The sequence below is a fragment of the Elephas maximus genome, chromosome 18, assembly GCF_024166365.1.
Source record: "Elephas maximus indicus isolate mEleMax1 chromosome 18, mEleMax1 primary haplotype, whole genome shotgun sequence".
NCBI lineage: Eukaryota > Metazoa > Chordata > Mammalia > Proboscidea > Elephantidae > Elephas > Elephas maximus.
This window is the reverse complement of record NC_064836.1, coordinates 11650727-11722815: the sequence shown is the minus strand read 5'-3', so window position 1 is coordinate 11722815 and position 72089 is coordinate 11650727. Positions and strand designations below refer to the sequence as shown.

The window sequence follows — 72089 nt, the reverse complement described above, 5'->3', positions numbered from 1 at the left end:
TGACCCAGCTGGAGCTGGGGTCACAAGGGCTCACAAGGACTCCCAAGGACACATCAACCGGGCCCTGAGGTATAAAGACAATAGCTAAGATAATCTTGGAAAATATCTCTTAGGGAATCTTTCACGTAAGCCAGAACACAAAAGACTTTCCGCTCTTGTGTTTTCTATCAACATTTAGTAAATAGAAATTTGTTGGACCAAAAGAGACCCTCCTGACTGTCATTACTTAAACCTGTACCAATGACTGTTGAGAGGGACAATTCAAAATGTAGGATCACATTTTCTATCAAATCTGTGAAAAGGTGACGTTTTCAATCGTTTTGCCCATTTTGTAGTGTTAGTATACACTGATGACTCTGTAATGTTCTTTGGACTCTGACAGACATGGCTGTGGCGGCATCGTTGTCTGTTTTCCTACTTTTGCCTGTTCTGTAACATTTCCTTGGACTCGGGCAGACATGGCTGTAGCAGCATGCTTGTCTGCTTCCTACTTTTAACTTTTTGAATATATGCTGAATAAAACATTCTTTCGCTTTACTAAACTTTGTGATGCTTCATTTTTACCATACTACAGAACATTTCAAGGTTTCTCAACTAGTTAATAGTAGAGGTGGGATTCAAACCCAGGTCTGAGTAATTCCAAAGCCTACATACTTATAACCAAAGACAATTGCTACCCTATTGGAACTGGGGCTTACTTACTCCTGGGGAGAGCCTCAAAGGCTTCAGGAAGGAGGTGACATTTGCACTGAGACCCTCATCTCACCATGCTTAGAACTCAGTAGGAACTCAATAAAGGTTTGGATGAATGAAAAACCTGGAAGAAAAAGGGTTGCTGCAGGCATAAGTGTGGGGTTCTGGCACTGGGGGCTGGGGAGGGGTCTCTACTGTGGTGTCCATCAGCCATGTGGGCTTCTCCCAAACTCCCCAGGGGTGATGGACTGTCAGAGCCCCTCCAGCCTCACCTGGGCAGCCAGCATCAGCTCCACCTGGTCAATGCCAAGAGACATAAATGCCATTCCCCTAAAAGTCAATTCAGGGGAACACAAAGCAGCTGCTTTTGATAAAGAAAGGATGTGGCAGGCATGGAGGGAAGGAAGACATCAATGAGGAAGGCAGCCTCCAGGCAGAGACTGGCCTGAGGAGCTCCAGAGGCCACGGAAAGGGTAGTGCTCCTGCTGGGCCCACCACTTCTTTCCCACCCTCGCCCCCCCCCATAGCCGGGGGCCCCACTATGTGACCAAAGTCAAAGAGCTTGTCTCCGAGGAAGGAGGATACTCTCCACCCCCACCCCATCCTAAGACTTGGATACATCCGTATCCTGTGAAGGGTGGGTCTGAGGACAGTCTGGGTTACAGGCTTCGGTGCTTTGGTGTCTCTGGTTCACTGGGCTGAGAGGGCTGCGACCCATGAGGAACACTGGGTAGGTACAGCTTGCAGGTTCGTGGTAACTTCAGTGAGGCTTCTCAGAAGCGCCTCTCTGCTGGCAGTTACCTCCTGGCAACACCCACATTTGGCTGTAAGAGGTAATGCAGGGAAGGGCCTCCTGAGGCTGGATCTGGGCTGTGGCGAATCCATGGGGCCCAGCGGACTCCACATAACCTCTCATACTTTTTTTTAATCTGTAGAACGGGTATCTCCTTTGCAGTGTGCTTCTGGGGATTAAATCAGATAATGTACTCCTACAAGCTTTATGACCTAAAGTGATATACAAAAGCAAGGGATTATTCGCTCATTTGACAAACATGCACTGAGCCTGGGCAATGGATCTGGAGGTAAAGAAGAACTCACTCACTGTCCAGACTGACCCAATTCCACATGTTCTGGGGGCTCAGAAGAGGGGCTGCTGAGCTCATCTTGCAGAAAAGACAAGGATTAGCCACACTGCAAAGAGCAAGGGGGTTCCAGGCAGGGTGGGGAGTAAGTGAAAAAGCAAGTGGGTATCAGGAGGCCATGGCATGCTAGGTGGGAACTGCATAACCTTTTCTCCTTTATTCTTTTGGTAATATGGGTGATGGCTAACATACATTCAGTGCTTACTAAGGACCAAGAAATGTTTAAGTCCTCAACATATTTCTCATCTCTCTTTTTTTTTAATAAACATCTTATACTATTACTCCCACTTCACTTATGAGAAAACTGAGGTCCAGAGAAAACTGGGCCATGATTCTCAGTGGTTTGGCAGTTATGTAATGATGTGATTTGGCAATTATGTAATGATGTAGTCATTCTCCATGATGTCATCTGAGGTGATGAGTCAATCAGTTGTAAGGGGAGTTTCCTTGGGGGTGTGGCTTGCATCCAACATATATATGGACCTTCTGGAAAGCTGATTTGCTTGATCTGGATCCTGCATCTGGCTTATCATCATCTGACCTCCGGTTCTTGGGACTTGAACCAGCTGCCTGTCCTATTGCCTGCCAATCTTGGGATTCATTGGCCTTTGCAGCCTGTGAGCCAGTGGCCAGCCATCGACCTGCCAATCTTGGGTTCATCAGCCCCTGCAACTACATGAGTCAGAAAAAACCTCCATGGACTTGGGACTGCCAGCCTCTACAACTGTGTGAGCCATTTCCTTGAGACAAATATATGTGTGTGTGTGTATTAAACAACATGCTGTTGTTAAACAACACAAGCAAGAAATCAAAAGAGAAATCAGAAATTTCTTAGAGTCAAATGAAAATGAAAGTACAACATACCAAAATTTCTGGGATACAATTAATGCAATACTCAGAAAGAATCTTAGCAAGAAATGCCTACATGGAAAAAAAAAGATCTCAAATCAACAGCCTAACTCGACAACTTGAGGAAGTAGAAAGAGAAGAGCAAATAAGCCTAAAACTACTAGAAGAAACAAAATAACAAAGATCAGAGCAGAAATAAAATCAAAAACAGAAAAACAATAAAGAGAATCAACAAAACAAGAAGTTGCTTTTTTGAAATATCAAAAAAATGACAAACCTTTAGTGAAACTAACAAAGAAAAATAAGAATGATGTAAATAACCAAAATAAAAAATGAAAGTGGAGACATTATGACTGACATTACAACTGACTCAGAAATAAAGAGAATTATGACAGAATATACGGAACAACTATACAGCAACAAGTTGGATAACCTAGATAAATGGATGAATACTTAGAAGCACACAACCTACCCAAACAGACTCAAGAGGAAATGGAAAGTCTCAATAGATCCATAACAAAGAGATTGGATCGGTGACCAAAAATCTCCCAACAACAGCAACAAAATCCTGGATTGGATGGCTTCACTGGGGAATTCCACTAAACATTTAGAGAAGAATTGGTAGTAGCCCTGTTTAAAATCTTCCAAAAGATAGAGAAGAAAGGAATACTCCCTACTTCGTTCTATGAAGCAAACAAAACCCTGATACCAAAATAAGAAGACACCACAAGAAAAGAAAACTACAGGTCAACTTCCCTAATTAATATAGATGCAAAAATCTTCAACAAAATACTAGTGAACAGAGTCCAACAGCATATTAAAAGAGTCATACATCATGACCATGTGGGATTTATTCCAGGAATACAGCGATGTTCAACATTTGAAAACTCAATCAACATAATACACCACATCAATAGAACAAAGGAAAAGAACCACATGATCATCTCTATGGGTATAGAATAAGCATTTGGTAAAACCCCACACTCTTCCTTCATGAAAACACTCAACAAGATTGGAATAAAAGGAAAGTTCTTCAATATGATTCAGAGCATATATGAAAAGCCAACAGCCACCATTATACTTAATGGAGAAAGAATAAGAGCTTTCCCCCTGAAATCAGGAACAAGATAAGGGTGCCCCCTCACACCACTTCTATTCAATGTTGTATTAGAAGTCCAAGCCAGAGCAATAAGACAAGAAAAAGAAATAAAAGGTATTTGGATCAGAAAAGAAGAAGTAAAATTATCTATATTCATGGATGACATGATCCTATAAATAGAAAATCCTAATGCGTTCACAAGAAAACCTCTAGACCTAATAGAGGAATTTAGCAAAGTTGCAGGGTACAAGGTCAACAAACAAAAATCAACTGTGTTTTTATATACCAGCAATGAGAAATCTGAAAAAGAAATTGATGATTCCATTTACAATAGCATCTAAGATAATAAAACATCAAGAAATAAATTTAACCACAGATGTGAAGGACTTCTGTGATGCAAATTGTCAAACATTGCTGAAAGAGATTAAAGAAGACCTAAATAAATGGAAAAATGTTCCATGTTCATGGACTGGATGATTTAATGTTGTTAAGATGTCAATATTACCCAAAGCAATCTATAGATTCAAAGCAATCCTGATCAAAATTGCAACAGTCTTCTTTACAGAAATGGAAAATCCAATCCTCAACTTGATATTTATTGGCAAGAGGCCCCAAATAGCTAAAGCAATGTTGAAAGAGAAGAACAAATTAGGAGGACTCACACTATCTGATTTTAAAACATATACAACTACCGTAATCAAAACAGCCTGGGAGTGGTATAACAATAGACACATAGACCAATGGAATACAATTAAGAGTCCGGATATAAATCCATGTACCTTTTTTTTTTTTTTTTTATCTATGGTGAACTGATTTTTGACAAGGATGCTAAGTCCATTCCATGGGGAAAGAAGAGTCTCATCAATAAATGGTGTTGTGAAAATTGGATTTCCACACGCAGAAAATGAAACAGGGTCCATGCCTCACACCATATACAAAAACAAATTCAAAATGGATTAAAGACCTAAGTGTGCAGACTGAAAGTATAAAATTCTTAAAAGAAAATGCAGGGGCAATGCTGTAGGGCCTGGCCTTTTATTTCATCGTGCTTTAATTTTTTTAAGTGAAAGTTTACAAATCAAGTCAGTCTCTCATACGAAAATTATTTATGCCTTTTTAGGTACTCCTAGCTGCTCTCCCCCTAATGAGACAGCACATTCCTCCTCTCCACCCTGTATTCCCCATGTCCATTCAACCAGCTCCTGTCCCCTCTGCCTTCTCATCTCGCCTCCAGACAGGAGTTGCCCACATAGTCTCTTGTGCCTATTTGAACCAAGAAGCTCACTCCTCAACGGTATCATTTTCTATCTTATAGTCCAGTCCAATCCCTGTCTGAAGATTTGGCTTCGGGAATGGTTCCAGTCTTGGGCTAACAAAGGGTCTGGGTTCCATGACCTCCAGGGTCCCTCTAGTCTCAGTGAGACCACTAAGTCTGATCTTTTTACGAGAATTTGCGATCTGCATCCCACAGTTCTTCTGCTCCATCAGGGATTCCCTGTTGTGTTTCCTGTCAGGGCAGTCAACGGTTGTAGCCAGGCACCGTCTAGTTCTGCTCATCTCAGGCTGATGTAGTCTCTGGTTTATGTGGCCCTTTCTGTCTCTTGGTCTCATCTTTACCATGTATCTTTGGTCTTCTTCATTCTCCTTTGCTCCAGGTGGGTTGAGACCAATTGATGCACCTTAGATGGCCACTTGCTAGCACTGAATACCCCAGATGCCACTCACCAAAGTGGGATGCAGAACATTTTCTTAACATGTTTTGTTATGCAATTGACCTAGATATCTGTAGGATCTAGCTTTTAGCAATGGATTATCTAATACAACAAAAATAACAAAAGCACGAACAGTAAAAGACAATTAAATGAGACCTCATAAGAATTAAAAACTTTTGTTCATCAAAAGATTTTACAAAAAACGTGAAAAGACAAGCTACCAATTGGAAACCACATATCCGATAGGAATCTAATAAACAAAATATATATAAAACCTCAACAACTTAACGGAAAGACAAACAACCCAAACATAAAATGGGTGAAGTACTTGAATAGACATTTCACCAAAGAGGACATTCAAATGACCACCAAACACATGGAAAGGTGCTCAAAATCAGAGAGATGCGAAGCAAAACAACAGTGAGATTCCATTTCACACCCACGATGATGGTGAAGATAAAAAGCAGAAATCAACAAATGGTGGCTAGGCTGTGGGGAAACTGGAACTCTTACCCATTCCTGGTGGAAATGCAAAATGGCATGGCCATTGTGGAAAAACAGTGTGACAATCCTTAAAAAACTAAAAATAGAATTACCAAATGACCCAGCTATTTCCATCGTAGGTATATACCCAAAAGGCTTTAAAGCAGAGACTCAAACACATGCTTGCATATCAATGTTCATTGCAGCACTGTTCACAATAGCCAAAAGGTGGAAACAACCTAAATACCCATCAATGGATGAATGGATAACCACAATGTGGTATATACATACAATGGGATACTACTTAGTAAGAAAAATGAAGTCTTCATACCTGCTACAACATGGATGGGGCTTGAAAACATTAAGCTGGGTGAAATAAGTCAATCACAAAAGGACAAATATTGTATGACCTCATTTATATAAAAAGACAAGAACGGGCAAATGTATAGAGATCAAAAGTTCTTAGTGATTACTAGGAGCGGGAGGGAGGAGGAAAGGGGGCTTATTGTTTATAATGATTTTCAGATTACGTGATGGAAAAAATCACATCAATTAAGGGTAGAGTTGCACAGCCAATTAACGTAATTGCTGTCAATAAGTTTTATACCTGTAAAATTTGAATTGGCAAAAGTTGTCTGATAGATATACTTACAACAACCAAAAAATAAAAATAAAAAAAACCTGCTGAGGTTCCTTACGTACAGCTGTCTTAGTCATCTAGTGCTGCTGTAACAGAAATACCACAAGTGGATAGCTTTAACAAAGAGAAATTTATTTCCTCAGAGCGAAGAAGGCTAAAAGTCCAAATTCAGGATGTCAGCTCCAGGGGAAGGCTTCCTCTCTTTGTCAGCCTTCTCATCAATCTTCCCTCAGACTAGGAGCTTCTCTGCACAGGGACCCCAGGTCCAAAGGACACACTCCTGGCACTGTTTTCTTGGTGGTATGAGGTTCCCCATCTCTCTGCTCTCTTCTTTCTTTTATGTCTCAAGAGATTGCCTCAAGACACAATCCAATCTTGTAGACTGAGTCCTGCCTCACTAACACAACTGCTGCCCATCCTTCTTCATAAACATAATACAGGCAGGATTTACAACATATAGGAAAATCACACAATACTGGGAATCATGGCCTAGCCAAATTGATAAACACATTTTGGGGGGGCCATAATTCAATCCATGACATTCCACCCTTTGGCGCCCCAAAAATCACATCTTTGCAGCATGCAAAACATATTCACCCCACCATATCATAGCAAAAGTCTTAACTCCAAGTCCAAAATCCAAAAATTTCTCTTCATCTGTGAAATCTAGAATACAAGTTATCTGCTCCCAAAGACACAATGGCAGAAAGGCACAAGCTAGACATTTTCTGTTACAAATGGGAGAAACTGGAGGAAAAGAAGGAATAACAGACACCAAGCAAGTCAGCAGAACTCATTACATTAGCCCTCAAAGCTTTGAAAATAATGTGTCTTCTGAGACAATTTACATGATGTCCCTGCCCTCCAGGCTCTAGGTATCTGCCACACTCTCCAGATTCTGAGTGGAGGCCCCTCTGCCCTGGGTTTCAGCTCTGCCTTCCAGGCCCAGTGGGACAGCAACTCTGCTCCCTTGGCTTTAGACACACCATTCTCCTCCTTCATGTGAGTGGTAACTCCACCCTTAGAAACACCAGAGGCCAAGGTTCCACCCTTTGAAACCCCTGAGGTAATGGCCATATCTTTTGAGGTTGAGACAGCTTGGCTTCTTGTGTTCCATGTCTCTTTAGCTTCTGTTTCTTGGTTTCTTGGCCTCTTGGCTCTGGGGCCTCATGCCTACACCTGCCCCACTGGGACAAGTGTTCCAAAGTTCAGTAGCTCAACTGATAAGTGCCTGGAGGCACCCCACTCTGCCAGGAACCCTCCTGCACACAGGCACTCAGCTCCCTGGCTCTGTGGGTCAGCAAGCCTAGCACCACCAATAGGTGCCCAGAGGCACCCCACTCTGCCAGGAAGCCTGCTGCGCACAGTCACTCAGCACTCTTGCTCTGCGGTTGGCTGCAGCCCTGTCTCCCGCTGGTCTGTTTTCTCTGCTGCTGGTTCTCTGCTGCTGCTGCAGTTTCTCTGTCGCTGCTGGTTCTCTATCCATTCACAGTTTCAAAACCACTTCCACATTTTAGGTCTCTGTTAGAGCAGCACCCCACTCCCTCAGTAACAAATTCTGTCTTAGTCATCTAGTGCTGCTGTAACAGCAATACCGCAAGCGGATGGCTTTAACAAAGAGAAATTTATTTCCTCACAGTAAAGTAAGCTAAAAGTCCAAATTCAGGGTGTCAGCTCCAGGGGAAGGCTTCTCTCTTTGTCAGCCTTCTCATCAATCTTCCCCCAGACTAGGAGCTTCTCTGCACAGGGACCCCATGTCCAAAGGATACATTCTGCTCCCAGCACTGTTTTCTTGGTGATATGAAGTCCCCCGTCTCTCTGCTCGCTTCTTTCTTTTATATCTCAAGAGATTGCCTCAAGACACAATCCAATCTTGTAGATTAAGTCCTGTCTCACTAACACAGCTGCTGCCCACCCTCCCTCATTAACATCATAGAGACAGGATTTACAACATATAGGAAAATCACACAATACCAAGAATCATGGCCAAGCCAAATTGATACACACATTTTCAGGGGGACATAATTCAATCCATGACAACAACCAAAACCTCCTGGGATTTGGTTCTTTGGTTTGGAGGCTTAGGACCATGGTTTCATGGGACATCCCAGTTAAGTGGACTACTAACATGTTTAGTGCTTCTGTTCTACCTCCTAGTTCATTGTGTAGTGCCTGGGGTCTTAAAAGCATGCCAGTAGCCATTCAAAGTACAACAGTTGGTCTCTATTCACCTGGAGCAACAGAGGAAGAAGGAGAGTCAGAAATAGGAGGAGAAATGGAGTGTGTGACTAATTGCCTCCATGAACAATGCCTCCTTTGCCATGAAACCAGAACTAGATGGTCCTAGCTACCATTACTGAACATTTTGATCAAAGATTCTATAGAATAATTCTCATCAAGGGGTGTAAAATGCAGAACAGAACATCAAGTTCTCATGGACTCCAGATTTTCTGAAGCCATGGAGGCTAGATGAACCCCTGAAACGACTGCTCTGAGATAATCTTTAAATGTTAAACAAACAAACAAAAAAAATTCCCCCGAATTCTTCTTAAAATCATACAGTAGTTTAGCGTGACTAGTAAAGAATATCTGCCTCTATGCTCCTTTAAGATCTGAATATATGGGACCTAATTGTCAACAGCAACTTGAAAGATTAGATGGAAAACTTAGGGGGCAGTGAGTTTATGTTAATGGGGGAGGAACAACCAGGAAAAGGAGGATGAGAACGGTTGCAGAACCCAAAGAATTTAATCAATGTCACTGAATTGTACATTTAGAAATTGTCAAAATGGTGTATTTTGCCGTGTATATTCTCAACAACAAAAATGAAATAATAATAAGCCATTGAAATGAACTTCAAATAAAAAAAAACTATATGGGATCAAACTGACAACAGCAACTCAAAAGATTAGATCAGAAATTTAGGGGGCAGTGAATTTGTGTTAATGGGAGAGAAACAATTAGAAAAAGGAGGGTGAGAATGATTGCACAATTTGGAAAATGTAATCAATGTCACTGATGTACATATAGAAATTGTTAAAATGGTGTATATTCTGTGTGTGTTCTCAACAACAAAAATTAAATTTTAAAAAATCTGGTGAATAGGTTAAAAATACGATTAGAGGATGTGAAGCCAACATGGCACCATAGACAGAAGTACCACACCATCCCTCTGCAGCAAAGACCCAAAAAACTAAGTAAAACAGATACAAACATCAATCCTTGAACCCTAAATGTCAAAAGAAGGGATAAAGAATTCGATCAAGCACTGAATGGGATAAGAAACTGACAGAGAATGAAGAAAGCTATGGAGTGGAGGTTCCCTACCAGTTAACACAGCATGGATTCGCCATCTCGGACTACACCCACCAAGGATTGCAGCAGGGAGTACAAGAAAGCAAGTTCATAGGCATCCCAACAGGAGATAGACCACCCAGTAACCAGAGATACATGCTTTCCCAACCCCCACCCTTCTCTCTACTTGGCCCAACGGGCCACAGTTGCTCAACCAGAAAGACATCAGCTCACTTCCACCCAGGTCTGCCCTGTCCCCAACGGCCAGTTCCCCCAGGGACAGTTTTTTTTTTTGCTTTTTTTGTTTCTTCTCTTTCCCTTCCTTCCTTTCGTTTCTTCTGCCCACTAAGCCCCGTGCACTGTCCCTGCCCCTTTTTAATTGGTTGTGCCACACTGCTCTGCTAGAGAGCCAGTGATACAAGGCCTCCCCAGGTCCAAATCACCCCCACTGGCTGCCTCCCTCAGGGCCATATTTGTTGTTGTTGTATCTTCTCTGTCTCTCCCATCTTTCCTTACCTTTCTTCCACCCACCTAACACCATGTGCTGCCCCCACCCTTTCTCAACAGGCTGTGTTACTCCACTCGGCTAGCAAGCCACTGGCACATGGCCTCCCTGGGTCCCTGCCATCGCCAGCAGCTAGCTCCTTCAGCACCATATTTTTGTTTTGTTTCTTCTCTCTTTATCCCTACCTTTCTTTCTTTGTTCCGCCCACCCAGCCCCATGTGCCATCCTCACCACTTCTCAACAGCTGTGCTGCATCACTGAGTTTGAGAGCTACTGGCACATGGCCTTCCCATCTCTGTGCCATATCCACTGACCAGCTCCCTTGATGCCATATTTTTGTGGGATTTTTTTGTTTGTCCACTTCTTTTTGTCTCTTCCTTCCTTCCTTTCTTGTCTCCTGCCCACCTAGCCCCATGCGCTGTCCCATCCCTTCTCAAAGGGCATGCCCCACTGCTGGGCTACAGAGCCACCAGCACACAGCCTCCCGAGGTCTGCACTGCCCCCACCAACCGAATCCCTCAGCACCATATTTTTTTAGTTTGTTTGCTTTTACTTTTTTCTGTTTTTTCTCTCTTTCTCCCTTTCCTTTCTCCTGCCCACATAGCACTGTGCACTGCACGGCCACTTCTTGGAGGGCCATGCTGCATCACTCAGCTACAGAGGCAGTGGCACACAGCCTCCTCATGTCTTTGCAGCCATCACTGGCTGGCTCCTTCGGCACCATTTTTTTTTGTTGTTTGATTGTTTTTTAGTTTTGTTTGTTTGTTTCTCCTCTTGTTCTTCCTACTTTTCCTTTCTCCCCCATGCCTAGCCCTGTGTGCCACCCTCAATTCTTTATGGGCCATGCCGCACTGCTCAGCTAGAGAGTCACTGGCACAGAGCTTCCCCAAGTCTGTGCCACCCCCACAGATAGGCTCCTTCAGAGCCATATTTTTTTTTCATTATCTTTCCCCTTCTCCCTCCCACCTAGGCCCTGTGCTGCCTCTGACCTTTCCTGAGGAGCCACACAACACCGCCCAGTGAGACAGACATCAGCTCTCTGCCACCCCAATACCACCCAATCCAAAAGAGCTGGCTCCCTTAGCACCATATATATTTTTGTTGTTTATGTTTAAATGTTTTTGTTTCTTCTCTCTCTTTTCCTTCTTTCCTTTCTCCCATGGTAGACATAGACGAAATCAGGAAGAACACAAATAAAACAATGGAAGAATTCAGAAAAATAATACAGGAACAAAGTGTCAAAATAAATGAATGCTAGAAATCATACAAAAACAGCAACTAGAAATCCAAAACATAAACAAGACTTCAGAAATGGACAGTCCAATAGAAAGTTTGAGGAGCAACTTTGAAAAAATAGAAGACAGGATCAGCAAAGCTGAAGACAAATCCTTGGATACTACTTTGTTTGAGAAAGAAATCAGAGAAAAGAATGAAGAAAATCTAAGAATTATGTGACACAATTAAGAGCAGATAATTGCATATGATTGGAGTTCCAGAACAGGGGGAGAAAATGGAAAACATAGAGAAGAACATTGAAGATTTGTGAAGAGGAAACCTCCCTAATATCTTGACAGATGAAAAGGTGACCATCCAAGAAGCTCGACAAATCCTGTATAAGATAGACCTAAAAAGAAAGTCACCAACATATCATAATCATCCTCACAAAAATCAAAGACAAAGAAATAATCCTGAGAGCAGCTCAAGAAAAATGAAAAGACACATACAAAGAGGAAACAATAAGACTAAGTTCTAATTACTCGGCAGAAACAATTCAGTAAGAAGGCAGCGGGATGACATATATAAAGCCCTGAAAGAAAAAAAAATTGCCAGCCAAGAATTATATATCCAGCAAAATTGTCTCTTAAATATGATGGCAAAATTAGTTCATTTCCTGATACATAGAAATTAAGGGAATCTGTAAGAACCAGATGAAAATTACAACAAATATTAAAGGGGGTCCTCTGGTTAGAGAACCAACAACACCAGACTACAATCCAGAATTAGGACACGTGACAAATCAGCCAGATACCAACCCAGGTAGAGAATTTTCAAAAATAAAACAAAGGGAAAAGACTAAAAATAGGGAACCAGAGACATCAATATATAAATGATGACAACATCAAAACAAAAAAAGAGGGAATAAATAGCGTAGACACAGAACTTCCATATGAAGAGGAAGTCAAGGCAATATCAAGAAATGAAAGACTGGTTTAAACTTTGAAATGTAAAGTTAACAACAAAGGAATATACCCATCAAAATAAAAAAAGAAAAACAAAGACTCAGCAAACACAAAATCAACACTAGTGAAAGAAATGAAAATACTTAGACAAAAAGAACTCAGTACAGAAAACTAAGTGGAACAAAGAAATCATCAGCACCACACACACACAAAAAAATGACAGGATTAAACTCATACCTATCAATAATTACACTGAATGTAAATAGCCTAAATGCACCAGTAAAGAGACAGAGAGTGGCAGAATGGATTTAAAAAACACAATATATCTATATGCTGTCTACAAAAAACACAAAGACATAAACCAAAACCCAAACGATGGAAAAAAAAAAATCAAGCAGACAATAACCAATAAAAAGCAGAAGTGGCAATATTAATCTCCAATAAAATAGACTTTGAAGCAAAATCCACCATAAAGGATAAGGAAGAACACTATATAATGATTAAAGAGTCAATACACCAGGAAGACATAACCATGATAAATATATACACAACCAATGACAGGGCTCCAAAATACATAAAACAAACTCTAACAGCACTGAAAAATGAAATAGTTCCACAGTGATAGTAGAAGACTTCAAACCACCACTTTTGATGAAGGACACAACAATCTGCAATCAACAAACTTGACCTCACAGACATATACAGAACACTCCAACCAAAAGCAGCAAAGTACACCTTCTTTTCCAACATACATGGAACATTCTCCAGAATAGACCACATTTTAGGCCAAAAAGCAAGCCTCAACTAAATCCAAGCCTTGAAATATTACAAAGCATCTTCTCTGATCATAATGCAATCAAAGTAGAAATCAATAACAGAAATAGCAAGGTAAAAAAAATTAAATACATGGAAACTGAACTGGAGACCTGGAGGTTTAGCGGTTAAGTGCTATAGCAAGCTATGGCTGTTACTCAAAATGTCAGCAGTTCAAATCCACCAGCTGCTCCCTGGAAACCCAATAGGGCAGTTCTACTCTGTCCTATAGGGTCACTATGAATCAGAATTGACTCGACAACAACAGGTTTGGTTTGAACAACCCCTTACTTAAAAACTACTGGGTAATAGAAGAAATCAAAGATGGAATAAAAAAAATTCGTAGAATCAAATAAGAATGAAAACACACCATACCAAAACCTTTGGGACACAGCAAAAACAGTGCTCAGAGGACAATTTATAGCAATAAACATACACATCAAAAAAGAAGAAAGGGCACTCGAACAAACAGAAAGAAAGCAGCAAAAGAAACCCACAAGCAACAGAATAAAGGAAATAATAAAGACTAGAGCAGAAATAGAGAACATAAAAAGCAATAGAAAGATTCAACAAGACCAAAAGTTGGTTCTTTGGAAATATCAACAAAATCAACACACTATTGGCCAAACTGACAGAAGAAAAACAGAAGAAGCAAATTACCTGAAAAAGAAATGAGACAGGTGATATCACAACAGACTCAACTGAAATAAAAAGGACATAACAGAATACCATGAAAAATTGTACTCCAACAAATTTGAAAAACTAGAGGAAATGCACAGATTTCTAGAAACACACTACTAACACAAACTGAGGTAGAAAAACTAAACAGAACCATAACAAAAAGAGATTGAAGAGGTAATCAAAAAAAAAAAAAAAAAAAAAACTCCGAACAACAACAAAAAGCCCTAGCCCAAAGAGCTTCACTGGAGAATTCACCAAACATTCAGAGAAGAGCTCACACCAATACTACTCAAACTATTTCAGGGCATAGAAAAGGAAGAAATGCTCCCAAATTCATTCTTTGAAGCCAGCATAATTCTGATACCAAAGCCAAAGATACCACACACACAAAAAGAAAACCACAGGCCAATATCCCTCATGAACATAGACACAAAAATTCTCAAAATTCTAGCCAATACAGAATAAATAAATACCTGATCTCCTTCTTCTTTCTCCTGCTGCTCTCTTGCTAGTGGTCCTCATTAACAAGCACAGTCAGAAGTGAGAAACCCAGGATGTCTGTTTAATGTAGCCTAGGCACCTTGGTGGCTCAGTAGGTAAGAGCTTGGCTGCTAATCAAAATGTCAGCAGTTTGAACCCACCAGCCACTCCAGGAGAGAAGGATGTGGCAGTCCATTTCCGTAAAGATTTACAGCCTTGGAAATCCTATGGGGCAGTTCTGCTCTGTCCTATGGGATTATTATGAGTCCAAATTGATTCCACAGCAAAGGGTTTGGTTTTGTTTGTTTTTATAACAGTCAGGCTCTCAGGGCACAAAGCAGGTGGAAAAGGGTGGAGAGGACATTTGGAAAAGAAATGGCAAAATAGTCATGCACTTCCTGTCATCCCTCATACAACAAAGACCCAAAAAAACAAGTGAATAGAATATGTACAACAATCTAGAAACCCTAATCATCAAAGACAAAGCTGAAGGATTAGGCTGAGCAGCAGGTGGAGAGAGAGACAATTCAAAAGCAGTAGAAGTGATGAAGTTCAGATTGCAGGATCGCCAGCACCTTGCTAGCTGAGTCTGCGCAGCGAACAAGGGCTGAAGCAAGCAGCAATATCCAAAGCTGGGACTCATGACATCAGGTGCAACCAAGAAGCATCAAATCTGCACGCACCTCTAGAACCAAGCAGGAGCGGCACTAGACCTGTGAAAGTTAAGTGCAAGCTTCTAACCTACCATCCACAGGGGCAAAATAACGCCTCCCCACCAGAGATTCACAGCAGAGAAGTGCTTTTTTCCCCTTACCCACCACCCACCCTGCTCTACTCCAACACCAGCCCAGTGGCATTCAACACCACCACACCCACTAAGCTGGGAACTCACTGCCTTCACCCAGCCACTGGTGTAAGGGGTCCACAGACTTGCAGCGCTCTTCACCCCTTCCTAGCCTCTTGTGGGCCGATTCAATATATCACACCCTTATTAGCATAAAACAGCAGGGTATACACCCGAAGCCCATTTTCACCTGTAGCAGCAAAGGGAGAGCTGCACATTTGTGACATTGAACACCTCCCCACCCCCCAAGCAGGGGCCTCACCCATGCAAATGTGGGCCCTGAGGTCCAGCAGTACCACCCACTCTGTCTAGCCAGCCATGACAGGGGTCTGAGAATTAATGGCACCTCCCAGCCCTTCTAGCCAACAGTACTGGGCACCCAAGGACTTGCTGCACTACCCCTCCCCCCACTACACACTCTAGGGGACAGGGACACACCTTGCATCCAGGCACCTGGGGGAAGCTGCCAGGCCCCTGCCTTGTCCCACACATAGTCCCCTAAAGCAGTCAGAGACCTGTGCCTGCTCCAAACACCCCCATGCAGCCCTGCCCACATAGAACTGTAGATGAGAGTCTGCACCACACACTTGGTGACTGAAGACCTGGACACCTGTACCTTGAATAATCACGCCCTTGCAAGAAAAGTGAACAGACTCCTGGCTCACACACCTGAGACAGGAAGTGAGAGCTTCAAAGACGCTAACAACCAAAGTAGGTCACACACCCAGCCTACTTGGGCATATCAAAACAAAAATACAGGCTGTAGTAAACAAAAATACAACAAATAAATATAATAACATATTTATGCCTCAGAGTCAACAGTCAGTATCAAATCACATAAACAAGTAGGCCAACGTGGTTCCAGCAAGTGACCAAAATAAAGAACCAGAAAACATTCCAGAGGAAGATAAGGCAATGGGAAAGAATTCAAAAGACTAATATACAGAGCTACCCAAGAGATCAGGAAGGAGATCATGCAAAGTTCAGACCAAGCCAATTAACACACAGACAAGCAATAGAAGAATTCAGGAAAACAATACAAGAATAAAACAACAGAATAAACAGGCTGTTAGAAACCATACAGAACCAGCAACTAGAAATCCAAACGATTAACAATAATATTTCAGAATTAGACAACTCTGTAGAAGGTCATAGGAGCAGAATTGAGACAATGGAAGTCAGAACTAGTGAGATTGAAGATAATCTCTTGACAGTAATTTGTCTGAGGAAAAAATCAGAAAAAAGAATGAGAAAAAAATGAAGAAAGCCTAAGTATTATGAGGAATACTATGAAGAAGAAAAACCTACGTGTGATCGGAGTACCAGAACAGGGTGGAAGGGGGAGGCAAGGGGATAACAGAAAACACAGAGAGAATTGTTGAAGATTTGCTGGCAGGAAACTTCCCTAATATCATCAAAGACAAGAAGATAGTTATCCAAGAAACTCAACGAACCCCACAGGGTACACCTGAAAAGAAAGCAACCAAGACATATCATAATCAAACTTACTAAAACCAAAAACAAAGATAGAATCTTGAGAGTGGCTAGGGATAAACAAAAAGTCACCTACAAAGGAGAACCAATAAGGCTAAGCTCTGACTACTCAGCAGAAACCACATAGGCAAGAAGACAAAAGGATGACATATATAAAGCCTTGAAAGAAAAAAGTTGACAGCCAAGAATTATGTAACCAGGCTGCGCTCGCCCCTCCTCTTCCAGTAGAGAGGCACGCTGGCTTCTCCAGCCCCACATGCATCTTGGCAGGAACAAGCTGGCCATCCGTAGCCGCTGCTGTCAGATGAGGTGACCCCGTCTGGAGCCCAGAGGCCTTGTGTGGCTATGAGGACATCACCATGCCTAAAGCACTGAAGGGAAAAAATGGAGGACGGGAAAAGAAAGTCATCCATCCACATAGTAGAAAAGCAGCTCAAATTATGAGAGAGGCCCACAAAAAGGAAAAACTGAAGAATGAAAAAGCCTTGCATCTCAACAGTATTGGTGAAAAACTGCAGTGGTTTCAAAATCACCTTGATTCCGAAAAAGTAGAATATTCAAAGAAAGACACTTGTGACCTGATTGAAAGTTATTTAAATCGATTCAGCAGTGAGTTGGAGGAGACTGAGTTACATAACAGCATCAAGGGCAGACAGGGAAGGCGACACAATTCCCAGGAGACAGTTATCAAACAGATGATGGAGCGTAGGCAACAGCAATATGAAGGATATGGCCTTGAGATACCAGACATTGTAGATGCCGGTAACCTGAAAACTTTCAGGGAGTGGGATTTTGATCTGAAGAAATTGCCAAACATTAAAATGAGAAAAACCTGTGCTAATGATGCAATTCCCAAGAAATGCAAGAGGAAAAATGTTACAACTGTAGACAAAGTCTTAGAGGAATTGGAATTAAAAGATGAATCCAGATGAGGAATGACTCCAGTAACCTAACTGTCCTTGAGTTGAGAATAAATAACTTGAGAGCTTCAAGTTACACTCGCTGATTACAGCAAATAATTGTCTGGATATAAGAATTTGCTATTTAGCTCATTCCCTTACATGAAAAGAGTCCCATTTGCAGTTTTAAAACAATGTTTAGGATTTTTATTTAAAGCAATGTTATGATGAAAAATGAAAGTGGCTTTATTGCTTATATTAAATTGTTAAAATGGATAGCAGTGATTTGCAAAACCCATTTAACCTGAATTTCTGGGAGTTGATATGAATGAGGACAGAAAATGTTTTATTTTTGTCCTGATGTTTATTTAGGACTGCCTAACTCAACTCAACAGCTGGCGTAGTGGTTAAGTGCTACAGCTGCTAACCAAGAGGTCAGCAGTTCAAATCCACCAGGCGCTCCTTGGAAACTCCATGGGGCAGCTCTACTCTGTCCTATAGGGTTGTTATGAGTTGGAATCAACTCAACAGCAGTGGGTTTGGGTTTTGTTTTTATAACTCAACAGCAGTAGCTTTTGACCTCACATGTTGAGAGTAGACAGCAGCTTACTTTCTGAGAGATTCCTGTTAGCGTCTTTTGAACTGTCTTTCAGGAATAGTGTCACACTGACTTGCCTTTTAAACATAACCCTGTTTTCATCATAAAATAAGGGAAAATGGGATAATGGAATTCATATAGGCTGATGGATTCTACATTATTCTATATGAATTCCATTATTATCTTCTGAGTCTGAGTTAAATGGTAAGAAATAAATAGTCTCTCATACTTAATCTGTTATCTTTTTACAAATGACTTCAGGTTAGCTCTTTTTGACTGTATATAATTTTCTGCCTTCTCATTCTGAAAAGTGATGGTTTGTTTGCAGAAACATAATTAAAGATTATAGAACTAAAAAAAAAAAAATTATGTATCCAGCAATATTGTCTCTCAAATACAATGGTGAAATCAGGTTATTTTCAGGTAAACAGAAATTAAGGAAATGTATAAAAACCAAACCAAAATGACAAGAAATATTAAAGGGAGTCCTCCAGTTAGAGAGCCAACATTATCAGACAACAATCCAAGACTGGGACACAGGACAGATCAACCAGTTATCAACCCAGACAGAGAATTCACAAAAACAAATCAGAGTTAAAGACTGAAAATAGGGAACCAGAGATATCAACATACAAGTGAAGCGAATGTCAAAACAAAAAAGAGGGAATAAACACTGTAGTGATAGAATTTCCATATGGAAATGAAGTTAAGGTGATACCAAGAAATAAAAGACAGTTTAAACTTAGAAAAATAGAGGTGGATTTTAATGTAACCACAAAGGAAACTAACAAACCTACAAAAACAAAAATAAAAAAAGAAGAAAAACGTAAAGACTCAGCAAACACAAAATCAAAAATATTGAAAAAGACGAAAAGAAAATACATAAACAAAAAGAACTCAGCACAGAAAACTAAATGAAACAAAGAAACTCTCAACACCACACACACCAAAAAAAAAAAAAAAAAAAAAGATAGCAGTAAACAAACTCATACCTACAAATAATTACACTGAATGTAAATGGCCTAAATGAGACAGTAAAGAGACAGAGAGTGGCAGAATGGATAAAAAAAGAAAAAAAGATCCATATATGTGCTGTCTACAAGAGACACATCTTAGACACAAGACGTAAATAAACTAAAGCTCAAAAGAGAGAAAAAAATATATCAAGCAAACAACCAAGGCAGAGCAGGGGTGGCAATACTGATCTCCAACAAAATAGACTTTAAAGGAAACTCCACCACAAAGGCTAAGGACGGACACTATATAATGATTAAAGGGTCAATACACCAGGAGGACATAACCATAATAAATATATACACAACAAATGACAGGGATCCAAAATACACAAAACAAACTCTAACAGCATTGAAAAGAGAGAGAGACAGCTCCACAATAATAGTAGAAGACTTCAACATGCAACTTTCAGTGAAACACAGAGCATCTAGAAAGAAATTCAATAAAGATATGGAAGATCTAAATGCCACAATCAATCAACTTGACCTCATAGACATATACAGAACACTCCACCCAAGAGAGCAAAGTATACATTCTTTTCCAACACACAGAACATTCTCCAGAATAGACCACATTTTAGCCCACAAAGCAAACCTTACCAGAATCCAAAACACTGAAATGATGCAAAGTATCTGTACTGATCATAATGCCATAAAAGTAGAATTCAATACCAGAAACAGCAAGGGGAAAAAAAATCAAATACATGAAAACTGAGCAACACCTTACTTAAAAACTACTGGGCTATAGAAAAAATCAAGGATGGAATAAATACATAGAATCAAATGAGAATGAAGACACATCTTACCAAAACTTTGGGACATGGTGAAAGCAGTGCTTAGAGGACAATTTATAGCAATAAATGCACACATACAAAAAGAAGAAAAGGCCAAAATCAAAACATTAACACTACAACTCAAACAAATAGAAGGAGAGCAACAAAACTAGCCCTCAAGCACCAGAAGAAAGAAAATAATAAAGATTAGAGCAAAAATAAATTAAACAGAGAATAGAAAAACAATTTAAGGAATCAACAAGACCAAAAGTTGGTTCTTTGAAAAGATCAACGAAATCAACAAATCATTGGCCAAACTGACAAAAGGAAAAGAGGAGAGGAAGCAAATAACCCAAATAAGAAATGAGATGGGTAATATCACAACAGAACCCAATGAGATAAAAAGGATCATTCACAACAGAATACTATAAAAAATTGTACTCCAACAAATTTGAAAACCTAGAGGAAATGAACAAATTTCTAGAAACACACTACCTACCTAAACTAACACACACCATGGTAGAAACACTAAATAAACCCACAGCAAAAGAAGAGATTGATATAAATATATCAACAACAACAACAACAAAAACTCCCAACAACAAAAAAAATCCTGGCTCTGATGGCTTCACTGGAGAATTCTACCAAAATTTCAGGGAAGAGTTCACACCAATACTACTACGAAAGCTATATCAGAGCATAGAAACGGAAGAAATACTCCTTCCTTCATTTTATGAAGCCAGCATAACCCTGATACCAAAGCCAAACAGAAAGACACCACAAAAAAAAAGAAAACTATGGACCAGTATCCTTCATGAACATAGACGCAAAAATCTTCAACAAAATTCTAGCCAATAAAATTTAATGTCATATCAAAAAGTAATACATTTCAACTACGTGGGATTCGTATCAGTTATGCAGGGGTGGTTGAAAATTAGACAATCAATTAACATAATCTGCCACATAAATAAAAAACCACATGATCTCATCATTCAATGCAGAAAAGGCATTTGACAAAGTCCAACACACATTCCTGATTCAAACTCAGGAAAATAGGAATAGAAGGGAAATTCCTCAACATAATCAAGGCCATTTACACAAAGCCAACAGCCAACATCATTCTAAACAGAGAGAGACTGAAAGCATTCCTCTTGAGAACAGGAACCAGACAAGGATGCCCTTTATCACCACTCTTATTCCACATTGTGCTGGAGGTCCTAGCTAGAGGAATAAGGCAAGGAAAAGAAATAAAGGGCATCCAAATTGGTAGGTAAGAGGTAAAACTATCCCTATTCACAGATGATATGATCTTATACACAGAAAACCGCAAAGAATCCACAAGAAAACTACTAGAACTAATAGAAGATTTCAGCAATGTAGCAGAATACATGATTAACATACAAAAATCAGTATGATTCCTCTACACCAACAAAGAGAACTTTGAAAAGGAAATCGCCAATTCAATACCATTTATAATAGCCCCCAAGAAGATAAAGTACTTAGGAATAAATCTAACCAGGGTCATAAAAGATGGATACAAAAAATGACTACAAAATAAAACACTACTGCAAGAAACCAAAAAAGACCTACATAGGTGGAAAAACATACCTTGCTCATGGATAGGAAGAATCACCATTGTAAAACTGTGAAAATGTCAATTCTACCCAAAGCAATCTACAGATACAATGCAATCCTAATCCAAATTCCAACATGTTTTAACTAGATGGAGAAACAAATCAACACTTTGTATATAAAAGAAAGAGGCACCAGATAAGTAAAATATTACTGATGAAAAACAAAGTGTGTGGCCTCACACTACTGGATTTTAGAACCTATTATACTGCCACACTAGTCAAAACAGCCTGGTACTGGTACAACAACAGACACATAGACCAACTGAACAGGATTGAGAACCCAGACGTAAATCCCTCCATTTATGAGCAGCTGGCATTTGATAAAGGGTCAAAGTCCATTAAATGGGGAAAGGATGGTCTCTTTAACAAATGGTGCTGGCATAAATGGATGTTCATCCATAAAAAATGAAATAGGACCCATACCTCACACCATACACAAAAACTAACTCAAAATAGATCAAAGATCTAAATATAAAATCTAAAATGATAAAGATCATGGAAGAAAAAATAGGGACAGCACTAGGGCCCCTAGTACACAGCATAAATAGTATACAAACTACAAGAAACAATGCACAAACATCAGAAGAGAAACTAGATAACTGGGAGCTCCAAAAAATCAAACACTTATGCTCATCAAAAGACTTCACCAAAAGAGTAAAATGAGAGCCCACGGACTGGAGGAAAAATTTTGGCTATGACATATCCAATAAATGTCTAATCTCTAAAATCTACAGAAAACTGCAACACCTTAACAACAAAAAGACAAATAAACCAATTAAAAATGAGCAAAAGATATGAACAGACACTTCACCAAAGAAGACGTTCAGGCAGCTAACAGACACATGAGGAAATGCTCACAGTCATTAGCCACTAGAGAAATCCAAGGCAAAACTACATCGAAATACCATCTTACTGTGATAATGCTGGCACTAATTCAAAAAACACAAAATTACAAATGTTGGAGAGGGTGGAGGGAGCTTAGAACTCTTATGCACTGCTGGCGGAAATGTAGAATGGTACGACCACTTTGGAAAATGATATGGTGCTGCCTTGAAAAGCTAGAAATATAAATATAATATAATCCAGGAATCCCATTCTGAGGAATATAACCTGGAGAAACAAGAGCTGTCACAAAAATAGACATATGCACACTCATATTCATTGTAGCACTATTCACAACAGCAAAAAGATGTAAACAACCTAAGTGCCTATCGACAGATAAATGAACCAACAGATTGTGTTACATACACGCAATGAAATACTACGCAACGATAAAGTACAATGATGAATTTGTGAAATATTTCACAACATGAATGAATCTGGAGGGCATTATGCTGAGTGAAATAAGTCAGTCGAAAAAGGACAGATATTGTATGAGACCACTATTATAAGAACTCGAGAAAAGGTTTACACACAGTAAAAGGCACTCTTTGATGGTTAGGGGGGTGTGGAGGGAGGGGAAGGGAAAGCCATTAACTAGATAGAAGACAAGTGTCAACTTCGGTGAAGGGTAGGACGACACGTAATGCAGGGAAAGTCAGCACACCTGGATCAAAGCATAGATATTGTCTAGACACATCCAAACACTTTGACAGACCAAGCAGCTGGGGCTGGGGCCTGGGGACCATAGTCTCAGGGACAGCCAGGTCAATTGGCATAACATAGTTTATAAAGAAAATATTCTACGTACATTGGTGAATAGCATCTAGAGTCTTAAAAACTTGTGAGCAACTAAGATACATCTATTGGTCCCATCCCACCTGGAGCAAAGGAGAATGAAGAAAATCAAAGACGCAAGGAAAATACTAGCCCAAAGGACTAAAGGGCCGTGTGAAACTGAAACTTCACCAGGCTGAGACCAAGCATCCTGGACAGGAGTACAGGAAGGCAACTTCACAGAGCTCCCAAAAGGGGACAGATTACCCGGGAACAAGGGATACACGTTTTTCTACCACCACCTTTTTTTCTCTGTATAAGGACTCATTGCTTCCAACAGATCATGTTTGTTCAGATAGAGAGACACCAGCTCATCGACTCCTGGGTCCACCCCACCCCCATTGTCTGGCTCCTTAGTGCCATTTTTATTGGTTTGTTTGTTTTGCTTTTTTCTGTTTTTTTTTTCTTTTTTGTTTATTTATTTTTGTTTTTTTTTTCTTTTGTCTTTTCTTGTTTCTTCTCTCTCTCCCCCTTCCTTCCTTTCCTTTCTCCCACCTAGCTAGCCGCTTGTGCTGTCCCCTGCCATTCTTAATGTGCTGTGCCACATAACACGGCTGAACAGCCACTGTTGCATGAACTCCCCGGGCCCACACTGCCCCCACTGACAGTCTACCAGTACATGGCCTCACCACATCTGTCCCACCTCACTTGCAAATCCTACTGTGCCACAATTTTATTTCCTTTTTTGTTATTGTTCTTGCTTTTTTTGGCTTTGGTTTTGCTCTATTCTCTCTCTTATTTCTCTCATCCACTTAGCTCTGCACATCACATCCTTTCGCTTCCCTCCTGCCTATCTGCACTGAGCACCAAACGCTATGCCACCAAGAGGCACCAACGCAGTCCCTCAGACACCCCCCGCACTACCCCCAGCCACACTCTGTTGGCCCCAGTTCATGCCACAAAGGACCCATCCCTGCCCATCCCCCCCACCCCCGCTAGGCCTGTTCTGCTTCACCATAGGTCAGCAACTGGACCTGCCCAGCCAGGACGAGGTGGAGGGAAGTATCATACCCACATACGAGCAAGCAACAAAACATGCCCAGCCCACCTGCCCAAAAACAGCCAAATAAAACAAAAAATCAGGTCAAAACAAAAAAATCTACAATCCATAAATAAAGAAAATAATTCTGAATGTCCTTGGGATGGCAAACAATATCAAAACATATCAAAAACAGGACAGGATGGCTCCAGAAAGTGGCCAAAATAAAACACCAGGTGATCTTCTGCTAGAAGAAAAGGCACTGGAGCTATCTAATAGGAAATTCAAAACTTTAATATTCAAGGCTCTCCAAGAGATGAGGGAAAATGCAGACAAAAATAAGAAAAAAATAGACAAATTCATGGAAAATACAGATGAAATCAGGGAAAACACAAACAAAGCAGTGGAAGAATTCAGGAAAATAATACAGGAACAAAATGTCAAAATAAATAAACAATTAGAAATCATTAAAAAAAAAACAGCAATTAGAAATCCAAAAGATAAACAATAAGGTTTCACAAATGGACAGTGCAATAGAAGGTTTTAGGAGTAAATTTGAAACAATGAAAGACAGGATCAGTGAAATTGAAAACAAATCCTTGGATACCACTTTGTTTTAGGAAAAATCAGAGGAAAGAATGAAGAAAAATGAAGAAACCCTGATAATGACGTGGGATACAATCAAAAGCAAAAATTTGCATGTGATCGGAGGACCAAAATGGGGAGAAAGCAGAAAACAGAGAGGATCATTGAAGATTTACTGATAAAAATTTCCTCAGTATCATGAAAGAGGAAAAGCTGACCATCCAAAAAGCTCAGTGAACCCCACATAGGATAGACCCCCCCCCAAAAATCACCAAGACATATCATAATCACACTTGCTAAAACAAAAGACAAAGAAAGAACCCTGAGAGCACTTCAAGAAAAATGAAAAGTCATATACAAAGTAGAAATAATAAGAAAAAGGTCTGATTACTCAGCAGAAACTATGCAGGCAAGGAGGCAAAGGGATGACATATATATATAAACCCTTGAAAGAAAAAGATTGCCAACCTAGAATAATATATTCTGCAAAACTCTTGCTCAAGTATGATGGTGAAATTAAGATATTTCCAGATAAGCAGAAATTAAGGAAATATGTAAAAATTAAACCAAACTTACAAGAATTGCTGAAGGGAGCCCTTCAGTTAGAGAAGCAACAACATAAGACAACAACCTGAATACAGGACACAGGAGAGCATCAGCCAGATAGCAATCTAGATTATAAACTCTCAAAGAAAAAACAAAACTAAAAGATTTACAACAGAATCAGAGTGATCAATCTGTAAATGACAACAACATCAGAACAATAGAAGAGGGTACAAACAGGGTAGGTATAGAACTTTCAAATGGAGGGGAAGTCAAGGTGATAGTAAGTAATAAAAGACCAGTTCAAACTTACAAAGATGGGGTAAATTTCAAGATAACCACAAAGAAAATTAACAAACCTACTCATTAGAATAAAGAAACAAAACATAGTCTCAGTAAACACAAAATCTACAAAAAAAGAAAGAAATGGAAAAAAACACAGACAAAAGGAATTCAGCACAGAAGAAAAAGAGGAACGAAGAAAAAATCAGCATCACAAAAAGCACTACGAAATGACAGCAATAAGCTCACACCTATCTATAGTCACACTGAACATTAATGGCTTAAATGCACCGATAGAGAGTGACAGAATGGATAAAAAACAGGGCACATCAATATGCTGTGTACAAGACACACCTTAGAAACAAAGACATAAATATATTAAAAATCAAGGGATGGAAAAAATATATACCAAGCAAATAGCAACCACAAAAGAGCAGGAATGGCAATACTGATCTCAGATAAAACAGACATAAAAACAAAATCCACCATAAAAGACAAGGCAGGACATTATATAATGATTAAAGGGACAATTCATCATGAGGATATAGCCATAATAAATATCTACACACTCAATGACAGGGCTCTAAAATACATTTAAAAAAAAAAAAAAAAAACCTCTAACAGAGCTGAAAAGAGAAATTGACAGTTCCAAAATAATACAAGGAGTCTTCAACAGACCACTCTCAGTAAAGGACAGAATATCTAGAAAGAAATTCAATGAAGATATAGAAGATCTAAAGGCCACAATCATAGACATATACAGAACACTCCACCCAACAGTAGCAAAGTACGCATTGTTTTCCAACACATATGGAAAGTTCTACAGAATAGACCACATCTTAGGCCACAAAGCAACCTTCAACAAAATCCAAAACACTGAGATAATACGAAGCATCTCTCTGATCACACCACCATTAAAATAGAACTTAATAACAGAAAGAGCAAGGAAAAAAGAATCAAATACATGGAAACTGAGTAACACCCACTTAAAAACCATTGAGTAATAAAAGAAATCAAAAATGGAACTGAAAAATTCTTAGAATCAAATGAGAATGAAAACACATCATACCAAAACCTTTGGGACACAGCAAAGGCAGTGTTCAGAGGTCAATTTATAGCAAACAGATGCACATATCAAAAAAGAAGAAAGGGACAAAATCAAAACGTTAGCCCTACAACTCAAACAAATAGAAAGGGAACAGCAAAAGAAGCCCATAGCCACCAGAAGAAAGAAAATAAATGAAATAGAGAATAGAAAAAAAAAAAAAGAAGAAAGAATCAACAAAACCAAAAGTTGGTTCTTTGAAAGGATCAACAAAATTGAGAAATCTCTGGCCAAATTGACAAAAGTAAAATAGGAGAGGACGCAAATAGCCCAGATAAGAAATGAAATGGGGGACATGACAACCGACGCAACCGAAATAAATAGAATCATAGCAGAATACTATGAAAAACTATACTCCAACAAATTTGAAAACCTAGAGGAAATGGACAAATTTCAGAAACACACTACCTACCTAAACTAACACAAACCAAATTGAAAATGTGAACAAACACAAAACAAGAGAAGAGATTGAAAGAGTAATTTAAAAAAAAAAAAAAAACTCCCAACCAAAAAAAAGCCCTGGCCCAGATGGCTTCACTGGAAAATTCTACCAAACATTCAGAGAATTGCTTGCACCTGTCCTACACAAACTATTTCAGAACATAGAGAAGGAAGGGATATTTCTGAATTCATTCTATGAACCCAGCATAACCCCAATACCAAAACCAGGCACAGACAACACACAAAAAGGGAAAATTACAGATGAATATAGATGCAAAAATTCTCAACAAAATTCTACCCAATAGAATTCAGTATCATATAGAAAAAATAACAACATACCATGACCAAGTGGGATTCATACCAGGTATGCAAGGATGATTTGACGTTAAAAAAATCAATCAACATAATTCACCACATAAATAAAACAAAAGAATCATGTGATCATCGCAATCAACACAGAAAGGGCATTCAATAAAGTCCAGCACCCATTCCTGATAAAAAACTCTCCAAAAAACAGGTATAAAAGGGAAATTCCTCAGCATAAAAAACAGCACCTATACGAAACCAACAGCCAACATCATTCTTAATGAAAAGAGGCTGAAAGCCTTCACCTTAAGAACAGGAACAAGACAAGGATGTCCTTTATCATCACTCCTACTTAACATCATGCTGGAAGTCCTAGCAAGAGCAATAAGGCAAGAAAAAGAAATAAAAAGCATCCAAATTCATAAAGAAGAAGTAAAACTATCCCTACTTGTGGATGATATGATATTATACATACAGAAGCCAAAGGACTCCACAAGAAAACTACTGGAGCTAATAGAAAGATTCAGCAGAGTGGCAAGATACAAGAAAAACATACAAAAATCGGTTGGATTCCTATACACCATAAAGAGAACTACGAAAAGGAAATCGGGAAAACAATATCATTTATAGTAGCTTAAGAAAATAAAATACCTAGGAATAAATCTAACTAGAGACATAACAGACCAATACTAAGAAAACTACAAAATACTACTGCAAGAAACCAAATGAGACCTGCATAAATGTAAAACATACCATGCTCCTGGATAAGTAGACTCAACATTGTGAAAATGCCAGTTCTACCCAAAGCAATCTACAAATACAACGCAATCCCGATCCAAATACCAACGACATTCTTTAGCAAGATGGAAAACTAATCATTAACTTTGTAAGGAAAGGAAAGTGACCCTGGATAAGTAAAACACTACTGAAGAAAAAGAATAAAGTAGGAAGACTCACACTACCTGACCTCAGAGCCTACTGTACAGCTACGGTAGTCAGAACAGCCTGGTACTGGTACGACCACAGACACATTGACCAATGCAACAGAATCAGAGCCCAGAGGTAAATCCACCTGCCTATAGTCATCTGATCTTCGACAAAGGCCCAATCCATTAAATGGGGGAAAAGACAGTCTTTTTAACAAATGGTGCTGGCAAAACTTGATGTCCATCTGTAAAAAAGAAAAAAAGAAACAGGACCCATACCTCACACCATGCACAAAAACTAACTCAAAGTGGATCAAAGACCTAAATGCAAAATCTAAAATGATAAAAATCTTGGAAGAAAAAATAGGGACAACACAAGGGCTCCTAATACACAGCATAAATAGTATATAAACCATAACTAATAATACACGAACACTAGAAGAGAAACTAGATAACTGGGAGCTCCTAAAAATCAAACACTTATGCTCATCAAAAGATTTCACCAAAAGAGTAAAATGAGATCCCATAGACTGGGAAAGCATTTTTGGCTATGACACATCCAATAAGGGTCTGCTCTCTAAAATCTGTAAGATACTGCAACACCTCAACAACACAAAGATGAATAATCTGATATAAAAATGGGCAAAGACACTTCACCAAAGAAGACTTTCAGGCAGCTAACAGACACATGAGGAAATGCTCACAATCATTAGCCATAAGAGAAATGCGAAGTAAAACTACATTGACAAACCATCTCGTTGTGACAATGCTGGCATTAAATCCAAAAAACACAAAATAACAAATGTCAGAGAGGGTGGAGGGAGCTTGGAATTCTTATGCTCTGCTGGTGGGACTGTAAAATGGTACAACCATTATGGAAAATGATATGGCACTTCCTCTAAAAGCAGAAATAGAAATACCATATAATCCAGCAGTCCCACTCCTATTAATATATCCTAGAGAAATAAGAGCTGTCACACAAATAGACGTACGCACACCCATGTTCATTGCAGCGCTATTCAAAATAGCAAAAAGATGTAAACTAGGAGCTGGCTGAATGGACATGGGAAATCCGGAGCAGAGAGAAGTGTGCTGTCACATAGCAACTAGGTTCACATAACACTGTGTGTATAAATTTTTGTATGAAAAACTACTTTGAGCTATAAACTTTTACCTAAAGCACAATAAAAAAATTTTTTTAATTAAAAAAAAAAGATGTAAACAACCTAAGTGCCCATCAACAGAGGAATGGATAAACAAATTATGGTGCATACAATGGAATACTATACAATGATAAAGAACAATGATGAAGTCTCAAAACATCTCACAACATGGATGAAACTGGAAGGCATTACGCTGAGTGAAATAAGTTCAACCACAAAATGACAAATATTGTGTGAGACCACTATCACAAGAACTCAAGAAAAAGTTTACACACAGATAAAAACATCCTTTGATGGTTAGGAGAGTAGGGAGGGAGGGGGAGAGGAAATTGCTAACTAGATAGAAGACAAGTGTCAACTCTGGTGAAGGGAAAGACAACACACAGTATAGGGGAAGGCAGCACAACTTGACCAAGGCAAAGGCATAGACATTTTCTAGATACATCCAAACAACTTGAGGGACCAAGGGACCAACTTGAGGGGTAGGGACTATTGTCTTGGGGGCATCTAGGTCAGTTGGCATAACACAGTTCATAAAGAAAATGTTCTACATCCCGTATTTGGTGAGTCGTATCTGGGGTCTTAAAAGCTTGTGAACTGCCACCTAAGATACATCTATTGGTCCCAACCCATCAGAAGCAAAGGAAAATGAAGAAAATCAAAGACATAAGGAAAATATTAGTTCAAAGGACTAAGAGACCACATGAACCAGAGCCTCCACCAGTCTGAACCCAGAAGAACGAGACGGTGCCCAGCTACCATCACCTACTGCTCTAACAGGGATCACAATAGAGAGTTCCAGACAGAGTGGAAGAAAAATGTAGAACAAAATTCAAATTCACAGAAATATACCAGATTTATTGGTCTGACAGAGACTGGAGGAACCTCTGAGACTATGACCCCGAATACCCTGCTAACTCCAAAATAAAGCCGCTCCTGAAGCACACTTTTCAGAAAAGATAACACACATGAGTAATGCGCTTCTTAGATCAATCAAATATACAATACCAAATGGTCAACTCCTGCCAAAAGCAAGACAAGAAGGCAGGAAAGGACAGGAAAACTGGACAAATGGACAAGACAGAACCCTGGGTAGAAAGGGGGAGAATGCTGTCACATTGTGGGGATTACAACCCATGTCAAAAAATTTATGTGTATAAATTTTTCAATGAGAAACTTAACTCGAGCTATAAATTTTCACCTAAATCACAATAAAAAAAAAAAACCTTTACCATGCAGGTACTAAGGACTCCTTTATATTAGCTATTATTATCATTGTCATTATTATTTAAATCATTAACTCCTAATTCTTTTGCAAGAGTACAATCTGACCACAACCTATGTCTGTCATCTCATTGGCCACTTCTCTCCCTCTACCAGTCATTCAACACTCTATTCACTGCCTGGAATACCACTCCTACCTTTATTTTTTTGACAAATTACAATGTTCAAAGGTGCATGAGAACTCGGGCTTGATTTAAACCATTGTCCTTAGCAAAGACTGATCAAGATGCAGGGCCACTCACAATTAGGAGCAGTATTGCTAGGTGCCATCGAGTCAGTTTTGACTCATACTGACCCTATAGGACAGAGAAGAACTGCACCATAGAGTTTCCAGTGAACAGCTGGTGATTTTGAACTGCCTACCTTTTGGTTAGCAGCTGAGCTCTTAACCACTCTGCCACCAGGGCTCCCAGTGAGGAGTAGGAGGCAGTAAAACAAAGATTAAAGAAACAATTAGGGGCAGAAAGAAAGAAAAAATTGATCTCAGTGACTTCCAGGGCTCTTGCTGTGCCCAAGGAAGGTGTATTCCTCTCCAAGTATTGGCTCTTGTCCCCCAACCTGTGCCATCCCAAGAACAATGTGAAAGAAGTACAGCAGAAGCTGAAACACAAAGTGTTCCCAGAGGATTTGAAACTGTTTTAAATAACAAAGAGTGGCAAAGACCAGAACAAGACAGAAATAAAATGAGACAGCAAAGAAGTGTTTGATATACACCTTCTCCCAGCCACCCTGCATTCTATTGTTCTTTGATTCTCTCTTCAACATTGGTCTTCATCCAGGAGTGATTTGCCCCCCAGGGGGACATTTGGCAATATCCTCAGATATTTCTGGTTGTCACAACTGGAGGTGCTACTGGCACCTAGTTTGAAGAAGCCAGAGGTGCTGGTAAACATTCTACAATGCACAGGATAGCCCCTCACAACAAAGAATCATCATCTAGCCCAAACTATCGGTAGGGTCAAGATTGAGAAACCCTATTCTTCAATGAATTAGCAACAGCGTTCGTGACATGCTGAGACCACTTTTAAACAATCATACTAAAAGCAGAAATTTCCAAAATTATGTAAGGAGGGAATAGATTTCGCAAGCAGCAGATGGACTTCTTTTCTCCACAAAAGGCAGAAGCACTAGTTCAATAAGGAAGCCCTGGTGTACAGAAAGACATCAATAAAGGACACGATTCATGGGAGAGAAGTGTTAAAGAATTTCTACTAGGATTTCTTCTAACTTTTTAAAATTTTTTACCTTTGTGTGTTTCGTCAAATAGAAGGTTTTCCTTGGGATTTGTCTTAGTTATCTAGTGCTGCTATAACAGAAATACCACAAGTGGATGGCTTCAACAAAGAAGTTTATTCTCTTACGGTCTAGTAGGCTAGAAGTCCAAATTCAGGGCACCCGCTCCAGGCTTTCTCTCTCGGCTCTGGAGGAAGGTCCTTCTCATCAGTCTTCACCTGGTCTTGGATCTTCTCTGTTCAGGAACCCTGGGTCCAAAGGATGTGCTCTGCTACCGGCAGCACTTTCTTGGTGGTATGATGTCCCCCACGTCTCTCTGCTTGCTTCTCTCTTTTATATCTCAAAGGAGATTGGCTTAAAACACAACCTAAACTTGTAGATTGAGTCCTACCTCGTTAACGTAACTGCCTCTAATCCTGCCTCATTAACATCATAGAGGTACGGTTTAAAACACATAGAAAAATCACACCAGATGGCAAAATGGTGGACAATCACACAATACTGAGAATCATGGCCTAGCCAAGTTGACACATATTTTTGAAGGACACAATTCAATCCGTGATAGAATTTGTAATGTAAAGATATCTGAATGCTTGAAGGGACTACACCTATACTTTATAAATCTGTGAACTTCTCTCTGAAATCTTCTCCAGTCAGGCTTTTGCTCCTACCACTGAATCAAAACTGCTCTTGTCAAGATTTCTAATCACCTCCTGGTTGCAAAACTTGCAATGTGTCAGCATAGAAAGCCACGAGATTACCAAGGCCTGAGCCCCAGTTCATTTCAGCATTAAGAGGCAGAGGAGATGGAAAACCAGCAAAGGAGAGTGAGACGAATGGACATGGAGTAGCAGTGTGTGCTGTGAAGAAAATGTGTCAAGAGGGAATAAACAGCTGCATCAAGCTGATAAACCAGGTTAAATAAGGCCTGACAATTAATCTTTGCGTTTAGCATTGTAGAGATCAAGTCAAATAGCAGGAAACGGAATGTAATGAAAAAAGAGCTCCACCTCTTTCCACCGTAGTTTTTTTGTGGTTCTTGTTGTTGTTGTTATTGTAGTGGAGGATATACACAAAAAACCATAAACTAATTCAACAGTTTCTACATGTAAAATTCAGTGACATTGATGACCTTCTTCGAGTAGTGAGTGCAACCATTCTCACCCTCCTTTTCTGAGTTGTTCCACCCCCATTAACATAAACTCACTGCCCCTAAGGTTCCTATCTAATCTTTTAATCTTTTGAGTTGCTGTTGTCAATTGGATCCCAGATACATAGTTCTTAAACGAGCATAATGCACAAGGCAGATATTTTTTACTAGTTAATGTAAACTCTTGTTTGGTTTTAAGACTTCAGGGAATATCTTTGGTTAAAGGTTTAAAAATTATCTCAGGACCGTATTGTCAGGCATTCATCCAGCCTGCATGTTTTCAGAAAGTCTGGAGTCCATGAGAATTTGAAATTCTGTCTTGCATTTTCCCTCTTTTGATCAGAATTCTTCTATAGAATCTTTGATCAAAATGTTGAGTAATGGCACCATACAGTTCTCCTGGACTCATGGCAAAGGAGGCAGTTTTTCATGGAGGCAATTAGCCTCTTGTTCCATTTCCTCCTCCTATTCCTGCCTCTCCTTCTTCCTCTGTTGCTCCAAATGAATAGGAGACCAATTGTTGTGCCTTGGACGGCCCCCACCCTAGGTTTGATCCCCAACTACCTTAGACTCTTTAGCTATTACTTTTGGTGTTTATTTGCATCCATATTTCTAAATAATATACTTATGCTATTTTTTAATTCGGAAACCCTGGTGTCATGGTGGTTAAGTGCTACGGCTGCTAACCAAAGGGTCGGCAGTTTGAATCCACCAGGCGCTCCTTGGAAACTCTATGGGGAGTTCTACTCTGTCCTGTAGGGTCTCTATAAGTCAGAATCGACTTGACGGCACTGGGTTTGGGTTTTTTTGTTTGTTTGTTTGTTTGTTTTTTAATTTATTTATTTTATACACAATTTCCTGTCATGACTGATAAGGTTTTAGCCCTTTCATGCTATTCCACAAAGGTCCCTAGGTGACACAAATGATTTGTGCTCAGTTGCAAAAAATGGTTTGCACTCGATTGCTAACCTAAAGATTGGCAGTTCAAACCCACCCAACTATGTGCTGTGGAAGAAAAGACCTGGCAATCTCCTTCCATTAAGATTACAGCCAATCAAGTAGACACATGAGACTATGTGGGCGACTCCTGTCTAGTGGTGAGATGAGGAGGAAAAGGGCGACAGGAGCTGGTTGAATGGACATGAGGAACACATGTGGAGAAGAGAAATGTGCTGTTTCATTAAGGGGAGAGCAGCTGGGAGTGCACGGCAGGGTGTGTATGGCTTTTTGTATGAGAGACTGACTTGATTTGTAAACTTTCAGCTAAAGCGCAATAAATAAATTAAAAAAAAAATTACAGCTAAGAAAACCCAATGAGCAGTTCTACTTTATAACACCTGGAGTCACCATTAGCCAAGCAACTTGACAGCAACTAATAACAATAACAACATGTTTTGTGCCCTCCAGTCTATTTTGATTCACGGAGACTCAATATGACAGAGTTGAACTGCCCCATAGCTGTAATCTTAGGTGAGCAGATCACCAGGTCTTTTCTGCTATGGAGCCACTGATGGGTTTGAACTGCTGACCTTTCAGTTATCAGCGACACGCTTACCCATTGCACCACCAGGGATCCTTAAACAACATGCTACCCCATAGATAGGCAGTTCTTCCATTCTTTCAATATACTTTCATCAGTGATTACATTTTGATGCTTTTGTAAATTATTCACTGCTGAGCAAGTAGTTGTTGGGAATTTCTACATGGTGCTTCTACACACAGCCTTATAAACCAAAAGCAGTATCTTCCACCAGTGCAGAGGTTTGTTTATAAAGATAACTACCTCAGGAGAGATTTAGAGATGTAGCTCTTGCAGAGACATTCCAGAATAATAAAGTCCCCTTCTTTAGCTGCCCAGAGAAGGTGTATTTCCTCACCAAAATAGTAAAGATAGCATCTCCCTTTGGGCAAAGATTGGGCAAGTTTGGTGTCACTTGTGCGATTATTGTTGTTGTTAGGTGCCATTAAGTCAGTTCCGACTGATAGCGACCCTATGTACAGTGGAACTGAACGCTGCCCGGTCCTGCGCCATCCTCACAATTGTTGTTATGCTTGAGCCTGTTGTTGCAGCCAGTGTGTCAGTCCATCTCATTGAGGGTCTTCCTATTTTTTCTCTGACCCTCTACTTTACCAAGCATGATGTCCTTCTCCAGGGACTGGTCCCTTCTGATAACATGTCCAAAGTATAGGAGATGAAGTCTCGCCATCCTTGCTTCTAAGGAGCAATCTGGCTGTACTTCCAAGACAGATTTGTTCATTCTCCTGGCAGTCCATGGTATATTCAATATTCTTCACCAATGCCACAATTCAAAAGCATCAGTTCTCCTTTGGTCTTCTTTATTCATTGTCCAGCTTTCGTATGCACATGAGGTGATTGAAAACACCATGGCCTGGGTCAGGTGCAACTTAGTCCTTAAAGTGATATCTTTGCTTTTTAACACTTTAAAGAGGTCCTTTGCAGCAGACGCACCCAATGCAATGCATCATTTGATTTCTTGACTGCTGCTTCCGTGGGCATTGATTGTGGACCCAAGTAAAATGAAATTCTTGACAATTCCAATCTTTTCTCCATTTATCATGATGTTGCTTATTGGTCCAGTTGTGAGGATTTTTGTTTTATGTTAAGGTGTAATCCATACTGAAAACTGAAGTCTTTGATATGCATCAATAAGTGCTTCAATACCTCTTCACTTACAGCAAGCAAGGTTGTGTCATCTGCATATCACAGGTTGTTAATGAGTCTTTCCAATCCTGATGCCACGTTCTTCTTCATATAGTCCAGTTTTTCAGATTATTTGCTCGGCATACAGAGTGAATAAGTATGGTGAAATGATACAATCTTGATGCATACCCTCCCTGATTTTAAACTACACAGTATCCCCCTTGTTCCATTCAAACAACTGCCTCCTGGTCTATGTACAAGTTCCACATGAGCACAATTAAGTGTTCTGGAATTCCCATTCTTCACAATGTTATCCATAATTTGTTATGATCCACATAGTTGAATGTGTTTGCATAGTCAATAAAACACAGGTAAATGTCTTTCTGGTATTCTCTGCTTTCAGCCAAGATCCATCTGACATCAGCAATAATATAGCTCATTCCATATCCTGTTCTGAATCCGGTTTGAATTTCTGGCAGTTCCCTGTCAACGTACTGCTGCAACCACTTTTGAATGACCTTCAACAGACTTTTACTTGTGTGAGATATTAGTGATATTGTTGAATAATTTCTGCATTCGATTGGATCACCTTTTTCTGGACAGGGCACAAGTATGGATCTCTTCCAGTCAGTTGGCCAGGTAGCTGTCTTCCAAATTGCTTAGCATAAATGAGTGAGCAGTTCCAGCACTACATCCATTTGTTGAAATATCTCAACTGGTATTCCATTAGTTCCTGAAGGCTTGTTTTTCACCAATGCCTTCAGTGCAGCTTGACTTCTTCCTTCAGTACCATGGGTTCTCAATCATATGCTACCTCCTGAAATGGTTATATGTCAACCTGTTCTTTTAGGTACACTGACTCTGTATATTTCTTTAATCTTCTTTTGATGCTTCCTGCATTGTTTAATATTGTCCCAAGAGAATCCTTCAGTATTGTAACTCAAGGTTTGAATTTTCTCTTCAGTTCTTTCAGCTTGAGAAGTGTCGAGCGTGATCTTCCCTTTTGGTTTTGGTTTTCTAACTCTAGGTCTTTGCATATTTCACTATAATATTTTGTCTTCTTGAGCTGCCCTTTGAAATCTTCTTTTCAGTTCTTGTACTGCATCATTTCATCCTTTCAACCTACCTTCTCTACATTTAATGCAAGTTTCAGAATCTCTTCTGACATCCATTTTGGTATTTTATCTTTTTCCTGTCTTTTTAATGACCTCTTGCTTTCTTCATGTATGATGTCCTTGATGTCACTCCACAACTTGTCTAGTCTTTGGTCACTGGTGTTTTTTTTTTTTTTTTTTTTTTTTTTTAATTGGTTGTTGTTGTTTTTTAATAATTTTTATTGTGCTTTAAGTGAAAGTTTACAAATCAAGTCAATCTCTCACATAAAAACTTATATACACCTTGCTACATACTCCCAATTACTCTCCTCCTAATGGGACAGCCCACTCTCTCCCTCCACTCTCTCTTTTCGTGTCCATTTTGCCAGCTTCTAACCCTGTCTACCCTCTCATCTCCCCTCCAGGCAGGAGATGCTGTCATAGTCTCAAGTGTCCACCTGATGCATGAAGCTCAATTGATGCATCTTAGATGGCTGCTTGCTAGCGTTTAAGACCCCAGATGCCTCTCTTCAAAGTGGGATGCAGAATGTTTTCTTAATAGATTTTATTATGCCAATTGACTTAGATGTCCCCTGAAATCATGGTCCCCAAACCCCTGCCCCTGCTACACTGGCCTTCGAAGCATTCAGTTTATTCAGGAAACTTCTTTGCTTTTGGTTTAGTCCAATTGTGCTGACCTCCTCTGTATTGTGTGTTGTCTTTCCCTTCACCTAAAGTAGTTCTCATCTACCAACTAATTAGTGACTACCCCTCTCGCACCTTCCCACCCTCCCCCCTCTTGTAACCACAATAAGAATGTTTTCTTCTCAGTTTAAACTATTTCTCAAGTTCTTATAATAGTGGTCTTATACAATATTTGTCATTTTGCAACTTACTAACTTCACTCAGCATAATGCCTTCCAGGTTCCTCCATGTTAAGAAAAGTTTCACAGATTCCTCACTGTTCCTTATCGATACGTAGTATTCCACTGTGCGAATATACCATAATTTTTTTATCCATTCATCCATTGACGGGCACCTTGGTTGCTTCCATCTTTTTGCTATTGTAAACAGTGCTGCAATAAACATGGGTGTGCATGTATCTGTTGGTATAAAGGCTCTTATTTCTCTAGGATATATTCCGAGGAGTGGGATTGCTGGATCGCAAGGTAGTTCTATTTCTAGCTTTTTAAGGAAGCACCAAATCGATTTCCAAAGTGGTTGTACTATTTGACATTACCACCAGCAGTGTATAAGTGTTCCAATCTCTCCACAGCCTCTCCAACATTAATTATTTTTTGTTTTTTGGATTAATGCCAGCCTTGTTGGAGTGAGATGGAATCTCATTGTAGTTTCGATCTGCATTTCTCTAATGGCTAATGATTGTGAACATTTCCTCATGTATCTGTTAGTTACCTGAATGTCTTCTTTAGTGAAGTGTCTATTCATATCTTTTGCCCATTTTTTTAATAGGGTTATTTATCTTTTCGTAGTCGAGTTTTTGCAGTATCATGTAGATTTTAGAGATGATCGGAAATGTCATAGCTAAAAAGTCAAATTTATTCTTGAAATGGTCTCTAAATTCGGGTGGAATACACTCAAGGTCATACTTTGGCTCTTGTGGACTTGTTCTAAATTTTCTTCAGCTTCAATTTGAACTTGTATAGGAGTAATTGATGTCTTATTCTGGCCTTATTCTAACTGATGGTATTGAGCCTTTACATCATCTCTTTCCACAGATGTAGTCAATTTGATTCCTGTGTATTTCATCTGGTGAGGTTTATGTGTACAGACACTGCTTATGTTGGTGAAAAAAGGTATTCACAATGAAGTCGTTGGTCTTGCAAAAGTCTGTCATGCGATCACCAGCATCGTTTGTATCGCCAATGCCATACTCCCCAACTACTGATCAGTATCAGTCATCTAGTGCTGCTATAACAGAAATACCATACGTAGATGGCTTTAACAAAGAGAAATTTATTCTGACATAATCTAGGAGGCTAGAAGTCAAAATTTAAGGCATCAGCTTCAGGGGAAGGATTTCTCTGTCGTTGGCTCTGGAAGAATGTCCTTGTCATTAATTTTCCCCTGGACTAGAGCTTCTCAGTGCAGGGACCCCACATCCAAATGACATGCTCTTCTCCTGGCACTACTTTCTTGGTAGTATGAGGTCCCTCATCTCTCTGTTTGCTTCTCTCTTTTGTATCTCAAAAGAGATTGACTCAAGACCAATCCTAATTTTTTAGATTGAGTCCTGCCTCATTAACATAACTGCCACTTATCCCACCTCTTAACGTCATAGAGGTAGAATTTACAACACAGGAAAATCGCATCAGATGACAAAATGGTGGACAATCATATAATACTGGGAATCCTGGACTAGCCAAATTGACATACATTTTGGGGGGACAAAATTCGATCCATAATATGATCCTCCTTTGTTTCCAACTTTCACATTTCAATCACCAGTAATTAACCAGTGCACCTTGATTGCATGTTTGATCAATTTCAGACTCCAGAAGTTCGTGAAAATCTTCAATTTCTTCATCTTTGGCATTAGTGGTTGGTGCATACTTTGAATAATAGTCGTATTAACTGGTCTTCCTTGTAGGTGTGTGGATATTATCCTATCACTGACATCGTTGTACTTTGGGATAGATCTTGGAATGTTCTTTTTGACAATGAATGTAAAGTCATTCCTCTTCAGTTTGTAATTCCCAGCATAGTATACCATATGAATGTCCAATTCGAAATGGCCAATACCAGTCCATTTCAGCTCACTACTGCCAGGATATTGATGTTTATGCGTTCCATTTTGCTTCCGATGACTTCCAATTTTCCTAGATTCGTACATCGTACATTCTACATTCCTATTATTAATGGATGTTTGCAGCCATTTCTTCTCATTTTGAGTCGTGCCACATCAGCAAATGAAGGTCCCAAAAGCTTGACTCCATTTACATCATTAAGGTCTACTTTACTTTGAAGGGGCAGCTCTTCCCCAGTCATTATTTGAGTGCCTTCCAACCCGAGGGGCTCATCTTCCCATACTATATCAGACAATGTTCTGCTGCTATTCATATGGTTTTTACTGGCTAATTTTGTCAGAAGTAAACTTCCAGGTCCTTCTCCATAGTCTGTCTAAGTCTGGAAGCTCAGCTGAGACACATCCACCATGGGTGACCCTGCTGGTGTTTGAAATACCAGTGGCATAGCTTACAGCATCAGGGCAACCTGCAAGCCACCACAGTACAACAAACTGACAGACATGTGGGGCTTGTAAATTTGGGGGTTACTAAACTCAGCTTTGGGAGCAGTGGTAGCTCAGTGGTAGAATTTCTGCCTTTCATGCAGGAGAACTAGATTCAATTCCCGGTCAATGCACCCCAAGCACAGCCACAGCCCATCTGTCATTGGAGGCCTGTGTGTTGCTATGATGCTGAGCAGGTTTCATCAGAGCTTCCAGACTAAGATGGAATAGGAGGAAAGGCCTGGCAATCTACTTCTGAAAACTCGGCCAATAAAAACCCTATGGATCACAATGGTCTGATCTGAAATTGATCATAGGAAAGGTGTAGGACTAGGCAGCATTCTATTGTGTGTGGGTTTCCCTGATGTCTTAGGCTGGGTTCTCTAGAGAAGCAAAACCAGTAAAGCATATAAATGTATGAATAGAGAGAGATTTATATCAAGGAAATGGCTCACATGGTTGTAGAGGCTGTGATGTCCCAGGTCTGTAGGTCAGGATAGAAGCTTCTCCTGATTCATGTAGCCACAAGGGTTAGTGAACCCAAGACTGGCAGGTCAGAGAGCAGGGCTGTTGCTCACAGGCCGTGAAGATCAACAAATTCCAAGATCGGCAGACAAGACCTCAGGTAAGATGCTACCTCAAGTCCTAAGAACCAGAGGTCTGACAAACAGGAGCCAGCTGCGGGATCCAGAATGAGCAAAAGCTCCCCATCCCTGCCTGAATGTCCGCCCACATCCGATGCAGGCCACACACGCAAGGAAAATCCCCTTCAATGGATTGGCTACTCACAGCAGATCCCATCATGGGGATGATCACATCAAATCTCAACAGGGAAAGGACCAAAATACCACATGATGGTCAAAACACTGAGTATCATGGCCCAGCCAAGTTGACACACAATCTTAACCATCACACATGAGTTGGGGGCTGACTTGAAGGCAGTAACAACAACAACTCTCATGAGCTCCCAATGTAGGGCGGTAACATAGAAGATAACAAACTACACAATGAATTAGATGGACCCACCATGGTAAGTGCTAAAAAAAGGTAGTACACTGACTGGGTTGTTGATGATGGACGTTGGTTGAAAAAGTTTCCCCTGAAAAAGTGATGCTTGAGTCAAACTCCACATTAGTTTTCTATTGCTGCATGGCAAATTTCCATCAACTCAGTAGCTTAAAACAGCAAAAATTTATTACTTCACAGTTTCTATGAGTCAAAAGTCTGGACACAGGTTAGCTGGATCCTCTGCTTAGGGTCTCACCAAGCTAAAATCAAGGTGTTGGCTTCGGCTGTGATCTCATCTGAGTCTCAGCATCATCTTCCAAGCTTGTTCAGGTTGTCAGAGTTTAGTTCCTTGTGACTATATGACTGAGGCCCCATTTCCTTGCAGCTGTCGTTTACCCTAGCACCTCCAGGTCTCCCTCTCACAGCACAGCAGATTACTTTTTCAAAGCCTTCAGGAAAATCTCTCTCTGGGTCCTCTAGGGCAAAATATTATATAATGCAACCTAATCAAGGGAGTGACTATCCCATCGTATCCAAAATCTCTGTCCCCACTCAAAGGCAGGAGATCATACAGAGTATTATGAATTGAATTGTGTTCTCCAAAAATATGTGTTTAAAATCCTAACTCCTATAAGCCAGAATCAACTCAACAGCAACAGGTATACCTGTGGATGTAATTCCATTTTAAATAGGGTTTTTCTTTGTTACCTTAATGAGGCCATATCAGTGTAGAATGTGTCTTAAACCAATCACTTTTTTTTTCTTTAAACTGAGTTTTAGGTGAAAGTTTACATAGCAAATTATGCTCCCATTTAACAATTTTTATACAACTTGTTCCATGACATTGGTTACATTTTTCACAATGTGTCAACATTCCCATTATTTCCATTCTGTTTGTTCTGTTTCCATTAATCTAACTTCCCTGCCCCTTCTTAGATTCTCATCTTTGTTTTAGGGTAAATGTTGACCGTTTGGTCCCATATAGTTGATTATTTAAGGAAGCACAGTATTCACAGGTGACATTATTTATTTCATAAGTCAAGTTATTATTTGGATGAAAAGTGACCACCAGGAGTGGCTTCAGTTCCAAGGGTGATAGTCTGGAAGTTCCTCTAGTCTCTATCGATCCAGTAAGTCTGGCCTTTTTTAAGAACTTGAGTTTTGTTCTAGATTTTTTTTCACCTTTCTGTCTGGGACCTTCTATTGTATCCCTGCCTGGTTGGTAGTGGTAGCTGGGCACCATCTAGTTCTTCTGGTCTCAGGCTAGATGAAACCATGGTTCTTTTAGGCTATTAGTCCCATGGACTAGTTTCTTCTTTGAGTCTTTGGTTTCTTTTATTCTCTTTTGTTCCCGATGAGTAGAGACCAATATTTGTATCTTAGATGGCTGCTCACAAACTTTTAAGACCCCAGATGCTACTTAACAAACTAGGATGTAGAACATTATCTTTATGATCTGTGTTATAGCAATTGACCAAGTTATTCTGTGAGACCCTGGTCCCAAGCCTTCCAACCCAGTAATCCCATCCCACGAGGTATATGGTTATGCCTAGGCAGTATCCACAACTGTGCCCCCATGTGGCTTATTATACATATATATGAATATATATGCAGCACACATAAACATGCATATACATATGCCTACAGATATACCTGTACATGCACTCCTATATGCTCATACATGGCTTCCTATACACATATATGCATACCAATCCCTTTTGAGATACAAAAGGAGCAAACTAGGCAAGAAGCAAGGAAGCACAAATGGGGAAAGACTGAAGCCACATAGAGATCACCAAGGAACTGAGGAAGAAAGGCTGAAGGGACAAGGATTTTCCCCCAGAGCAGACAGAGAGAGCCTTCCCCTGAAACTGGTGTTCTGAATTCAGGCTCTTATCCTCCTAAGCAGTGATAATATAAATTCCTGTTTGCTAAAGCCACGCACTTATGGTATTTCTGTTATAGCCGCACTAGGAAACTGCAGGGGGTGGGAGTCTTGAGGGCGATCATCTTAGAATTCTGCCTATCACAAACTCTGAATAACAAGTTAGAATAACCTGGTGAAGCGTGGGTTCAAAGATGGGAGACAAATGTTCTAGGCCGAGGGATTGGTACTTGCAAAGACCATGAAAGCCCCTAGTAACACAATTGTTCAAGAAAATGGAAGATAGTGTTGCCAAAGGGGTAAAGCAGATGGAGTCTGTCACCATGTGAGGAAGAAGAGATAGAGAGGGGCCACTTCCTGTAGGGAGGCTATAAGCTATGTTAGGTGTTTATTCTAAGAACAATGGGGCACCAAGACAGGACTTTGAAGATTGGGCCCCCAGACTCTACAATCCTCATGGGAAGGACTGTGTCTTATGAGCTCTGCATTCTAAATGCCTGACACATGGTGGGTGCTCAGTAAGTTTGCTCTCTGATAGCTTTTCAACTCCCTATTTCTTTGCTGGAGACCCTGGGTGTTGCAAGCAGTTAACATGCTCTGCTGCTAACTGAAAGTCTGGAGGTTTGAATCCACCCAGAGGTGCCTCAGAAGAAAGGTCTGATGATCGACTTCCAAAAAATCAGCCATTGAAAACCCAACAGAGCACAGGTCTACTCTCATACACATGGGTGGCCATGAGTTGGAATAGACTCCCTGGGAACTGGTGGGCTGCAGATGATAGTATGCATCCACCTTTAGATGAGGAAACCCGGGCTTCTAACCGGTTTGTTCCGGTTCGAACCCCTGCTGAGAATTTATCTTTCCATCCCAGATATACAGAACCCAAATCTACAGTTTAACAAGATCCCCAGGTGATTCTTATGTATAATAATTTTGAGAACCACTGGTCTACTAGTGGTTCTCAGAAGTGGTCCCTAACCAGCACCATTAGCATCGCCTGGAAACTTGTTAGATATGCAGATTCTCATCAGGAGACCAAACTGGAACAACCGGTTGGAAGCCCTGGAGGAGACTCAGAGAAGGTTACAGATCCACCAAGCGGTGGAGCTGACCTTCTTCAGTCCGTTGGACTCCAAAGCCCTTTAACCCTGAGGAAATGACAAGGCAGAATAGGACTTGAAGCTTGATTTGGACTAGAAGGTTGTCTGCAGACCTGGCGCTGTGAACAAAACCAGTATTTTGTAAACAAACAAAAAAAGTTGCGGTGGAGTGGATTCCCACTCATAGCGACCTATAGGAAAGAGTAGAACTGTCTCATGGGGTTCCCAAACCTATAAATTTTCATGGAAACAGGCTGCCATATCTTTCTCCTGCAGAGCAGCTGGTGAGTTCAAACTGCCAACCTTTCAGTTAGCAGCCCGCGCTTAACCACTGAGCAATCAGGACTCCTTATTTTGTCAAACCAAAAGCAAAAAAAAAAAAAAAACCAAACCCGCGGCCTTCCAGTCGATTCTGACCCATAGCAACCCTATAGGACAGGGTAGAACTGCCCCATAGTTTCCAACCAGCGCCTGGTAGATTCGAACTCCCGACATTCTGGTTAGCAGACGTCTTAACCACTGCGCCACCAGGGTTTCCATTTTGTCAAAAGGGACCATGAAATGAAGTTGCCACTCCACTATTCATTCCTACAAAAGAGACTGTACCAGGCAGTTCACTTCTCTAGTTGCATTTTGGCCCACTGAAAAACTAAGGTGACCCCACAATGATTAATTCCAGCCCCTTCAGCTCTGGTTTGAACCTGTTTCTGGCTCGGCGTCACACACCTCTTAGTTCGGCATTCGCAGACTCAGCCATTTCCAATCCTCCAACTTGGGGTGCTTCTCCATTTTGCAGAATTCTCCCATCCAGCTCAAGGATAAGCGGATCGAAGCGGTTGGGCCAGAAGGTAGTGGAGGAGGAGCCGGAGCTGTGGTCTTAAATGGTCTTTTGCGCACACGGGGAACCGATTCGAGGGGAGAGGGGGCGGGGCACAGAGTGACCCCGCCCTCCGACCCCGCCTCCTGCCCGGCCCCGCCAGCCGTCCCCGCAGCCTGCCCAGCTCCGCGGCGCATTGTGGGATCTGTCCGCCTGCGGGGAGGTGGAGGACACGGCGGTCGGTCATGGGGATCCAGACGGTGAGACCCTCACTCAGTATCGTGCAACAGGAGACCTCGCCCCATCTGGTTCTGGGCATTCACCTCCGGGCCAGGGGCTCTCACTGCTGACCCCACCCCCCAGGGCTCTGGACACGCCCTGGATGCCCGGGTCCGGGTACTGCGCATCCTGGGTGGGGACCCTGCCCAGGTTACCCCTCTGGTCCCGGCATGTCCCCGCCCCGGAGCTCCAGATCGCTAACCCCCGGCCGGCTGGTCGTACGGGACGGTCATCGCCCACGCCCTGGGCTCTTCCCCAGCGTGGCGGTCACGCTGCCTCCTCTTCCCACAGAGCCCAGTCCTGCTGGCCTCCCTGGGGGTGGGGCTGCTGACTCTGTTCGGCCTGGCTCTGGGCTCCTACCTGTTTCGGAGGTCCCGCCGGCCGCAGGTTACTCTCCTGGATCCCAATGAGAAGTACCTGCTGCGACTGCTAGACAAAACGGTAAGTCGTGGAAGAAAAGGCCAGGGGAGGGAAGGGAACCAGAGTTCTGATGTGAAGCAGACAGCACCCAGGACAGCATCTGAGGTGGCTGGGATGCCCGAGGGACTTGGGAGCACCCGACCCCCTTGGTGAAACATGTGTCTTCCCTCCTCCAGACCGTGAGCCACAACACCAAGAGGTTCCGCTTTGCCCTTCCCACCACCCACCACATTCTGGGGCTGCCTGTGGGTAAGGACAGTATGGAGTGGGCTCCTTTCCCTGGGATCCCGAGAGGGTGATTCCCCTTCTGGGGTTTCCTAAAACAGGCTTCTTCCCTCTATTTCCTCCATACCCCATTCCCCTTTCCCTACCTGGCTGTCTATCCCCTGGGCTGTGAAGTGCCCCTGGGCCCCTCTAGGGTGTGGTATCTGTGCCCCCGGCCATCTTTAACACTCAGCAGTCTTCCATCCTTCCTGCATGATTTGTTTAAGCAAGCACTGATTTTTTTCCCATTGCCCAGACCCTCAACTCACCGGCTGCTGCTAAGGTCCTGGCAGTAATTGATAAGTTTCTCCAAGGAAAAGCTTGTGAGGAATCCACCTAGGGCTCAAAGGAATGAATCCTCCCTGCCTGGTAGTTCATTGGGACTAAAGCAGAAAGCAAGACATTCTTATTTTCTAAAACCTTCCTGAGGGTATTGAAAGGTAAAAAAGATGCGGCACTTCCACAAGCCACCCTTACGTTGCTCCCTGTATGGTCCCCAGGCACACATGTCTACCTCTCTGCCCGAATCGATGGCAGCCTGGTCATCAGGCCATACACTCCTGTCACCAGCAATGACGACCAAGGCTACGTGGATCTTGTCATCAAGGTAAGGGGGTACAAAGGAACTCCAGGAGCTCCTTACTCCTACTCTTTGTAGAATTTGTAGAAACTTCCAAGATTTGTTTGATAGCAAGAGATGGCAGGTCCTTTGTGAATATGAGCAAAGTATGTGGACTGGGAAAAGATAGCATGTGTGTGGTCCCTGCTCCAGCCTCGGGAGTTTCCGTTAACAAGATTCAGAAACCAGTGACATTCCAAAGAAGATATTTTCCACTCTGTCTTATCAGGTCTACCTGAGGGGTGTACACCCCAAATTTCCTGAGGGAGGGAAGATGTCTCAGTACCTGGATAGCCTGAAGATTGGGGACATGGTGGAGTTTCGGGGGCCAAGTGGGTTGCTCACTTACATTGGAAAAGGTAATGCCCTCTCTTCTCATTGAGCCCATCTCCCATTTCTCCAGTTCCTATAGTCCTCTTGGCACAGTGTGACTGTGTGTACTTGTGTGTGTGCATGAAAGGGCCATAGCTGTCTTTCTTTCTGACCATAGCACTGGTACTTACAGAGAGGCACGTTACTGAGCCCCGTTTGTCACAGGGAGAAGTTCCGTGTCCACTTGAATTCACCAGCTATGACAGCTGTGGAGATTACTAAAGGAAACATAATGCCTCCCTCCCTACCCCCCAAAGATTCGTACCTCAGGCTGAGCTGTGGAGCAAGCCAGAGATAGCTTTCAGCCCCTCCCACGGGAGCAGCTGGGTGCATCAGCATGCCTCTGGAGCTCCTCTATGCCACTTGGGAAAATAGATTCACACCTGGCACTATGCCTGTCACCTTCACCAGGGAGTGACACTCTGACAGAAGCAGCTGATGACTCACCACGTGGTTCTGAGCTGACTGGTAGTTGGCAATATGGGCCATAGCTCTGGCCGCATTGTCCCTCAAGTATATTATTTGTCAGGGCTGGCTCAACTCAAACCTCCACCCAGATTCCAGAATCAGATTTCATAGCAGTGGCTAACCTGGCTTTGGACATAGTTTCAAGTCTGTATTTGTTTCTTTAGGTCCCTGTATTGACTTTGTTCTTCTTCCCTTCTCTTCCCTTGGCTCCTCAGGGAATTTTAACATTCAACCCAACAAGAAATCTCCACCAGAACTCCGAGTGGCAAACAAACTGGGAATGATTGCTGGCGGGACAGGTGTTTGTCACTCAAGGGGCCATTCTCTCCCACCACTGTTGATTGTTACCATGAAAACTTCCAAGTGACCTTCAGGAGGTTTGGTGATCATAGCCAAGCTGTTAATCAGGGGATTCCCAGCAACGTCTAGTGCTCCCTGGTATCTGAAAAATAAAATCATAATCAGGTAGAAACAAAAAAATTTTTTTAAACGGATGGAACAAGAGAAATAAATCAGGGGGGCTCTCCCAAGATCTTAAATTGAATGAATTTAATAATTTTTTAAGTGAGAGTAGACAGAAGCACCTAGAAATGACTGGTCAGGAAGAAACAAAATTAACATCGGGGACTACTGTGTATCAGACACTGTGCTAGTCACTTTACATATGTATCTACAGAGCAGGTATTTGCTTTTCCATTTTACAGAAGAGAAAAATGGAGGTTCAGAGAGGTTGAGAGGTTTCCACAGGGTTATTTAATTGGTAATGGACAGAGACAGGACTAGTACCAGAGTCTTCCTGATTCCAAAGTATATGCACTTAACCACTACAAGTCCAGTGTTCCAGAATGCCCATCATTGAATCAGGAGGTGCCTGTAGTCATCTATGACTGTCCTAGTCTCCAAGAGAAAGTGTCTTCAATTGGTTCTTAGAAGGATTTCAACAAAATGAACTTATGTGAATATTAAGAGTGTCCAGAATTCACCTACCAGATATGATTTTCAGTGAGTTTGGGATAAATGGCAAACCTCTCCAGAAATGTAGGTACTAGATACCCAGAAGGAGGCTAGAGGATTAGGATACTAAAGGAAAATGGAACAGAGTAGTGAATGTGTAGAATTAAGATAAAAGAGTTGGTCAACTAAAGAGCTGGGACAGGGGAGAGTGTGGCCACCACATCTCACTAAGGGGTATCTTTATACAGGGATCACTCCGATGCTACAACTGATCCAAGCCATCCTGAAAGACCCTGAAGATCCAACCCAGTGTTTTCTGCTTTTCGCCAACCAGGTTGGTTTGCTTTTCTCAGTCCTGGGACTTCAGAGTTGCTGTATGGGTAGAGCTGAGATGTAGTACCAGTGGGCAGACCTGGTCCAGTGCCTGTTCTATCCTCTGCCCAAGGTCCCCTGTATAAGGTAGAAGGAGGAAAGAGGGCAGAACATTGGGCCAAATTTCTTCCTCAGCCCCCAAGGAAAGAAGAAAACATTTAAGGAATCTAGCCCTGAGCATAGAAACTTGGGTCTCCTTGGTTAAATTGTTGTTATTGTTGTGTGCCATTGAGTTGATTCCAACTCATAGCAGCCCCATGTGACAGAGTAGAACTGCCATATAGGGTTTCCCAGTGTCCCTAGGAAGACCCTCAATGAGATGGATTAATACAGTGGCTTGAACAATGGTCTCAAACATAGCAACGATTGTGAGGATGGTGCAGGACCAGGCAACATTTCATTCTGTCATACGTAAGGTCACTATGAATTGGAACTGACTAAATGCCGCCTAACAGCAACAACAACAACAATCTTGACAGGAGCAGATCGCTAGGTCTTGTCTCCTGCAGAGTAGCTGGTAGGCTCAAACTGCCAACTTTCTGCTTAGCAGCTGAGCACTTAACCATTGTGCCACCAGGGCTCCTTCCATCTTTATTCCTTCACACTGTGTAGATAATGTTTGTTCCCCTCTCCTCCTCCTCATCCTAACTTCCTAAAAGTGCTATCTGGTCTTTCTTATTCCCTGGAACTTTACTATTTCTCTGGCATTCTTGTTCTCTCCTGGTTGCAAAGTTGTTAAAGAAAAGATTTTTTTTTTTAATGTGGGCCTGAGAAGGTTCCCAAAGACTTTGCTTCCCCTTTTCATTTCAGACTGAAAAGGACATAATCTTGCGGGAGGACTTGGAGGAACTACAGGCCCGATATCCCAATCGCTTTAAGCTCTGGTTCACTCTGGATCAGCCCCCAGAAGGTACCCTCCCCATTTCTGGGTGTTCCAATCTCCCTCATCATCAAAATCCAGGCCTTGCCCTTCTTTGAGTTCTACTTTCAGTGAAACCAGTCCTTGCTGACACTACCAAACTCTCAAGTGTGAGTGCGCAGACACAATAATCTCCTGGGCCCTTTCCTTCCAGTTCCTGTCCAGTTTACTCAGTGGGTGGCAGGTGCAGCTTGAGGCTCGGCCTGAGCAGGCTGAGTATACCCCTCCTCTGCTGAGGCAGGCTGGGTATATCCCTTCTACACTGAGGCAGTCAGAGGATACTCATCCAGCTGCTGCTACAACTTAATACCTCCTCGGGAGTCTTTTTGGACCCCCACAATGGCTCATCCTTGTGGTATCCTGCCCCCTTGCCACATAGGTTTGTAGTGCCAGCTCTCTCCTCTCCCCTACATTTTAGATTGGGCCTACAGCAAGGGCTTTGTGACTGCCACCATGATCCAGGAGCACCTGCCTGCCCCAGGAGATGATGTGCTGATGCTGCTCTGTGGGCCACCCCCGATGGTGCAACTGGCCTGCCATCCCAACTTGGACAAACTGGGCTACTCGCAAAAGATGCGATTCACTTACTGAGCATCCCCCAGCTTCCTTGGCCCCATTCCCTGCAATTGTCCCCAGTTGGTACTCAAATGCTATAAGCCCTGGGTTCCTTTTCTGATAGTATCAGCCTTTTGTGTCTTTCTCTGGAGCTGAAATGTGTATGCTACCTGCAGGAACCACATCCCTGCAGCCCATGGAAGAGGACAAAAGTGGAGTCATTCCCTAGAAGGCCTCCCAAATCTCCCTGTGATAAAAGGCCCAGGTCAGGCTCATGGAGCAATCTCTTCCATGGAGTCAGAAAGAAGGGAGCATGTATATTTGTTCCAAGACTGCCTACTTCTTTAATAGCATCACGGTCTCACTTTCTGTGTCTATGATGAAAGGTATAGTCTGTGCAATGACTTGTACTTAATATTCAGTACTTAACCAATGGACAGGTTCTTCACATGCAAGTGCAAGTTGAGAAAACTACAGAGGTAGTGAAATTGCAGGAAAAGAGGAAATGATTTCCTCAGATCTCCAGTCCTCAGAAAAAGGAGGCTGAGATATGTGTTTGTATGTTTCTCTCTCTCTGCCCTTGCCCAGGCTACAAGAAAGTGGCCACCCAAAGTCTAAGACTGCTGTTTGTGGCAGGAGCCTCTGGCTATGCAAATAAATGGGGCTGAGGTCCCCGTGTGATACCTAAAGGGTTGTCGCATCTGGGGTCCTTGTTTCCAAGGCCTTTTGTGCCTGAGAATCTTGGGAGGAAGGGTTTCCCAGTACAGAATTTCCCCCGGGTCTTCCAAAGAACCTTTGACCAGTTGTTCCCTGTGCTGAAATGTGAGCTGCCACCAAACTCAGTGATCATCTCAGCAGCTGTCTCAGCAGAGCCAGAAGCTTAACTTCCCCTGGAGACTTTTGAGGTGGGGGAGGAGAACATACATGAAAAGAAGTGGTACCCCTCACAGTGGTCCTTGGGTTTAGCCGCTCTTCCCTTCTTCCTTCTCTTGGCCCTTCCTTCACCATATTTATTATCCCTCAGGATACCTGGCAAACAAATCAAAGTATTGTCTTTTTGTTTGGAAGAGAAGCCTTCTTTAAAAAGCAACCTGACTTCACCAGCCCCAGCCAGACTTGGTGTCTTGACAGAGTTGCCTTCCCAGAGGCCCATCTGTCCTGAGCAGTGTCCTTCTGCTCTTCTGTGACAGCATGACCCACTCTTCTCCTGAGGTAGGACTAGGGTAGCCCCTTCAGATTCTTCTTTGTTAGATTCATTGGGACAAAGCAATGCATCAGGCTCAGGAGGAAGGCTGACATTGTTTTTCTGCATGGAGCTGTGTATTACTCTCTCTGGAGTCCCTGAGAGAAAGGCTTCGGGGACTGTCAGAATTCACCCCTTCGTAGGAGCTCAGGGAGGTCCAACTATAGGCTAGAGTCTTCAGTAAACCCTTCAAGTGGTGATCCATCATTGATCAGCTATTATGTGTATGGCACTGTGTTCTGTAAGACACAGTCTCAGCCACATCACCTCCCAAAAGGAAAATCTTGCTTAGGATTGTTGTCTCAGATAGTGGAGCAGCCCAGCAAAGATAATTTTCCACATGGAGGCTCACCATTCCTTGTCTTACATGGGTCTCTGCCTCATCCACTTGACATACGAACATTTATTGAAGACCTGTCATGTGCTAAGCACTGTTCTAGCCCCTGAGAATACAATTGTGACCAAGGTTGGTCTTGGGTCCCCCAAATAACTCACAGTCTAAGTAAGATAGACCAGTAAATAACTACAACACAGCATGATTAATGCTGTAACAGATACAAACAGGGTGCAGATGGGGCCTCAGGAGGGAGTTCCAAAGGATTCCTGAGAGGAAGGAAGAGGAGAAAGAGAATTAATAGTTTTGAGTAACCAAGTACTGTGCTACCCAATCTACACCACATAATTTAATCTTCTTGATAATCCTTAGTCTTAAATTTAAGGATTTGTCAAAGGTCATACAGTTGATCAGTGGCTTAGAGAGCCTAAATGTGAACTTAGGATTGTCTTGAGTCCAAAGCCAAACCTAGAACTAAGCATTTTAGATCTTCAGGCAGAATGGGGGCAAGGGCAGGCCAACAGAAGATCAACATGTGCAAAAGCCTGGAAGAAGGAAAGAGTTTATATTTGGAAGACTAGGAAAAGTTCATTGAGGCCCAAGATGCAGGAGGGAAGGTGGAGAAAGATGAAGCCTGAGAGTAGGTTGTCATGCCATGCAGAAGAAGCTTAAACTGAATTCTGTGGACAATGGGAAGTTTTTGAGGGTTTTCTGAATCCTGGCAAAAAATGGCTAATGTTTATGACGCATTTACAATTTGCTGGGCACAGTACTAAGAAACTGCATGAATTATCTCATTTAGTCCTGACAAAGGCCCTATGAAATAGCACTATTTTAGTCCCGTTTCTCGGATGAAGTAATTAGCCTTTGGAGAGGGGTTCAGTAATGTCTTGAAAAGATCAGAGGCTGGCCAGGGGCACAAACCTGGGTCTATGTGACTCTAGAGCCCATGCTTTTAACCAGCACGGAGACAATTAAGCCCTACTGCCCTCAGGCAGGAAACCCTGGTGGCGTAGTGGTTAAGTGCTACAGCTGCTAACCAAGAGGTTGGTAGCTCAAATCCACCAGGCACTCCTTGGAAACTCTGGAAACCCCAGTGGTGTCCTGGTTAAGTGCTCCAGCTGCTAACCCAAAGGTTGGCAGTTCGAATCCACCAGATGCTCCTTGGAAACTCTGTGGGGCAGTTCTACCCTGTTCTATAGGGTCGCTATGAGTAGGAAATGACTTGATGGCAATGGGGTTCTTTTTTTTTTTTTGCCCTCAGGCAAGGAGCCCTGGTGGTGCAGTAGTTAAAGGGCTTGGCCACTAACCAAAGCGTTGACAATTGGAATGCACCAGCCACTCTGAAGGAGAAGGATGTGGCAGCCAGCTTCCACAAAGATGTACAACCTTGGAAACCCCATGGGTATTTCTACTCTGCCATATAGGGCCATTATTAGTCAACTGGGCAATGGGTTGTTTTTTTTTTTTTTTTTGCCCATAAGACACCTATCGTAGGTAATGAATAACCTCCTCTCCCATCTAGAATGGCAGTGGTTATGTATCATTTTGGGGAGAATTGAGAAAAACTCGGTCCCTCAAATCATTTTCTGTGTTCTGTGGTTCAGATGAGGGCCGCACCACCCTATATTGTCGCTCACTCTGGGTGTCACCCCTCTGGCTGCAATGTAGGAGCACGAGCTGGAGCAAGGGGCTCTCAAGTAAAAAAAGTTAGAAAGAATTCCACCATTTCTGACAAGAAATTACGAAGCCAATATTAGCCTTAGCTCGTAACCACTAGCCACCAGGGTTTCCATAAAACCAAACCGGTTGCCGTCGAGTTGATTCTGACTCATAGCAACCCCAAAGGACAGAGTAGAACTGCCCCATAGGGTTCCAAGGAGCCCCTGGTGGATTCGAACTGCCGACCTTAAAGTCTAGCCCGCTGCCTGTCACATATTAGGTGCTTAATAAATATTTGTGGCAGGAAGGGAGAATGGGACCATGAACTTGAAGATGATTAGATGTGGGGAGTCTTCTAGCTTGGATGACAAGGTAGGGAATTCAGCTTTCCTTCCCAAGTTTCGGTTTGATTCCCTGACATTCTTTCTCCGTCACGCGCTCTGGTTTGTGATTGGCGGTGTAGATTGGAGGTGGAGTTTGGAATTGGACAGTGAAAGGCCAAGGCCGTGCGTCGTCTGAGTTAACGATTGGAGCAGAGCGAGGAGGCGGGGCCTGCGGTGAGGGGCAGGACTCGTGGTTGGTGCCGGGCCGCGCCGTGACGGGGCGGAGCGCAGGATGGGGAGGCGGGGCCGGCCGGAGGGGCGGAGCCCTGGACGCTGGGGGTGTGGCGGAGAGGAGCGAGCTTGTGATTGGGACTCCGGGATGAATGCCTCGGATTGGAGGTGGCGCGGCTGCGGAGGTGACGCTGTGTCGTCTCGCGCCCCTTCCGGCGCGGGGAGGGCGCTGAAGATCCGGGGCCGTTCGGCCACAGGCCGCCTCCAGAGCCGCGGGATGTAGCGCCGGGGACCGCGGCCCCCAGCAGAGCCGGCCCGTCAGCGCGGCCGTAAGTATCTCTCCGGGGCTGACGGGGCGAGCGGGTGGGCGGGAACTCAGCCGGGGCGCCGGGACCCCCGGGAGCCTCGACCCAGGCCTGGGGAGCGGACAGCGGTGGGGGCAACCCAGCCCAGACGTCCCTAGGGTCGCAGGGTCTCGAGGTCACCGCCCTGGAGCCGGCCGGGCACCCGGCTTCTGCTCCGTCAGGCTTGTGAACGTTTCCGACCCCTCCCACTGCGCGTCGCCTCCCAGGCGGCCTCAAAAGCAGTTTCAGTGCGGGCGGGTTGCTTGATCGCAGCCTTCAGCCTGGCTCCCAACAGTCCTGGTAAGTGCTGTGTCCTTTCGGCCCCTGTGGGGACTTGACACCTCTGGGTTCAGGCTCAGAGTCTGGACGGGACAGGCCGGGACTCAGCCTGGTCTCGAGGCCGCAGCGCGAGGGACGTGAGGGGAACGGGCCTGGGTCGCAGAACCGCCTGTCTCAGCCGGGAGCACCAGCCTTTGGTGGTCTGGGAAGCCGTAAGGCTCCTCGACCCCCAGCCTTTAACAGGTCAAGCCGTGACAATGCCCCCACTTTGAGAGGGGAGGAGAGGAGGCCGGTGGAAAACACACGGGGTTAAGGCAATCCTAAAAGTAAAATGTGAGCAGAATCTAAAGTAATTTGGGGAAAAACGGGGTTTCATTCACTCAGAAATCTAGGATTGATGTTTGAGTTGTTTGGCTTTCAGACATTCTATTTTTAAGAAAATAGACGTTTTCCCTCAGTTTCTGGTGCTTTGTAGAATGGGAAACTAAGGCTAATTTAAGTTTACAGGGTTTCAGATGTCAGGAGTAGTAGGCGGCCATGGTACCCTGGTAGATTAACCATAGTATTTGCCCAAGTACTTAGAAGACAGGCTTGAAAACACAGCAGTGAGTATATAGACCACAGTCTTAAAGCCGAAGACTATTGTTGCTGGGGTTTCTTTTCTGAAATGAAGTAAGCAGTGGGATCTGTTCACTTTTTCTCTCTTGATAGTGGTTGGGTAGCCTGTAGTGGGACCACTGCTATTCCTGAGGTGTCATAGTATATACTATCTGTACAGTGCTAGGAGTTTAGGTTGGGTGGAGCTAAATGGATTGCAGTGTCAGGGTAGGAGTTCCCTGCTTGCAGCCACTAAATTTGTTTACTCCAGGAGCAACTTCTGTGTACCAATACTGTTGTTACTTGGGGTATCAGCATTAAAAACTGGTGTTACCTGTGAAAGCCCATTTTAGGATTGTTGTCAGTTGCGATCAAGCCAATTCCAACTCACAGCGACCCCACGTATGCAGAGTAGAACTGCTCCATAGGGTTTTCAAGGCTGTGACCTTTTGGAAGCAGATCACCAGTCCTGTCTCCCAAGGTGCCTCTGGGTGGGTTTGACATCTTAGAGTCTAACCCCATTGCCATCCAGTCAATTCACATCTTCGGGTAGACCTCCACAAAACTACACCTAATTGTAGAGTAGAATCTAAAAGCATTCCATTCTAAAGGATCAAGAAATCACATGATTCCCAAGGGATTTTAAAAAAGTCAAGTGACCACTTTGCAAGTGTGAGGTAATCTCAGACAAGTAACAGGAAACAACATCAATCCACTAGGCCCCCCTTTGCTATGGATAAAGTACACCACATTACATTGGCTTTTAAGTTGTCTTCAATTTTTCAGACTGGCCTCATTCTACCTTTCTAAGAAGACTCCCTATGGAAAAGTGGATTATTCACTGCCCTGGGGCTATGTTCTTTCACACCATTGTTCATGTCATTGTACTCTTGGGGAGTACCTTACTATTAAGAGCCTTTCTAAAAATCTTCCACAAAACCTTTCCTCATCACTCCAACTAAAATTGAGTTTTGCTTCTCGAATTCTTACAGCACTTAATGGCACTTGGTCTTATAGAATATAGAAGCTATTTCTCCCTCTTAAAGGCCAGCAACTATGACAACCTGTAACTCCTCTCTTTGCCTTTTCTCTGTAGCCACAAGGCTATGCACATCGTAAATATTCAACAGATATTCTTAGATGAATAAGGGATATAATTTGCATCTTTCTAGGCCAGTAAGTTCTCTATTTCTTGGAAATTTCCTTTGACTCCTGTAATATGACGCCAAACTGAAACTCTTTAAGACTGTTGGTACATTATCCTGTCCTATTTACTGTATTTGTGATCACGGGTGAGCTAAACCAGTCTTTAAATCCAGAAACTTTGTTAATTATGGTGATTTTTCTCTTGGTGCTGTTAGTCATCAAAGTTTTTACATTTTGTGCTTTGTGTCCATGTGTCCCTGTTGTCACCCACCCCACTTTGTTCCACTTGCTAAGCTCAAAGTTTATTCCCTTTTCCTGCTCAGTAATGTTGGGGGTGTGATTAATGTTTATAAAGTTTGTAGCTGTCTTGGATTGAACCGTTCCTTGAAAATGCCCTCTAGCCAAACCAGTTCCAAGTGATTGGTTTTTAAGCATGCACCTAGTTTCCTTTTCTTTCACTGGAACTTCTAGGATGCACAGAATAAATTGAGTGTTATCTTGTGCAATTGTATCGATATATCAAACTAAAAAAACTCATTGCCATCAAGTGGATTCTGATTCATAGCGACCCTATAGAACAGAGTAGAACTGCCCTGTAGGGTTTCCAAGGAGCAGCTGGTGGATTCGAACTGCCAATCTCTTACTTAGCAGTGTAGCTCTTAACCACTGCTCCCCTAGAGCTCCATTCATGTATCAGTAATCTGTATTGTGCTTGAAAACTAGGTACAAAGATAGGGAATGAAACTCTTTCGTAAGCCCATTTATCTTTTTTTTTTTTTTTTTAAAGTCATGGCATTTGGAAAGCTTACCTGTCTCTGTTCGGGATCAAAAACACCTCTTCCTTCTCCTGGGGCAGCTTTAACTGGGAAAAAGCTGCAAAGGAAGTTAGAGTGTGATTTTCTATTTCAGACTCTAAGTCAGTGCCATAGCATCAAATAGGAGAGCTCAGGCCCCTTTACTGCATTTTGGTAATTTTCAAACCTGGGTCTTGACTTGTTTTTCCACTACAGTGATACGAAACTACCCTCCTTAACAAATGGAGTAGATCGAGGAGAAGATGGCTGTGTTCTTTCTTTGTGTTTACTGCTAGACTAGTCTTGCTTTAGAGCAATGAGAATCAAGGTAGGCATAATAGCACCTACCCGTGGACTCTCTAAGGACCAGGGACGCCAGATCAAAAACTCCTAAAAGTTTTGTGCCTTTGACTCCAGGGAAGGAGTGAGCTGTTGACCTGGAAAACTTGGGTACTGGTTCACAGAATATATGTCTCAAAAAACTGGAAGGGGAATAAATTCTTCGGAAATTGCCTGGTGATTAAGAATCAATCACGTACCAAGTTTGACACAGGATTATTTTATTTGTAGGGTTACAAATATCTCCCTGCCTCCACAGCTTTAGTCTCTAATATCCTAGGTTTATCCAGTTGGAAAGCTTCGTGGTAAAGACTTATTAGCTTGAGTTGCAGAAACCCCATAAAAGATGTACTCAACAGAGTTTGGCTTGATTATAATTTGCTCTGTTGGGTGTGACAAGTTTAAGGGGAAATGTGTTTCCTCTAAAATAAATAAGACATAGAAAAGCTGGCAGAAAGTTGAAGAAGTATATTTTGGCTCTTCTGAGTGCTCCCAGAATCAGCCTAACACCTTAGGGGTTTGTGCTGATTTTATATAATAGAGATAAAACACTTCTGCTTGAAATTCTCAGTTGTTTTTGAGTGCGCCCCCCCCCCCCGCCCCCATCTGAACCGATGTTAAAGCCCTGGTATTATTGCTCTTCTTTCTTGCTAGACCTCTAATCCCTGTCTCTCCCTTTTCTGTCTGTGTTACTACCGTCTAGAAGACCACACTGGACAGTGGGCTTTGCTCACTGTAATGACATGATCTCCATTGACCTCCATTGTGTGTACCTTAGTGCCTGATGACATATCTTGTATCATGAGTTGTAGCTGATGGCTGGTTTATGAGTTAACTAGCATCTGGCAGGTTTGGTGAGTCTGGATCTGGAAAACAATGCAGGGGGATGTAAGAGCTAGTGATAGAGGGGCTGGATGGAACCAGAAAAAGTAGCAGAAAGTGATTTAGCCTGAAAAGGGAAAAGACCTCGATGATGGCAAAGGGACTAAAGTCATCCTGAGAGAACACTAGACTTGAAGACGTGAGAAAGACTTTTCCGATCAAATAAGAAAACGAGGAAGCTGGATTCTGCATCTAATCTCTGGACTCTAGTTATCTAAAAGTTTGTCTCTGTGATTCTCACTGGCTTTAGTAAACTATTGTCAGCACTCAGTAACTGAACTAGTTGATGTTTCCGTCCACCGCCCTCCCGGAACAGTGAAATTGCATCACTTACTTTGTATGTATCACAACTACCCAAGGCCATCTGACTGTAGGGTCTTTGAGGGAAGTGAGATAACTTGTTCCACTCTGTGTTTTGCGCAGTGCCTTAGAATGACTAACGGTGCTAGTACTAAACCCACACGTTAAATATTCAATGACTACGTTGGCTGACTCTGGGAAAAGGAATAGGAGAAAGCCCCATAAACACAGGAAAAAGTGCACAAACCCTTAGCTAGAGGCAAGTAATAAGCTTGCTAGCTGGAATGCTGCCCCAGTTGTTCATTCATTCACTTATTCATTCATTCATGCATATTGCAATACGGGGTTTGACCAAAATTAGGGATATGTATCAATTTATGATCCATGTAGTATCGCATCCCAGAACCTGAGAACAACAACAACAAAAAAATTGGTGGGGTGGGATGTCTGGTAGCCTGCCTCTGAATGATTGGTGGCCAGTATTCTGAGTTTGGTGTGGTCACCTTTCCACATTTCTCTAGGATGTCCAAAACTATATTTTTTCCTGACAGTGTAAATTATTAGTAAAGCTGTTTATTCGGTAGTACTTCATTTTGAGGACATTTGTTTTGTGGTCAGCCAACTGAGAAAGATTTCCTAATGTTTCTTCTCACGTGGGCTGCCTATCACCTGAGGTTTTCAGGAGCTTCCAGTTTCCTGTCCTTGGGCTCGGTTGTTGACTGTGTGTGCTGGCATCCGTCTTGTCGGAGTCTTGCACGTTTAAAGGAAGAGGAACTGTCTATGTGATGACACATCTGAACGTTCACCATACAGTGAGTTACTGCTTTTGTCTCTCTTGGACTGGATTTGCCTATTGCTGTCAGCTGTGCTTGTGTGCTGAGCATAGCATGACTGCTCTGGAATTTGAGATGGCTCTTACGTGACTACATATATCCAAGTCTAATTCCTGAGGAGGAATTTTGTTTACCTGGATTAAAAAAACTAGAAATTTACAAATAGTGAAAATCTTTGAACACTCTTCTCTTCTTCCCAATATCATTTGCTTCTCTGAGGTCTGATTAAAAGCTACTACCTAAAGTTCAACCCAGGAAAACTTGATGTGTTTCTGAGACTTTTCCTAGAAAACTGAATTCAGGGTTTCTCTGGTTTCCCTAAAGGGATCTGTTTACGTATATCAGGTTTCTGAAAAACTAATCTAAATAGGGCTCAGATGATGGGCTGCGGTGGTCGGGACAAGCTCCTGCAGAGCAGGTTAGGTGGTGTGTGTGTGGCGGCTGCAGTGGTTGGGACAAGCTCCTGTAGAGCAGGTTAGGTGGTATGTGTGTGGCAAAGGGTAAGGCTGGGGCTGCCTCCTTGTCTTCAGCTTCCTGCTTCCAGGCAAGCTATTGCTTGCTTTAAGGAGATTGTGATGAAAGCCTGTTACCCAAGTGTTGAACCCAGAAGTATAATCCTATAATAACAAATTAGCAGACTTTGTAGAGAAATTAACCACTGGGCATCTAGCCCACAACCAAGCTCCTTTTGTGTACAAGGCACATTTGTCAGAGCCTTTGTAGATAAAACCCAGCTGAGTTCAGCTGGCATTTAATTCCTCTCTAAGCTTGGCTGGTCTTGTAGTAATTGCAGTCTGGTGTTAGCTTCGTAGTTTTGTTCCTCCATCTCAGAGCCAGGCCTTTCTTGGGCAGCATGAGCTTTGGGAATGGTAGGCAAGACTCTTCTCAACTCATCTCATTTAATGGGATCTAGACCTGTGGGTGGAGGTCTAGATCCCGTTTAGGATCCAGACCTAAAGAGGAGGGTGGGTAGCTGTTTTTCTTTGGTGACAGTTTGGTGCAATAACTACAGATCGTTTGAAGGCAAGCAGTCAGGCATTATATTTCAGCCTTATCTGTAAGGTTAGTGAGGTTCTGGGTAAAGGGTGATATTAAAGTCAGAGGACAAGGAATAGATTTCATTTCAACAGTTAACTGGCTTTTAGAGTTGGAGGGACAGGGTGTGGGTTGTTTAGCTGTATCTTATTTTATTCAACATTGAACTGTAGAAGTTAAACTGTAAGAGGAATAAATTGTCAACACCCTTCATGTCTGTGTTTGCTTGTAGTGTCTACCACCACAGGGAGATCTCTGCCCCCTGGGGCTGAGAGACCCCCACATTTCCCCAAGCTGAAGCTGCAGGGTATTGAGGTACCAGCCAGATGTCTTCCCACAAAGGACCTGTGGTGGCACAGGGCAATGGGGCGCCTGCCAGTAACAGGGAAACTGACGCAGTGGAACTGGCTGAACTGGGACCCCTGCTAGAAGAGAAGGGCAAACGGGCAGTCGCCAATGCAGCCAAAGTAAGTCATCTTCCCGGGAGTCATTCCCTTGACCAATCTCTCTCCTTAGGCCTCCAGCAGTCTCTATTTTTTCAGAAGAGCTCACCTTCCTCCCAAAAAGAGGAACCATAGCATCCTGGGAATATCCCTATCCAAGTTCTTATCATACTATATTATGTTTGTTTTCCCCTCCGTAAGCTTTTGCAATTTCACTCACCTCTGTAATCCCAATGCTTAGCACAGGGCCAAAATCCAGTAAGTGCATAATCAGCAAATATCTGTGACTGAATGAAGGAAGCTATCAGGTTTGGTTTGGTTTTATAGAACAAACAAAAATCCCTTTATCTTTAACAGGGTCGAAGTCTCTCTCACAGAAGAGAATTCTGGAAGTAACCAATCCAAGGCTGATATGGAGGCTCCACTACTGTCAGGGATCCAGGCTCCTTCTGTCTTGCTCCTCCGCCATTCTTAACATGCTTCTCGTCATACCCTCATTCTAGTCACTCTGAAGGAGGAGGAGAGAGAGGAGAAGAGCTTGCCTTTTCCCTTTTAGAGTACCTCCCAACCCTTCCATTTTTATTTCACAGGCCAGAACTTAGTCATGTAGCCATATTCAGCTGCAGTGGAGGTTAGGAAATACAGTCTTCTCATTGGGCATAAATCTAAGGGGGACCAGTTATTTACCAGGGACCATCAACAGGAGAGAGAATAGCCCAGAGGTGGAACTGAACTGTTAGGTCAGGCTTGCCATCTCCATAGGGTGGTGCCTTGGGACAGAGAGAAAAGCTCCCTCCTTGATAGGCAAGTGCTCTCCAGTGTACACGCTGATGTCAGGGTTCCTTTGGGTACAGGAGTCAGTGCTGCGTCTTTCCATGGAACCAGTTCTAGAGCCCTGATAACCCCTGAGAGCTTCTATGGATACAAAGTTTCACTCACTGTAGCTTCCCCAGAGTCCCCTTCTAGAGAACTGTGAACAAAATTAAATCGTTAAGGGAATTTCTGAGACTCTGCTTTGAGAATTTAGTGACCTGGGAGAGGGAAATATTTGGAAAACTGGGCGAAAGTTGAGAACACTGTCCTAGAGAAAAGGATGGGCCATTTAGACTTAAAGCACACTTAGGACAGGTATGCTAATTCTGTGTTCTCTCAGATGATAGTCTCCAACATTTACAGAATATTAGTAAACTTCCATCTATGCTGTTGTAAGCTCAGTCAAGTGTTTTTTGGAGATAGGGCCACAGGGCCCTATGTTGAGAGAAAGCTTTGGTTGAGTTGGGTTTCTCTGGAGCTCTCTGACCTTGGATAGTAGAGGTTATGGAATGACTGCTAGGGTTGGTTGATTGGTTTATTTCTCCCACAGACTGAAGAAGAGCAAACATGCCCAGTGCCCCAGGAAGAAGAGGAGGAGGTGCGGGTACTGACACTTCCCCTGCAAGCCCACCACGCCATGGAGAAGATGGAGGAATTCGTGTATAAGGTACAGCCTAGGAGCTTCTGTCCTGAAAGGGGAAGGGAAGCAGGGTGCTGGATGTTCCCAGCAGGCAAGGCTCCCAGTTCAGAGCATGTGTTGTGTTGAAAAGCTTTTACAGCTGTGGATGGGTTTGTGTTTTGCTGAAGGTGAAATAAATCAGGTAGAAGCCTGGATAAATTTGTACTGCTTGCTGTGCTAGGCATTGTTCAAAGTATGCTCAAAAAGAGGGGTTCTTAACTTTTGTGCCATGGATCCCTTTGGCAATCATCAAAATATTTAGAAGTGATATAGTAATATGGGCTTCTTTATTAATGCATTAAATATGCATTAATAAGCCCTAGCATATTTTGTTATAAAAAACCATTTCGAGGTATCTGCAAGACTGTAACGTGGCATGAAAATACCTGTGATTTCTATTAGTTACAAACTCAAAGGTTCTACTAATACTACTGTGATTTGTCGTCTACATTTATAATTGAGGGAATGCCAAATTTTAATTAGAAGTGAATGAAAATAATTTTTTTTTCTGTCTGGGTTTCCATCCACTCCCTGGACTCTGTCCATTGCCTACGGATTCTAGGTGAAGAGCCCCTGCCTAAAATAGCATGGTCCCAGCCTACTAAGAACTTAGAATCTAACTGGGGAAAGGGGTAGGACAGAGGGCAAGCAGAATCTCCTGGAGGAAGGGGCCAAGAAGGAATCTGCATATTTTTTTAATCATGATTTATAATATATAATCTATAATTTCCATTTTTTTGTTTTCAATCATTATGTTTACTTAATTTTGAAATTTCAAGTAGTTTAGAGGAGGTCATGCCATATTTTCTTAAAGGTCGAAAAACATCTAAAGCACATCCAGATAAACTAACATGACACAGCAAGGACAAAGTATTTTTTAAAAAAAAAGTAAAAATATGGGTCAGTCCTCTGCTAGTCTCATTCATGCTGTGCCTTGAATACCTCCAGGGCCAGGCTTGTTCCCCACTATTACCTAGACTATCCAAAGCCTGATTAACATCCTAGACTGGCTGTCCTTCACCCTTATCCTTGGGGAAGCTAGTATTCTCCAGGCCCTTGCCTGGAGAGAGTGTATATGTTCTAGGTCTGGGAGGGACGTTGGAGAGTCATCCCATATGACGTGCTCCCCGACTGGCTGAAGGACAATGACTACCTGCTGCATGGCCACAGACCACCCATGCCATCCTTTCGGGCTTGCTTCAAGAGCATCTTCCGCATCCATACAGAAACTGGCAACATCTGGACCCATCTGCTTGGTGAGCCATCGGGATGGGGAAAAATCCAATTTTTCGTCCCCTTAAATGCCAAGGGAATATAAATATATATGTGTGTGTGTGTATATATGTGTATATATATACATATATATGTATAGCCTTTGTCCATGGGAAGGGAGAAGAGCTAATGGCTTGCTGGCTGGAGTTGTTCCTTTAAATTACCAGTGACCTTGGCTGACCCATGATCACCAATCTGTAAGACTGGGGCAGAAGGACTAGAAACAGAGAAATTAGGACTAGATGTTCTCTCATTATCCCGTGCAGAACTCTTGTAGATAGGGGCAGTTTCTTCTACTTCATAATTTCCTGTTCTAAAAACAAATACCAGTATTTCAGAAAATGGTCTTTTTGTCTAGGTTTATAAGACCGGTGCCATTTCCTCCTGAGTTTTTAGACTGCAATTCCCACAGCTAAATCCTGTAGCTCACTGATTTAAAACCATCAATTATCTGACGCTGTCAAAGCACACGCATTTCCTTTTTCCTCACAGGCATTTTTTCCTCCTCTTTTCTGTAGGTTTCGTGCTGTTTCTGTTTTTGGGAATCTTGACCATGCTGAGACCAAATATGTACTTCATGGCTCCTCTGCAGGAGAAGGTGGTTTTTGGGATGTTCTTCCTGGGTGCAGTGCTTTGCCTCAGCTTTTCCTGGCTCTTCCACACCGTCTATTGTCATTCAGAGAAAGTCTCTCGGACTTTTTCCAAGTGAGTCAAAAACCGTCAGTAGGACAAGACCATGCACTATTGTGACCCCAGTGCTGACTGGGTGCCAGTTACTCCAATAACCCATAAAGGTTCCCTGATACGCCAGAGGAGTGGCTTTCTGTTTTGTGGGTATAGTAGGGCGATGAAGCTTTTCTCTTAAATCCTTCATGAAAAAAGCTCACTGCAGCCTCAGCAGAGGCAGGAACCCAATTATGGAATATTTTTTCTACCTGCAACAGTACAAAGTTGTGACTCATCCTTTGTGAAACTTAGATGCCAGTGGGCTGCTTTCCAAGGCCATGTACCCAATATTAGCTTACCTTCCTGTTGGCCCAAGGCAAAGCAGGGCATGGTAAAGTATTCTGTGCTTCCTTCTGCTAGTGACCCTAACCACTCGTCAAGTAAAGCTTATCTTTGCTGCCCATGTGTTGCTGGAAGCCCCAGATATCCATCATATAATGTTTTCTCTGTTCTCCAACTCTGAGCCTGGGTTTTGTTTATTTATTTGCTTGTGGTCTCCCCCCTTGACCCTTTCCATCCATTGCTGGTTTTGTTTATGATGGTGGTGGATTATTTTTTTCCCTCAGTACCACCAGTAACTAAAAAAACTTAACTAAAACAGAACAAGCTAAAGTACTTCTTGAAGACATATAGGTCAATTGGCATAACATAGTTCATAAAGAAAATGTTCTACATCCTACTTTGGTGAGTAGCATCTGGGGTCTTAAAAGCTTGCAAGCAGCTATCCAAGATGGATCTGTTGGTCCCATGCTATCCAGAGCAAAGGAGAATGAAGAAAACCAAAGACACAAGGAAAATATTAGTCCAAAAGACTAGTGGACCACATGAACCAGAGCCTTCACCAGTCTGAGCCCAGAGGAACTAGATGGTGCCCAGCTACCACCACCAACTACTCTAACAAGGATCACAATAGAAGGTCCCAAAGTGGGGAAAGTATATAGAACAAAATTCAAATTCACAAGAAAAGACCAGACTTGCTGGTCTGACAGAGACTGGAGGAACCCCCGAGACTGTGGCCCCCAGACATCTTACTAACTCAGAACTGAAGCTACTCCCAAAGCCTGCCTTTCAGCCAAAGATTAGACAGGCATATAAAACAAACTAACACATGTGAGGAATATGCTGCATAGTTCAATCAAGTATACAAAACCAAACAGGCAACACCTACCCAAAAACAAAGATGAGAAGGCAGGAAGGGGCAGGAAAACTGGGTGAATGGACATGGGCACGAATCTGGGATGGAAAGGGACAGGGGGAGAATGCTGATGCATCACAGGGATTGCAGCTAACTTCACAAATAATTTGTGTATAAATTTTTGAATGAGAAACTAATTTGCACTGCAAACTTTCACGTAAACGACAATTAAAAAAACAAAGTTCCCCTTGATAATATTCCCAGTCTAAGTATTGCTTTTAGAATTGAACCTATCGGAGTTGGGAAATATTCAGAGTCCTTCCCGAGTGTGATGCTGGGAACCATCTGATTGTGACAGACTCCTAAATTTAAGTGTCCACCAAAGAAATGTAGCTGTTCACAACTAAGGGAAAAGGATCAGGTTCTGTCATTAGGGAGTCTTAGAGACCTTTCCACTGTAAAATAGTGATTGACCTTGTGGGATTTCAGTCGAGGATACAGGGTGGACTGCATGAGAGGAGGTAAGGGGAGGAAACTGAGATGGCTAAATCTAGGAGCAGACAGAGAACAAAAATCATTAAACCAGCTGTAGCAGTTCTTCATTTCACCCACTGATTTGTTTCATCTTTATTGCTCTTTTCTAGACTGGACTATTCAGGGATTGCTCTACTGATTATGGGGAGCTTTGTCCCCTGGCTCTATTACTCCTTCTACTGCTCCCCACAACCACGGCTCATCTACCTCTCCATCGTCTGTGTCCTGGGCATTTCTGCCATCATCGTGGCACAGTGGGACCGGTTTGCCACTCCTAAGCACCGGCAGACAAGAGCAGGTGGGTAGGAAGGCATAGTGTAAACCTTAGAGGTATCTTTGGACCTTGGGTGCAAGAGGCTCAACTCTGGGCCCTAAGGCTTGCCACGCAGACCCTGATTTGTGTTTAGAACTTCCAAAGGAATGTGGCTCTTGAAAGGTCAGTTTTCCTTCAAGTTTTATACTGTTTCAGAAGAATGCAAATAGGACAGATCATTACCCGACTTGTCAGTTAGCTGTAAGCCTGGATATGACTGCTCTTGTCATACTTGGTTTAAGACAGTTAAAAATGTGGCAAGCATAGTCATTTTAGTAAACCAAGCTCTCAGCACTCCAACCAGGGGGCTAAAGTGAAAACACCCAGATTTATTTACTAGGGGATTAGAAGGCTTGGTTTGGTGAATAAAATACTGAAGCATAATCACTGGTAACAACTAATGTAATAGCTGCAAGCATAAACATCTCTATTTCTGTTGTCTCATCTGGGCTCTAATTTTAAGTTTTTATTACTTGCAGCAACACCACCAATTACCACTAGTCTTCAGTCCCTTTAAAAACTCATTGCTGTCGAGTCGATTCTGACTCATAATGACCATATAGGACAGAGTAGAACAGCCCCACAGGGTTTCCAAGGAGCAGCTGGTGGGTTCCAATTGCTGACCTTTTGGTTAGCAGCTGAGTTCGTAACCACTGGACCGCTTCTTAAACTCTGCTCTGCTTTAACCTCCAGTTAAGACAATTATGTATTCATCAAGCACCAGCCACGTACCAGGCCCTGTGCTTAAACACGGGTACCGACAGAGGTGGAGAAGGTGGTCCCTGCTCTCTAGTTATGTATAGTCTGGTTATGTGTAGGTAGTGGTGTTGAGACCGGTGTCATTCTTCCCTTGCTCTTGCTTCATTTGTGCGTCCCAGTAGCCACAGACAACATCTAAGCTGGATTTATCTATCTACTAAGGGGGTGAGAGTCCTGGTTACCTAAGTCTTTTATGATCTTAATGAGAAACCTGTCCTCCTCCTCTCTGGCTTGAGAACCAAATGAAGCCTTGAGATTTAGGTTCTGTACCTATGACATACCACTTTTGCCTACACTTCTTAACAGGTAGTGAAGAATGTGAGCTTTGTTTTTGATGCTTCTTAAAAGGTGACAGCTGCATAAGCACTTACACAATCATCTCCCCATTCTGGATGTGGAAGAGATACCTGCCGGCTGTTATCCACCTGGTGGTTAAATTTCCTAAATATGGATTATTCACCAAAAAACAGCTAATTATCATAAAGTTTTGGATTCCAGAGGAAGGCGACAGTGCCTTTCACATAATGGCGTTTCCTTTCTTGACCGTCTCATGTCTGCTTTGTTCAGGAGTGTTCCTGGGACTTGGCTTGAGTGGTGTTGTACCCACCATGCACTTTACTATCGCTGAGGGCTTTGTCAAGGCTACCACAGTGGGCCAGATGGGCTGGTTCTTCCTTATGGCTGTGATGTACATCACCGGAGCTGGCCTTTATGCTGCTCGGATTCCTGAGCGCTTCTTCCCTGGAAAGTTTGACATATGGGTAAGGACTTACTCTTCTGGGGGGGCATGTGATTGTGTGTGACTAACACAGAGTTAAAAGGCTGAGTAAAAAGTGGTTAGAGACATAGGGATCGTTGAGTGTTTGGGGCTACATACATGTATATGGGGAAAGAAAAAATAGTGTCTCTTTGGGAACGACTGTTTTTTAAATTTTTACAACAAACCCACCACTTTTATGATACAAAAAAAATTTTAAAAGAGAAACTAGAAGAGGCAAATGCTTTCTCTGCTTTTTTCTAGTCCGTCTTTGCCATTATCCTAAAGGCTCTTCTCTTTGTGTTCTTGCAGTTCCAGTCTCATCAGATTTTTCATGTCCTGGTGGTGGCGGCAGCCTTTGTACACTTCTATGGGGTCTCCAACCTTCAGGAATTCCGTTATGGCCTAGAAGGTGGCTGTACTGATGACTCCCTTCTCTGAACCTTCCCACCAGGAGGGTGGAGGAGGAACTTCCCAAGTGCTTTTAAAAAATAACTTCTTTGCTGAAGTGAGAGGAAGAGTCTGAGTTGTCTATTTCTAGAAGAAACCTCTTAGAGAATTCAGTACCAACCAAGCTTCAGCCCACTTTCACACCCACTGGATGGTAAACTTTGCATTTCCATTTCCCTGGCTGGGAAGGGAGGGGATGAACTAACTTGGCCATCCCCCTCCTCAGCAAGGCAACTTGTCCCCTCACAGAGACAGTACTTTGAAGCTCATGTTGAGATTTTACCCCCTCTTCCAACCATTTTGGGAAAAAATGATGGACTGGGACTCTTCAGAAATCCTGTTTCTGGAAGAAAATGTCCTTCCCTTACCCTGTCCTTTGTAACCTGGCTTATAATGAGCCACCCATTTTTGTAGCACACTTTTCAAAAACAGTTATAACCTGGTCCCATCTTTCTAGGGCCTGGATCTGCTTACACAGCAGGAAGAACAGAGCCACCAACTTTTACATAGCCCGGCTAATCATGGAAGTGGTCCAGACTTCAAATAACTTGAGTTTTAATTTTTTTTTTTTCTTGGCAGAGTAATGTAAAATTAAAATGGGGAAAGTTATTTAATATTTAATACTAAGCTTTAAAAAGAAACCTGCTATCATTGCTATGTACTTGATGTGATGACTGATGATAATAAAAGAAAGTACAGAAGATACTTGACATTCACATATTTAACATGTGTGGTCTCAGCTCTCTGCACACGACTCCAAAGGTCTAAAACCTGTAAAAATTTCAGTTCCTGCTGAGGTATAAGTTTGAATCACCAGCACTGATGGTCTGTATATGTTGGCCAGTGAATGAACCTAACTGTATTTCTAACACGTCAATATAGCTTTATTTTTCTCTCCTTGCTGCAGAGACATTTTATGAGGGAAATTAGTATGCTGTAGTGGTGTTCAGCAACTCGAGGGCACTGAGTTAGTGGTGTTCAGTAATTAGAAGGTTCTCAAAGGTGCTGGGATAGATCCCTTATGACTATCAAAGATCTATCTATTACATAATAGATCTTGCTCAGGGTTGTCTCCTAAAGGGGTCACTCCACGCCTTTCTGTGCCTTTGTGAATTGTAGCACTCAACTTGACACGGGTTCTGTTCACTGGATAGCGTAAGGCCCGGCAGTAATCATTTCTCAGTGACATGGGCAGTTGAGAGTCTTCTGGGGTAATAAACTTGGATTTACTTCAACAGCCAAGTTTGTACCACTGGAATAGCAAATGATCCTTTTAAAAAGTAACCCAACTAGGCCAACAGGAAAAGTCTCTCAGCCTCAAGTGTTAGTTAGGGAAATCTAAATTAAAACCACAATGATATACCAGCCAGATTGGCAGATTAAAAAGCCTAATAATACTGAGTGTTGGTGCAGGTACAGACGTATACGTTGGTAGAACCACTCTGTGCTGATACGCATATAGTATATGCCCATGTTAAAAGATTCAGATATTTCATGAAACAATACGAGATGGATCTGATAGCTGTCTCAGGTTACTTCATTTAAAAAAAAGTGCTGGTTCTGACCCACTAAATTGTTTTCATAACTCATTAGTAGATCACAGTTCACAACGGTGAAAACACTTTTTGAGAAACATACCAAAAGGTTCATTGCAGCTGTTTGTAGTAACAAAATACTGCAGACAACCTAAGTGCCTACAGCTGTTGAATGGAAAAATAAGTCTTGGTTTATTCATATAATGAAACATTAACAGTGAAAATGAATGAATTACAGTGACAAGCAATAACATGGTTGAATCTCAGAAATAAGGTTGGAGGGAGGAAGCAGCTTACAGAAGAATGCATATGGTATGATTGCATTTACGTGAAGTTCAGAAATTTGCAAAACTAAAGACAGTTTGTTATATCTACTTGACATTTAATACAGAACAATTTTAAATTAAAAAAAAAAAAAGAAACACTTTCAGAAACTGTTAGCAGAAGTCACCAACTGGAGCTGAGTAGCAGTTAAGTGCTACGACTGCTAACCTAAAGGTTGACAGTTCAAGTCCATCAGGCGCTCCTTGGAAACTCTATGGGGCAGTTCTACTCTGTCCTATAGGGTCGCTATGAGTCGGAATCGACTCCACGGCAATGGGTTGGGGTTGGGTGCTTTAAATGGATGTTTACAGTTCAAGTGAGTTTCTCATACAAAAATTTATACACACAATGTTACGTGGCCCTAGCTGCTGTCCCTATACTGTGACAGCACAGTCCTTTCCACGCCAGATTTCCCGTGTCCATTCAACCAGCTCCTGTCCCTTCTGCCTTCTCATCTCGCCTCCAGAGAGGAGCTGCCCATTTAGTTTCATGTCTGAAGAAATTCTTGAGTGTGTTAATCCGGATCTCCGGAAAAGCATTCGCCAAGGCATAATTAAATGCGCAAAGATTTTATGACGGTAAATGTCTATACGAGTGTATGTAAAGGAAAATAAGGGAGCAGGACAAGGCTGAAAGCAGACCGCGCGATGCAGATCTGACCCCTGTGAAGAAGGGAAAGAGGAAGGTTGGGAGAAGCGTCCTAGACTGCCCTGCAGTATAAGAAAAGTTCAGCCAAGCCCTTGGTTTTTTGGAAATCCTTCATCCAAGGTCTGATGACAAGAGGCCAGTCTCCCAATAAAGGGTCTGCCTTAGTACCTCCGCTATGAGTCGGAATCGACTCTACCTTAACGGGTTTTAGGACCTCTGCCGTTCCTGGTAAGGGGCGGGGACCAGCTCGCAGGAGGTGTGGCCTCAGCCTTGGCGCAAATTCAGCAGCGAATTTCAGAGCAGTAACTGGGGCCTTCGCTTCGTTACACACTGTAGGCAATAGAGAGGTGCGTCCTGCAAAAATACAATATATTCTTCCTGACTGGTTTACAGGTTCGACCTGTACCTTCATCTACCTGATCTTGAGTTTTAAGGCAAAGTCCCTGTTTTCCCTCATTGAAACTTTCAATAGCTATGAACACCAGAATCAACACCACAGGTATCCAAACCATAAAGTCAGGATGATTTATGGGACCTGGCTACTGACTTACCTTATCAGGACTCAACCCTCAAGAAGGGACCTTAGAAACTTAGAATAAGTTTGGGCTGTAGGATATCGGGTCAGATATCCAAATGCCTGTAAACAATATTCTTGTAGAGAAAAATTTGAACGCTGCTTCAGGTTAAAACAGAAAGGTTTATTAAGAATTAAAAACAGTTGCAATTGGGAAACTACATAGCCTACTGAAAATGGAACCAGGTATCCCAGGACAGTTTCCTTA

At 42.2% G+C, this 72089-nt stretch overlaps 3 protein-coding genes across 4 annotated transcripts; all 3 read left to right on the top strand.

The window, feature by feature from the left end:
* The first annotated feature begins 17268 nt into the window (after nucleotides 1–17268).
* Nucleotides 17269–17841, top strand: LOC126061714 (translation machinery-associated protein 16-like). Its single transcript, XM_049858468.1, has one exon. It carries the CDS (start codon nucleotides 17269–17271, stop codon nucleotides 17839–17841), a length of 573 nt encoding a protein of 190 aa, XP_049714425.1.
* A 27659-nt stretch (nucleotides 17842–45500) lies between these two features.
* On the top strand, nucleotides 45501–54360 carry LOC126061644 (NADH-cytochrome b5 reductase 1). Its single transcript, XM_049858306.1, has 9 exons — nucleotides 45501–45615; nucleotides 45926–46075; nucleotides 46231–46303; nucleotides 46819–46925; nucleotides 47167–47296; nucleotides 47993–48076; nucleotides 48980–49065; nucleotides 49914–50013; nucleotides 50441–54360. Exons 1-9 carry the CDS (start codon nucleotides 45601–45603, stop codon nucleotides 50611–50613), a joined length of 918 nt encoding a protein of 305 aa, XP_049714263.1. The 5' UTR covers nucleotides 45501–45600; the 3' UTR covers nucleotides 50614–54360.
* A 182-nt stretch (nucleotides 54361–54542) lies between these two features.
* On the top strand, nucleotides 54543–68864 carry ADIPOR1 (adiponectin receptor 1). Of its 2 annotated transcripts, XM_049858305.1 has the most exons (9): nucleotides 54543–54699; nucleotides 59734–59863; nucleotides 61152–61386; nucleotides 62726–62842; nucleotides 63939–64110; nucleotides 64645–64831; nucleotides 66632–66819; nucleotides 68161–68354; nucleotides 68663–68864. In XM_049858305.1, exons 3-9 carry the CDS (start codon nucleotides 61246–61248, stop codon nucleotides 68789–68791), a joined length of 1128 nt encoding a protein of 375 aa, XP_049714262.1. In that variant the 5' UTR covers nucleotides 54543–54699; nucleotides 59734–59863; nucleotides 61152–61245; the 3' UTR covers nucleotides 68792–68864. The 2 variants fall into 2 exon arrangements, with proteins under 2 accessions (XP_049714262.1, XP_049714261.1); XM_049858304.1 differs by lacking the exon at nucleotides 59734–59863.
* The last annotated feature ends 3225 nt before the right edge of the window (nucleotides 68865–72089 follow it).

What these genes read in the sequence shown, in the direction of transcription:
- LOC126061644 (XM_049858306.1), top strand. An exon ending in TGCGACTGCTAGACAAAACG is followed by an intron (nt 46,076 to 46,230) that starts GTAAGTCGTGGA and finishes TCCCTCCTCCAG; the next exon opens with ACCGTGAGCCACAACACCAA. An exon ending in TCTGGATCAGCCCCCAGAAG is followed by an intron (nt 50,014 to 50,440) that starts GTACCCTCCCCA and finishes CCTACATTTTAG; the next exon opens with ATTGGGCCTACAGCAAGGGC.
- LOC126061714 (XM_049858468.1), top strand. Translation starts at nt 17,269, where the DNA reads ATGCCTAAAGCACTGAAGGGAAAAAATGGAGGACGGGAAAAGAAAGTC.
- ADIPOR1 (XM_049858304.1), top strand. Translation starts at nt 61,246, where the DNA reads ATGTCTTCCCACAAAGGACCTGTGGTGGCACAGGGCAATGGGGCGCCT. An exon ending in GTCTCTCGGACTTTTTCCAA is followed by an intron (nt 64,832 to 66,631) that starts GTGAGTCAAAAA and finishes GCTCTTTTCTAG; the next exon opens with ACTGGACTATTCAGGGATTG. An exon ending in CTGGAAAGTTTGACATATGG is followed by an intron (nt 68,355 to 68,662) that starts GTAAGGACTTAC and finishes GTGTTCTTGCAG; the next exon opens with TTCCAGTCTCATCAGATTTT.